This window comes from Kogia breviceps, chromosome 7, assembly GCF_026419965.1.
Source record: "Kogia breviceps isolate mKogBre1 chromosome 7, mKogBre1 haplotype 1, whole genome shotgun sequence".
NCBI classification, from domain to species: Eukaryota; Metazoa; Chordata; class Mammalia; order Artiodactyla; family Physeteridae; genus Kogia; species Kogia breviceps.
The window spans coordinates 15,845,536-15,903,891 of record NC_081316.1 but is presented as its reverse complement, the minus strand read 5'-3'; the positions used below and the strand labels follow the sequence as shown (position 1 = coordinate 15,903,891).

Sequence of the window (58,356 nt, the reverse complement as noted above, 5' to 3'; positions counted from 1 at the left end):
CCCAAAGCGAGTGGGGAGGGGGGTTGAGCTCCAGGCCTCTGGCCAGATAGGGGAAGTGACTCGCCCGCACTCACACAACCAACCGCTGGACCAAGCTGGGGCAGCTTGGAACGATCGGCAGGTCGGAGACTCTGCCCGGGGAGCGAGGGTTCGCACCCTGCCACCGCCGAGCCTCTTCCAACTCGGGGCCTCGGTCACCACCTGCTGGCGGAGCGCGGGGCAGCACTTGCCAGAACCACCGCTTATCTTCCCGCCCCTGAGCCAGGCAGTCAGAACACGACAATGCTGAGACAGTTATTTATTTATCTATGCGCCCAGGAGGCTGGCCCCTAAACTTAAATATCCAGCGCGGAGCCTTGGCCCTCCTGGCCGTGGGGTGGTTCCGGAATGGGTCCTGGAGAGCCCCTGTCAAGGGCCGTGGAACCCAGGGACCAAAGGTGTGATGCCCCTGAGCCAGCAGCTGCCAATAGCAGCAAAAGGTGAAGAGCCAGGAGCCAGGCACTCATCCCAGTCCCAGAGATGCCAAGGGGAGTGCTAGATGCTTTGGACCCCACCGCCAGACTGAAGGTCGGCCAAGCTGGAGTACACACATGTGGGAGAAGTGGAGGTCCAGTGCCATGGGCAGAGGCTGTAGCCCAGGTACCTGCCCCAGTGCCAGCTAACCCAAGACAGGAGAGGGAGGGTAGGCAGTTTTGCCCCCAAGGGGCCCAGGCCTTGCCCTCCTCCTGTGAGGTGAGGTGGTATGGGGGAAAGCAGGCACTATAGTCTGAATACTTGCTGCGGGGTGAGTTTCTGAGCCTTTTGCATGGGTGCATGCCCCCCACCACCCTAGCTCTTCAGAGGCTGATGTGGAAGGCATCCTGCAGCCACTGGTCTCGGGCATTGTGCGTCTGGGGCACAGTGAGGGGTGGCGGGTCTGGGGGCAGGCTAGCATCAGGAGGCTCGTCATCATCAGAAAGGCCAGCATCAGGTGGGTAGGAACTGTCTGAGTGCAGGGAGGATGACAGGTCCTGGCACAGGCTCAAGTCTTGGCACAGGTGCTTATAGTCCTGGATCGACTCATACAGGCCCCACAGCTGGCACAGCAGGGACATGTCCAGCTGCCGCAGGCCCACCTGCAAAAGACTGAGAGTGGGCTGGGGTTGGGGTCGAAGCCACCGCCCTAGCCAATCTTCCCAAGCACAGGTTTTTGTGGACATCAGAAGCCATCAACAAGCTTTGAATCTTTAGGCAAGTCACTGACCCCTACCTGCAAGATGGGGACAACATTTATGTAGCAGAATAGAATGAAGTAACACTAGTAAGGCATTAAAAAATACATGGTAACTATTACCATAAACGGTAATTATAATTACTGTTACCACATCCCCTCTGACCCAGCTGGCTTCTGCCGATCCTCTAGATTCAGACAGCGCGTTGCCTTATGTACTCCGCCCCGCCCCAGGACCCTCAAGCTCGGCGGCAGCCCCCATCACCCCGCAACGCCCAGCTGACCGAGGCAGGGCTACTCACCATTTCCTTGCGCAGCGCCGCTAGCGCCGAGTCGAGGTTAACAGGGCGACGCGGGCCAGGGGGACCCGCGGCAGTTCCCGCGTTGGCGGCGCCGGCGGCGTTACGGGGCCCGTCCGGTACGCGGGCGGCCCGGCTCAGCTCATCGTGGATGCGGCTGCGCTGGCTGTAGACGCGCTCCAGCTCCCTCCACGAGCCCCCGCTCGCGTTGAGAAGACCGCTGAGGCCGCGCGGTAACGGCGGGAGACCGGTCAGGGCGCAGCCCGCGCCGCCCGGCGCCTCGGCCGAAGGCAGCCCATTCATGGCCGGACCGACAGAGGAGGATGCCGCCTCCTTCCCTCCAACGCTCCGCCCGGGCCGCCGCCCGCACGCCCCGCACCCCGTGGCCCTGCCAGCCGAGCCCAGCCGCCGCCCGCTGGGAGTGCTTTGTTCCTACCCGATTCCTCCGACTCCGCCCCCTGCCCACCCCTCCGTGTGGGCAGGGCCTCTCTTAAAAGGGCAACGGCTAATGTGACCACGTTGCCCCAGGTCGCAGAGAACAGGCAATTGGCCACCAATAGAAGGGGAGCAAGAAAAAGGGGTGAGGGAAGAGGGCAAAAGCGGAGCGTGCGGTTCTTTCGCGGTTCTCCACCCCCTACACACAACACTTTATTTATTCTGCCTTATTAAAACTCTCAAAGATCTAAAAGTGGGGGGGGGGGGTCAGGAGACTGAGGGTAAGTCCATAATTGATCCCTAATTGGCTGACACCCTGTCAGTATCTGAGTACCTGGGCTAGGCCTGAGGTGGGATAGGATGATAGTGTCGGGATGCTCGGGGGAAGGAGGGGAAGCTACCAAGGGGACTGGAACCCCAAATCTCACTCAAGGGTGGGGAATGAGCACTGGATGGCTGAGGAGGTTGCAGGGTTCCTTTAGAGATCCACGCCTCCTGTTTCTGCTTTTGAGGAGGCTGTGGCCTCATCAGAATAGAAGTATCGCATAGTCCTCTCCCGCCTCATTCTTTGAGTGGGGAAACTGAGCAGAAACAAGCCCAACTCATCTCTCAGGGCATCAAGGAGACCAGACTGTGATAGCATGAGAGGCCAAAAGCAGGAAAAAGATGAGCAGAGCTGGGGGTTACATGCACACTCAGAACCAAGAAAAGAACAAATCACACAAGAGGAACAGCTGTTTTTCTACAGGGATTTTCTCAGGAGGGGTTCTTTAGTGTTGCAGCTGCTGCAGGCTGTGCAGAGCTTCAGCACAAGCCCGGATAAGGCTACACAGCTGGATGCTAGTCTCCAGGGAGGTGCTAGAGCCCAGCTCAGCTGAGGCCCAGGTCAGTTTCTGCAGGAGAGCCTCTTGTGTGCAGGCCACGACATCTGCATTTGGAGGCACAGCAGGAGGGGGTGGCCCCTGGACTGCCTTGAGCCCTGCTGCAGCTCCCTCACAGTGCTCTGGACGGGGTACTGGGGGCTGAGGGGCAGGCCGAGAGCCCAAGGGGGGCTCTGAAGCAGAGGCGAGCTGGTGCTCCCGAGCTTGGGAGAGGGCAGCCTGGGCATTCAGAGCTAAAAGAAGAAAAAGCCAGTGGAATGGTCAGGATACCTGGCTCACCTCAGCCCTGAGCCACTTCCCTACTCTTTACTGTTCTGCTCTCTCTCTAGTTGAGATGTTTTCCCTGCTCCAGTATAAGGCAACTTATCCATTTTCTTGTTTGTATCAGAGTTACTTATGCTCTTGCTTCATCTCTCTCATCAGAACTATGCCTAATAAGCTCAGACTCTCCATGATCTCTGGCACACGGTAGGTGCTTAGTGCTCTTACTGAATGAATGGTCCTTTCTAGAGCTGAAAGGAGAAAGCAACTCACCGCCGCCTCACCCACAAATACCACTGTCACCTCCCACCTACTGTTCCTGAGCCTCTTTCCCCACACTTCTTCACCAAGCACACTCGACCCCTCACCCGGATTATCTTTATCCACGTCTGAGTCGAGCTCCTGGCAAGCCACGCAGTAGATTTTCCGCTGTTTGTCTTGGAGGAGGATCGTCTAGGGGCCAGAAAGCACACGGGGCAGGGGTGAGACGCCGCCGGGCGATGGGGTCCAGAGGGGAGCGCTGGTCAAGGGCCGTGTGGCCTGGTCCGCGGCCCCATCCTGGATCCCACGTCCCGAGTCTCTCCTCACCCCGCAGTCCGCGCACGTCTCGCCCAGCATGCGGTAACCACGCAGCAGGTAGTCGCCCATGAGCCGGGAGATGCGATCCTGCCGCTCCCGCCGCGCTTGCAGCACCTTCGTCTCCGCTTCGGTCGGGGGCTCCCAGGAAAAGTCGTCGACTTCTGGGGGAAGAGAGGAACAAGGGGCCGGGGGGTCTTGCCGAAGCAGGCTGCATCCCGCAACTGGCAGCCACAAACCCCCGCAGCCCAAGCTCTCACCAGAGCCGTTCAGGGCCATGTTGCCGTTGTCGCCGCTAGACTCACCGGAAGTGACGCACAAGCAGCGCGCCTTCCGCTTGACTCCGTCCCCTCCGTGTGGGGCCGAGGATGAGGGCGGAAATGACGCTCTGCGTGCTCCGACGTGGCGATGCCCAGAGGGGGGCGTGTCTGCCGCAGACTAGACCCTGTCCCATTGGTGCGCCCCTCGGTGGGAGCCTGTGGACAAAAACTTTCGACTGGCCGGGCCTCAGGAGGGGCGTCTCCGTGATAATGCCGCTCAAAGTCGCAGGACCCGGAAGTGGCTTCGCAGAGTCGCTCTTCCTGCCCGCCGCGGAGGGAGGGGATTAGTTGGCTTGAGAAATCTCCGCTGGCCTCCGCCTCCCCTGGAGTTTCCCTTTCCGCACTGGCAGGACCCGGGGCAGGCGGGTCAGCGGCAACATCACAACACCCTTGATAATAACAAACGGCCCCTTACGCGTGTGTGGAGCCTCCTCGGGCCTCAGTGCTTCTCACTTCAACTGGCCTTTCAGCTTATTTCAAGACCCCACCCCTTCTGCACGTTCGGTGTTCCAGTCTGCCCACCCCGCATCTTCCCCACCCAAAGGCCTGGGACTGATGCAAAGTCAGCCCCTAAGAAGACATTTTGTTTTGTTGAAGTTTGAACCCTCGAAAAGCCAGCTGACCGCGTTGGGGGCGGGGGTGGAAATCGCTGTGCTGGGCATGCGCGGCTTCGGTTCCAGCCGCAACTGAGTGATACATGCTGGAGGGTGGGGATGAGGGGTTTATTACACATGCCTGTGACCGTTATGCTCTTCTTGAGTGGCTTGCTGTTAAAATTACTAGTGCTCCCTGACCATTGGCCTTGGTAGGGTTTTTTTTCTCTTTGTTCTTTTTCTATACACCTCCTCTCCCTTAGTAGGTTTGAAGAAGCCAGGTGGAGCAGGCGGCAGTCCCCAGATGTGCAGCCTGCAGTGCCTCAAGGCAATACACCAGGGCAGTGGAGAAGGAGCTAGGATTTAGACTCCCGTAATCTCATCGGTAATCTCCTTCTCTGACTGGCGGCACATGCTTTCAGTTTTACCTGAAGATAGAGTACCCTCCTCCTGGCCCCATCTTCCTCCTACATAGACTCCCTGGAACTTACATTTTCTGACCCTTCCTGCCTCCTGCTTCCTTGGAGAGCTCTGTGCTCCACGTCACTCTGTCCATCTACCAGCAGCCTCTTGGGCAGCAGTGTACCTGACTCAGGGCCTGACGCCAGGTCAGTTCTGCCAAACTGACTATAGGGACTCTTGGACTGTAGCCCATACGCACAGACCCTCCAGGTCCTTGCTACCTTCAGCTCCCAGCACGCCCCACCCCCCCACACACCGAATTCCTCGATGCACGCTTCTGTGTCACCATAATGGCCAATATCCACTCAGCAGCTTATCCTGTCTGACACCAACTAATATCCTTACACTCATCCTCCCATTTACTGCCTTTCATTTATTCCTCATGACAACTACTCTCTTCTGGGTGGGGTTTGGGAGTGGAAAGGTAGCCTCACAGTCCAGGTCTGCCCCACTGTAACAACCAATGACTCATCCTGATGTGCAGCAACATAGACCCAATTCAGCCAAAAAAAAGACTCATCCTGGGAGTACAGAAGTTTCCACCTCCTTCCAGGCAGCATTTACAGAGATGCACACACATATTAAACATGAATGGAGGGAAAGTCACTACTTCTATGGACAAAAAAATAGATGAATCATTAGAACTTTGCTGGCTCACTTGGGATAGGAGGGGCAGGGCATGTGATGCTTGGTAAGGAAGAATGGCAACAGCTGGGTCATCTTACAGCTCAGCCCTTTCTACAGGCTATCATGCGAATCTTATATCTATTCGGAGATGACAGTAAAAGGTCTCAGTTTTTCACCCCTAATGTGTCTTGGCTGCTATAAGGGAGCTTTGTCCCTCTTCCGGGAAATTTCCTTGAGACAAACTCCCATAGGAAACCATAGATGAGGCATTATTACTCTTTGGGCTCCTCTTACTTTAGGTTTACAGTACTGCTACAGGTGCCCCAAAGAAATCTAGATAAATTCTTGTGATCAGCTCCACTGCCCTAGAAAACTCTCCTAGCTCTTATATTAAAACAAGGCAAAAATGAGACATTATGACAGGGGGACAGAAATACCCTCTATCAATGTAGTCTCCTTTAAAAGAAAAGTCACGGCTGTGCAAGTCAAGGCCAAGTCCTGACAGACATCTATAGAACGCTCCACCCCACAACAGCAGGTCATATTCTTCTCAAATATACATGCTCCAGGACAGACCATATGTTAGACCATAAAACAAGTCTCAATACATTTAAAAGGGTTGAAATAATACAAAGTATGTTCTCAGATCACAGTGGAATGAAATTAGCAATCAATAAAGGAAGGAAATTTGGGAAATTCACAAATATGTGGAAATTAAACAACACCCTCTTAAATAACTAATGGGTCATAGAAGAAAACACATGGGAAATTAGAAACTACTTGGAGATTAATGAAAACACAGCATACCAAAACTTGTGAGATACAGCCAAAGCAGTGCTTAGAGGGCAATTTATAGTTGTATATTCTTATATTTAAAGAAAAAAAAAGTCTCGATTCAGTAACCTAATCTTCCACCTTAAGAAACTAGAAAAAAGAGCAAACTAAACCCAAAACAAGCAGAAGTAAGACTAGAATAGAGAAAATCAACTCACCTACAAGTTAGTTCTTTAGAAGATCAACAAAATTGCCAAACCATTAGCAAGACTGACCAACTCAAGCCCAGGTCAGCCAAAGGGTGTGAACCTTGCAGCTCCAGCTGGAAAGCAATGTTGCTGTGGTTGCTGAATCAAGGAGTCCCCAAATGTGAGATAGATAATGTCAGGACCCTGCCGCCTAATAGAGGGCTTTGGATGGCAATGTTCTCAGCTAACTGTGGAAACAAATCGTGGCTGATCAAACTATCTAGATCACTTATGCAGATGCCCATGCTAAAGGCCCATTCTCTGATGAGACAGAGATGAATCAAGCTGTTGTTCGAGGCTGCGCTGCCCAGATTGTCTCCATTTCTGCCTGGACCCCTCATGATATCAGATATGGCAACACGTCCACCATCACAGAGTGGACACAAAGTGAAGGACTCTATGCTGCTGACGCAGAAGCCACCACTCCATGCCAGATTTGTGATCCCGGTCAAAAGTTCATCTGTTTGTCCTGTGAAGAGGAGGCTACAGTGTATGTGCCATTGCCCCGCCCACTCCTGAGAGATTGAATGCATGGGACCTTTGACTCCTTCCTGGGGCTATGGATGGTGTCTCACACTTTTTCAGGTTACAGTGGTACCGTTTCAGGCCAATCAGCCAACTTTGGTCACACCATTGTGGTTCTTGAGGCTAATCTGTGTAATGTTTTTGGCTTTCTGGACGAATTGAAGTCTAACAATGGCGCACCTTTCATCTCAGGCCACTCAACAATGGGCTATAGTCTAGGTATTTGGTGGTCCTTCTATCCTCCCTGTCATCCACAAACATATGGTACTGTTGAGCATTGAAACAGCTCCTCAAAAATTAGCTCAAAGAGGGCTTCCCTGGTGGCGCAGTGGTTGAGAGTCCGCCTGCCGATGCAGGGGACACGGGTTCGTGCCCCGGTCCGGGAAGATCCCACATGCCGCGGAGCGGCTGGGCCCATGAGCCATGGCCGCTGAGCCTGCGCGTCCGGAGCCTGTGCTTCGCAACGGGAGAGGCCACAACAGTGAGAGGCCCGCATATCACCAAAAAAAAAAAAAAAAATTAGCTCAAAGAGATTTCTGGCTCTCCCTCCTGGTCCACACACCTTAGTACAGCCGTTCAATAACTGAATGTGGCTGTTCCCAGGATGGCACCATCTCATCTAGGCCATGTCCTTCATAATGACTGAGATGAGAGGGGTGGGGTTTATATAGACCAGTTTTGAAAATTTGGGGTTCCACGCTCACCATTCCTGAACCTAATGCTCCTCTCTTTCCCTTAACAGCAACCCCAGGTCAGCCTGATTGGTGGAACTCCGGGTGATAGCCCAGTCAGAAAGGGGCCTAGGGGATTCTCAACCACCTGGATTCTCTTATTTGCCTGACGCGGTCCTAGATTATGAGAATACCTGGAGCACTTGGCACGCACACCTCTCTCTTTGAGTCCCCCAATAGTGGCCTACACGTAGAGTGGGGGACATAGTGGGCTCCTGTATGTTTTACAAAAATGTCCTCGTCCTTCTTGCACCTGACCCTTCCAGATGAAAAGTGTAAGTAGGAGGTGATTGGGAAAAAGGTGAAGTTCTAACTACTAGAATAGAACACATCGATTTTGTGACAGTGGAGGGAGAATAAAAACCTTGGCACTTGAGGAGGGGACACCTCAGACCCTGGGAGAAATGCGGGAAAGAAAGACACTTATAGTCTTTGTCTTTCCAAACCACTTGGAGCCTTCTTCACTAGGGACAACATCTTGGTCCAACTCGCCCAAACTATTTCAAGTGATTTAAATTTTACTGACTGCTGAGTCTGCCATGTTCCACTAGACAGTTCTGACCTTGATTTGATTGCCATTCTGCTTAACCTTACCAAGAGATTGGAAGCAGCAGTGGGTAGCCTCAGCTCCTGTACCTCCTACATAAAATACCTGTCAACAACATCACCTCCAGATACAGATCCCAGGCCCAATCCTGAAGCTATCACCACTCAGTCATGCCACGGAGTAGATGAATGGCATCTGGCTGGTGGCACGGACAAACAGGACTAACTGCCCTTAGCCAAGCCCTCCAAAAACAAGGACTAGACTTAATTATTTGGATTGGGCTGGAAGCCCTAAGGCCTACAGACTTGAAGGGAGGCACTGTCAACATGGGCTCCCCCTAGCTGATGTAAGTCCCACTGAGGGGCGCCATGTTTTTTCCCAGAAGCACCACTAGCACCCTTGAGACTGTATGATTGATGTGGAAGTCACCCATTAACTTGTCTCTCTCCAGAAAACAGAGTGACTTGAAATTTATCCTTGACTTTAGCCTACTTGCAAACTAACACATGAGCCTGCCGCAGGTTCATGCATGCTGGGAGAAGACATGCATGCTGGGAGAGACTCCTGGGTCAGAGAAAAAGGACCTTCTTATTCATGGCTGGAAGCAATAATCCAGGTACAGCAGGTATATTGATTGCACAGACTCTAGTCTGCAAGGAAGAAGTACAGGAGAAATCTATCATCCATAGCAACCTTAGTCAGTGAACTGAGGCTCTCCTGAATGCCTTCTGGGCCAAGGTGGAAAGGTTGAAGCAGAGAATTAGGGAGCGAGCCACTTGGCTTTCTTTTTTTTTTTTTTTTTTTTTTTTTTTTTCGGTACGCGGGCCTCTCACTGCTGTGGCCTCTCCCGTTGCAGAGCACAGGCTCCGGACGCGCAGGCTCAGTGGCCATGGCTCACGAGCCCAGCCGCTCCGCGGCATGTGGGATCCTCCCGGACGGAGGCACGAACCCGTGTCCCCTGCATCGGCAGGCGGACTCTCAACCACTGCGCCACCAGGGAAGCCCCACTTGGCTTTCTAAGGTTGATATGATGCTTTATGGATTTGTGCATCTGGGAGGCATGGTGGAGGTCAGTACTGCAAGTTGGCTTCATCCTGCTGTTTGTAGTTCTGTTGGTAGTAGCTTTAATTAACTGCTGATGACACAAATTGAACAGATTTGGTCCTAGCCTCTGTCGATCAGATTTGCCAACAGAGTGGTGAACTCATAGGAAAATTCACCCAAAGCCAAGACAGTGTAGAAATGAAGGGTGGATATTACTGTAAGACAATTCTCCAGGGATCTCTTGAGTTTCTGTGCATTTTGCAAGCGAGGCAACTGACTGCCTTTGTCCTGGACTCTCTTCTCAAGGATATTGGTACAGTGAATAGCCATGGAAGATCGAGACAGAATCTCCCTCCAGTGCAAAGGGCAGTCATTAGAAAAGACTTGCGTTCTTAAGTTTAGCGTCCTCTCCCATACCACAGTCCACTGTGTGCAGGCGTCTATCTAGATCATTGGTGTCACCCCCACGGGACCTGGGGACAAGAGGACTGATGTTAATATGCTGATGATCATGCTATTTACTGTGCCATGAATAATGGTCCTTTGTCTCTGACCCAGGAATCTCCTGTCTTCTGCCAGCATGCACGAACCTGTGGCAGGCTCACTTGTGTTTGCAAGTAAGGTAAAACCTCAGACCTGGGACTTCCCTGGTGGCGCAGTGGTTAAGAATCCACCTTCCAATGCAGTGGATACAGGTTTGAGCCCTGGTCCAGGAAGATCCCACATGCCACGGAGCAACTAAGCCCCTGCGCCACAACTACTGAGCCTGCGCTCTAGAGCCGCGAGCCACAACTACTGAGCCCATATGCCTCAACTACTGAAGCCTACGTGCCTAGAGCCTGTGCTCCGCAACAAAGAGAAGCCACTGCAATGAGAAGCCAGCACACCACAACGAAGAGTAGCCCCCGCTTGCCGCAACTGAGAAAGCCCGCGCGCAACAACGAAGATACAATGCAGCCAAAATAAATAAATTTTTTTAAAAAAGACTCCGCACTCCTAATGCAGGGGGCCTGTGTTTGATCCCTGGTCGGGGAACTAGATCCCACATGCATGTCGCAACTAAGAGTTCCCATGCTGTAACTAAAGAGCCCACAAGCCACAACTAAGGAGCCTGCCTGCTGCAACTAAGACCCGGTGCAACCAAATAAATAAAATAAAATAAATATATAAAAAATTAAACAAAATCCTCAGACCCATCATAGTCCTTGACGAGGGAGCAAGCACATAGATGGTCTCAGAAGTGCTGGCGGTAAAGCCCATTCAGACCAGTAACGGTGGGTAGACTAGTTGTTTGGGAAGTGTGGGACCCTTCCCTACCCTCATGTGAGCCAGCCCAACATCTGTCCGTACCTGTGGCACAGTGGATGTGGCAGTAGTTAGGCCTGTCCCTGAGTAACAGCACACCCCACGGCAGCATATTCACACACAGCTCAGTTACAGGTCCCGCTTGACTGCCTTATCTGGTGGGTCGGGTTCACATGGCAACGAGTGGCCTATGCTGTGTAGCTGGGGCTCTGAAAATTGTAACTGGCATTATTTTATCATCACGGCAACAGGCCTCCGAAAGGGGTCGACTTTTCTTCTTGTCTTTCACTGCAGTGTGAATTGACCTGACGTTTCTGGGAAATAAGAAACGACTACATGATACGGTAGCAAAAATAATAATAGTCAACTTTTGGTGTATTTTTTCTTGGGGCCAGGCACTATACTAAGAGCTTGAATTATCTCCTTTAATCCTCAGGACAAGTCTGTGAGTTATGTCTCCCAATGTGCAGATGGAGAAGCTGAAGCCTGGACAGGTTAAGAGATTTAGTCACAGTCACCCTGCTTGAATGTGGCAGGGCTGTGACCCCATCAGGTCAGCGCACGTCCAGAGCTGGATTCTCACCAGTGGACTTTTCCTGGGTTCGGAAGGTGGAGACGAGGGGCAGGGCTGAAGATCCTCTCTGACTGATCAAGCATGAAGATCGTTTCACTGCGTTTTCCAATCCCATCTCTCAGTGCCCTCATCACAGCAGGGGCACATCAGAGGGGCTCAGTGACAGTCACTTTCAGTAAAGTGTCTTTGGAGAGAAATGCTTCAGGGCAGAACGGTCCCCTCCAGGCTTCTGAAACTTCCAACTGTCATCTTTAGAACCTATAACCCTTAGAGCCATTTTGTTCTTCAGAGCCTAGAAGCTTCCCAAAGACATTCAGAACTCAGAGAGGTGACACAGAGCCTGGCAGCCCTCTTTCAATGGTATTCTCCCCCTCCCCCCAGGCAGCCAGCTCCCACCCACAGCCCACTGTGGACCCCAGACCCAGATAATGAAAAGAGCTAACGTATACTGAGGACTTACCGTGTGCCCAGCATCCAACAAGGGCTTCATGAATGTCAGCTCCTTTGCTTCGTTGTCTAAAAATGAGGAAAGGAGGCCTAAAGATGAAGAATTTCCCCAATGCACACAGCTGGTGCAGGAAGGTCGAATGCCAGAAAACCACCACCGTGTTACGCTGCCTCCTGAAATGAAACTTCCCTTACGCAGGCTGCTGCTGCCTCGTCCAGCCAGTTCCCCTAAGGAGGCATTGGGAGCCCTGGGTTTGAGTTCTGGCTCTGCCGTTAACCAGCCACGCAACCTTGGCCAAGTCCCTTGCCATCTCTGAGCCTCAAGAACCCCTCTGCACAAAGGAACCCTTCCCTAACATTTAAGTAGTCTGACCATTCCCCGGGGCTGGGGTCCCAGGGCTCTTCCTTGCCACATCCCAGCAAAGCCCCTCATTGCCCTCCTATCTTTAGGACATTTGTGGGACCCCTCTCATTCCTCCCTCCCAGGAGCACTGTGTAGGTTTTGGATCAGGCCGGCTTAAGTTTAATCCCCCCATCTTACTCACCAGATGATGCAAGTCTAATTGTTCCGTCTTTCAGAGTTCCGTGGTCTCAGTCCATTCAATCAGCAAACTTCAGCACCCTCTGCATGCCAGGCCCTGTACTAGGATCTGGAGGCAAGGTTGTACCTCCCTGGGAGGGAGGTGAGATGCACCGTAAGTAACCAAGCCCACAAAGAAGAATGTTTCAGGCTGTGCTGAAGAGCAGCAGGAGACAAAGCAGGGATGTGACCCAAAGGGCGGGGGGCGGCTGTTTTAGAGAAATGCCTTCTGGAGGCAGGACTCCAAGACATGAAGGATCAGGCCACATCAAGGACCTTGCAGGCCCAGGTGAGCAGACAGAAGCTGCTGGACGGTTTTGTTTTGTTGTTGTTGTTTTCTTTTGTTAATTAATTGTTAGAGGTTTTTTTGCGGGGGAAGGGGGTGCTATGCGGGCCTCTCACCGTTGTGGCCTCTCCCGTTGCAGAGCACAGGCTCCGGATGCGCAGGCTCAGCGGCCACGGCTCACGGGCCCAGACGCTCCGTGGCATGTGGTATCTTCCCGGACCGGGCAATGAACCCGTGTCCCCTGCATCGGCAGGCGGACTCTCAACCACTGCGCCACCAGGGAAGTCCCCGTTGGAGATTTTTTAAGCCGAGACGGATCGTGGTTGAAATTAGGTTTTTTAAAATTAATTAATTAATTTGGTTGGGATGGCTCGTAGTTGCAGCAGGCGGGCTCCTTGGTTGTGGCATGTGAAATCTAGATCCCTGACCAGGGATCGAACCTGGGCCCTCTGCATTGGGAGTGTGGAGTCTTAACCACTGCCCCACCAGAGAAGTCCCTGGAATTAAGGGGGGGGGTGTTTGTTTGTTTGTTTTTATTTTTGGCTGCATTGGGTCTTTGTTGCTGCGCGCGGGCTTTCTCTGGTTTCAGCGAGCGGGGGCTACTCTTCGTCGCGCTGCGCGGGTTTCTCATTGCAGTGGCTTCTCTCGCTGCGGAGCACGGGCTCTAGGCGCACAGGCTCGGTAGTTGTGGCGCCCGTGCTTAGCTGCTCCACAGCATGTGGGATCTTCCCGGACCAGGGCTCGAACCTGTGTCCCCTGCATTTGCAGGTGGATTCTTAACCACTGCACCACGAGGGAAGCCCTGGAATTAGGTTTTAAGAGGTGACTCTGGCACCAGGTGGAGAAGGGACAGGACCAGGCAGAAATGGCGGTGGGGAGACCCGTCAGGCAACAGAAGTGATCTGACCACAGAGGCCACGGTCTCCTTGGACTTGCAGGAGGACTTACATCTAGGAGGCATGCTGGTCGATTCTAGGAAGATGGGGTGGCTGGGTGTGGTGACACAGGAGATGCGGAGAGAAAAGGTGGACAGGCCACGGACACTACCTGCGTTGGACAAGGATCCACTCTGCATCCTTGTCTGTCCTGCCTCATGCCCCAAGGCTCACCTTGCCTGCTGTGTTCCCTCCCCAGACCCCTGCCCGCAGGCTTCCTTTGGGGTTCGGTCCCTGGGGGGCCCAGCTGGACAGGAGGAGACTGGGGGTAATATTTATTTCCGCAGCTCCCTCCCCGCAGGCTGCACGAGGACAGGTTCCACCGGATTGTGCTGAAGGCCGCAGCTCCCCAGGGCAGCCCCCCTTCCAGCTCCAGCTCCTGTGGCTCCAGACTTAGGTTAATGTTCATCACCCACACGAGGGTGCCCACTGCTGGGGTCCTGATGCGCTTAAGGGGTTTGGTAATGACAGTAGGTAAACTTATGGAGCACTCGCTATGTGCCAGGCGCTGGGCTGGGTGCTTGCCCTCACGGCTCCCGGTGGCTCAGTCCCCTCAACAGCTCCCGAACAAGGGCTGCCTTCCCCCCCTCCTACTCTCAGCAGCATTAGACACCCTGGGCCATGCCCTCCTCCCCAAACACTCGCTCCTCTTGGCTCTTCCTGCATCACACTCCTGGTTTCCCTCTCTCTGCTCCCTCCAGCTGCTCCTTCTAAGTCACGTCTGACTCTGCCTCCTCTTTCTGATCTGGGAGTGGTGACCTCCCTGGTTCACCTTGGGCGCTCTTCTCACCCCAGCCGAGCCCACCCTTTCCCATGGCCATAAATGCCCCTGTATGCTGAGGACCCCGAGTCTGTGTCTCCAGGGCAGACATTCTGTTTGAGCTCCAGACCCCTGGATTGAGACGTCTCCACGTGGATGACACAAGCATCTCAAACTGGGAGCCATTCACACCACCCACCTCTTGTGTACCCTCCACTTCACCTAGTCTCTAGATTCCACCCCCCAAACGCATCTCTACCGCGTCCAAGCCGAGTCCTCTCTCCTGGAATGATGGCATCAGCAGCCCCTCTTGCTCTGATACAGCCCCATGGCAATGAAAATAAAACTCAAATTCCTCACCGTGGCCTCCCGCCTCCGCCTCCAGATGCTCTCTCTCCGCCTCCCCACCCTGTTGCTCCGCTGGCCTTTTCTCAGCTCCTAGAAGCAATGAATCTCTTTCCTACCCTTCACCCCGCATGCCCCTGTGTAAATTGTCTCCTCAACACAGGCCCCTTGACTCCTCAGGCCTCCTACAGGCTTCCCCCCCGCCTCCACCCGCCTGGCTGTTAACTCCTGCTCCTCCTCCAGTTCCTGGCTTAAAAGTCCCTTTGTCAGGGACTTCCTTGGTGGCGCAGTGGTTGAGAGTCTGCCTGCCAGTGCAGGGGACACGGGGTCGAGCCCCGGTCCGGGAAGATCCCACATGCCACGGAGCAACTAAGCATGTGCACCACAACTCCTGAGCCTGCGTTCTAGGGCCCATGAGCCACAACTACTGAAGCCCGCGTGCCACAACTACTGAAGCCCCAGCTCCTAGAGCCCGTGCTCCGCAACAAGAGAAGCCACAGCAATGAGAAGCCCGCACACCACAACGAAGAGTAGCCCCTGCTCACCCCAACTAGAGAAAGCCCGTGTGCAGCAACAAAGACCCAACACAGCCAAAACTAAATAATAAATAAAATTTTTTTTTTAAAGTCCCTTTGTCAGAAGGGCTTCCTGGACCTCCAGGTCCCACCACCTCTCTTGTTCCCAGCTCCTTAGTCTTCTCTGTCCCAGCACTGGCCTCTGTCTCAGCCTCAGCCACGTATGAATTGATTTGTCATATGTCTGTCTCCTCCAGTACAGAAGCTCCGGCAGGGCAGAGATTCATTCTACTTGTTAGCAGGAGCACGCGGGAGGTTCCTAGTCTGTTGAGTGAATAGATCCCCATTTTACAGGTGAGAAAACTGAGACCCAGAGAGATTAGGACTCTAACCCTGATCTGTTTATGCTGTGTTCCAAGGGCCAGGTTCAGATGAGTATGGGGGAAAAATGACTAGAAAATGCTCAGCGCTACACATGGCAAGTGGTGAGCCCTCAGTACTATCCCCGGCCTCAGTGAGGGACCAGAGCCCCGAGGGAGTGTGCGGGCAGCCCTTACACACCCTCCCAGCCCCCCTGAGGACATGGGATTGCCCCCATCCTACCTCTGCAATACCCGTCTGTGTGAACAGGGCCTGAGCTCACTGAGCAATTCGGGCAGGGGTCCACCAAAGAGTCTCCCTCAGTTCCCCCAAATGAGCCCACCCTCAAAGTGAAAACCACGAGTTCCTTGCACAGGTGTGCCTGGAGGCAAGTCCCTGAACCCCCTTTCCCTCAGTCAGACTGCAGCCCCCGTTCCCCTCGGAGAGAGAGTGTCACCCTGACTTGGCTGCGTCCCACTCTGGATGTACCCTGGTCACACCCACCCCCTGCTGAGTTCTGTGAGTCAGAGACTGAATCCTGGGGTCTCCTGGCTAGGTGCCCGGGATATGGCCTGGGCCCCAGGGCACTGCAGCCCTCAAGGGCCTCCCCTCCAGACTAGCGGACAGGCCTGGCTCCTCTCCAGCCCTGACCAAACTCAAGGCCCCCGGCCAGCCCCTGCCAACCCCTGCCCTGGGGCCCTGCTGTGCCCCTCCCCAGCCCTGGGGCCCTCAAGCATCACCCCCCTCCTCCGGGCTGTTAGCCTGGGAAAGGGGCCAGGCCCTGAGCTCAGACCTTGGCGATTCCAGAGTGTCTGAGGCCCAGAGCCAGCCCCGCCAGCCCGGCCAGAGAAGGCGAAGGGGCGGGGGCAGGGTGGGCACCAGGGAGCCATTTAGAGGGGGTTGGCAGGGAACCTGGATTTCAAGCTTTGTTCTGTCTGCTCCTTTTCTGGACCCCGCGGGCTTCTTCCTGGGACCCCGCTGGGGCCCTGGCTAAGGGGTGCCCCCTCCTCGGGTCCTATCCTCCAGGGGGAGTGGACCAGTACTAATAAGAAGTGACTTCGGGGTGGTGAGACCCCCACATGTGCAAGGGAGGCTGCGCCAGGGCTGAGAGGCGTGGGTTCCAGCCCCACCTGCTCCCACTATCCGCGCGACCCTGGGCCAAGGCCCATCTTCCTACCCCAGCCTCGGTTTCCCACTTTGATGCCGCCGGGCGGAGGTGGGCGCGGGCCTTCCAGCCCCGCCCGGAGGAATCCGGCGGGGCGGCCAGCGGTCCCAGGTGAGGGCTCTCTGGAGCGGGCCCAGCGCGGCGGCGGCGGGTTCCGGCGGGGCTGGCATCTGGGGCGGGGACCGCCCCCAGCCTCCACCCGCCCGCACACCCTCGCTCCCCCAGGCGGCAGCGACGACGCTTTAAACAGAAAAAAACTGTCTCCCTGGCTCGGGGCCAGCATCCCAGCCCCCCTCGCCGCCGCCGCGCCGCGCTCCAGCCAGGGAAAACAACTGCTCACTTCTCCCTGAGTCCGCCCCGCGCGCTCCCTGCTTCCCGGCGGCCGCGGGAGCCCAGCCCGGCCGGGGGAGGCGCGGAGCGGGCCGGCCGCCCGGCCTTCCTCTCCCCTCGCTCCTCCTCTCCGCCTCAACTTGCTCCGGCCTCCTCGCTCCGGCCTCAGGTTGGGGCCTCCGCAGGCCCTCGGCCCCGGCTCGTGGCCGGGCTCCTTCCCGGGGCGGTGGAAGTTTCTGGGCTCCCCGCAGTCCAGCCTCCATCTCTTTGCCTCTCACTGGGCCCGCGCCCGCGCCTGCTGTCCCCTCCCCGCGCGCTTCCTCCCGTCTTCTCCCTCGCTGCCCTCTCTACTCCTCTCCCGGGGCTCCCGGCTTGCTGTTGCCCTCGGGCACCGGGACCATCGGCCCTGCCCGGGCGCGCCCCCCGAGTCCTGCGGCCCCGGATGCCCGGGCCCCGTGGGGCTGCTGGCGGCCTGGCCCCTGAGATGCGCGGGGCGGGGGCGGCGGGGCTGCTGGCGCTGCTGCCGCTGCTGCTGCTGCTGCTGCTGCTGGGCCCGGGCGGCGGGGCCGAGGGGGGGCCGGCGGGCGAGAGGGGCGCTGGCGGGGGCGGGGCGCTGGCCCGCGAGCGCTTCAAGGTGGTCTTTGCGCCCGTGATCTGCAAGCGGACCTGTCTCAAGGGCCAGTGTCGGGACAGTTGTCAGCAGGGCTCCAACATGACGCTCATCGGAGAGAACGGCCACAGCACCGATACGCTCACGGGCTCCGGCTTCCGCGTGGGTGAGGGCCGGGGACACGGGCAGGGGGAGCGGGGAAGGCAGGCACCTGGACAAATGCGGGGTACATGGCAGCGTACGCCACGTAGGCCACATGACCCTGGGGGTCAGAGAGCAGAGCCTGAGAGCCTGGGGCCCCAGGGGCTTCAGGGGGCTTGGGAGGCTGGAGTGCTGGGGCCAGAGTTGGGAGGGCTGCATGGAAGCCTGGACTTTACAGCTTTGGGCTGGCGTTGAGGCCTCAGGTGTGGGGTGATGCCGGGGTCCTGGATGACACAGGCCTCTAGGAAAGTGCTGGGTCCTGAGAGGGAGTCAGGGTCAGCAGCAGGGCCTTTTGAGGGATGTGAGCCCGGGGCAGGAGGTCTCAGAGAAGGGATAAGTATTCCCCCAAGAAACAGTCTTGCTGGAAGAAACAGGAAAAGTCTTTAAAACCTGTCGAAAGTAGGGCCTGCCAGTAGTAGACACCTGCATTCTCTGGGAGGAGGAGCTGAGGTCAGGGCTGGGAGTGAGGGAATTAGTTACTGGCAAGGTCTTAGAGGGGAGGGGGGTTGAGGGCTAACAAGTGGGGAGCAGGCCTGGAGGTAGGGGCTGGTTTGGGTCCTCAGCTTCTCCTCTTCCTGATGCCCCATCTGTGCTTCCCCCACAAATCTTAACAGCTCTGCCTCAGAGTCTCCCCCCAACAAGCCGTGATAACTTCCCAAGTCCACCCCTTCCCCAACATCTCTCTTCAGAGGACCAGGCCTGGGCTCAGCTCTCCTCCCTCAGGGCCCTGTGGGCCAGGCTGGGGGAGGTGTCCCAGCAGTAATTACCCTCCTGGACGGGGTAATTAGGTCAGGCCCAGGATGGCACCGGCGAAACAGCCCCTCTTACACATTCCTATACTTGTGTACCCACTCAGACCTGAGGAACCTCACAGACGTGGGGTTCTCATGAGACGTGCATGTGTGTCTGTCTGTGTGCGAGTGTGCACGTGCTTGCACGTGACACACCCACGGGGGTGTGCCCGGCTTTGGAGTGGCACACTGGGGTCAAGTACTTGTTTCTTTGTGTTGTCTTGGGGGCATGTCTGCAGTCACTATGGGAGTGTTTATGTAAGCCTGTGTTGGTGTCAGAATGTGTCTGCGCACGTGTGTGTGATGAGATGGCTGTGCATGTGAGTGTACGTGGGCCCGGCCTCCCAAGCCCCCCGGCCATCCTGCCCAGGCTGCTGTCTCCATCCGTGCTGCCCACATCCCCCAGGCTCGGCGCCCAGGCCACAGTGGGCGGGTGTCACAGGGAGGTCACCCTCACCGCTATGGGTGACTCATTGGGAGGCAGGAAGGAGAGGATCCTGCCTCCCCCGGCCCAGGACACACCCCTTCTGTCCTGAGAGACTGGCCCCAAGAGGCCGTGCAGGATGGGCTGGGCTGGGATGCCCTTAGCCAGGCCCCGATAGCCATGCATGTGGGCCATCCCTCTGAGGCCCTTCAGGTGTCCAGAGAGCCTCAGCCCCACCTTCCCATCCTGGGAAGTGAGGGCAGCCATGCGGCAGGCAGGAGAGGGGCTGGGCCTGGTGTGTGAGTTCAGGTCCCCAAGGCTGGATTTTGGATATGAGTGTGTGACAGAAAGACAGAGATCCCATCCTCTCACTGAGTCACTCCTTCATTCATTCCCCCAGCACCTCGTCTGGCACCCAGAGCTGAGGCAGAGGGTGGGTAGGATCTGAGGAGAGGCTCCCTTCCTGGGGGAGGAGCTGAGCCTGGAAGGATACGATGTGAATATGTGGAGATGGGGGACAAGGCTCTGAGGGGGCAGGAAAGGCATGACTAAAGCCAGGGAGGCAGAAGATGTGGTACATTTGTAGGGGACGGGAGATGAGTCCTGGAGCATAGGGTGCACGTGGAAAGAGCGGGGGGGATGGGCTGAAAGAAGCTTCCTTCTGGGCCACAGAGAGCAAGGAAGCAAGCTGTGAGCAGGGGTGTGAGTGGCCAGAGCTTTGCCTGAAGCAAGTTTCTCTGGGGGCCTTGGGTTGTTGACAGGCGGGGAGTAGCAGAGGGCATGGGGAGGAGGGAAGGTGGAGTACGAGCTATTCCAGAGGCCAGAACTGGCCGCCGTGGGAGCAGGAGAGACGGAGTATCAAGGCTCAGTTATGAGTGACTGGGCAGGTGGGGATTCCCAGTGGTGGTTCAAGGCCAAGTGGAGGTGGGGAGGCAAGACGTTGATTTCTGACAGGGCCCCCCAGGTGGAGGTGCTTAAGAGAGGTCCCGGAGAGGGACAGCTCAAGTTGGCAATGGTGAGGTGTGGGCCCTGGGATGGCAAGACAAAGAGGGAGGGAGAGCCCAGAGAGGGCTGAATCAGGGGAAGAGTTTAGGGGTGAGGAGGAGGAAGCACCAGAGAGAGACTGGGTTTCCAGGAAAGGCCCAAGGGGAGGGAAAGGCTATTCCATCATCACCATCATCATCACTTGCTACTACTTATTGAGGACCCACTGTGTCTTAGGCACTATGCTAAGCATTGTACAGGCATTGCCCCTTTTAATAGACAGGACAGCCCCACAGATGAGGACACTGAGACACAGAGAGGGCAAGTAAGTTGCTCAGGGCCACACAGTTGGCACATGGCCTCCTAGCTAGGATTTAAGTCCAAGACTTAAGACTCCAGTAGCCCCATGGGTATAAGGATGTTGGGGGACTTACAGGGTAGTTTCTGTGTGCGTGTGTGTGCGCGCGCGTGCGCGTGTGTGTGTGTGTGTGTGTGTGTGATGTGTTACAAAAGGCAGCTTCCCAGGGAGGACAGAACTGGTGGGTGGCAAGGAAGCAGGGAGGAGGGGAAGAGATGGGATGTGGGTGAGGGACTGGGCCTGGGGGCTGGGGACTGGGCTCTGCCTGGGCCCTGATCCACCTTTCCTCCCCAGTGGTGTGCCCTCTGCCCTGCATGAACGGCGGCCAGTGCTCCTCCCGAAACCAGTGCCTGTGTCCCCCGGACTTCACCGGTCGCTTCTGCCAGGTGCCCGCTGGAGGAGCTGGCGGGGGCACTGGCAGCTCAGGCCCTGGGCTTGGTCGGGCTGGGGCCCTGTCCACAGGCGCGCTGCCTCCCCTGGCTCCGGAAGGCGAGTCTGTGGCCAGCAAGCACGCCATCTACGCGGTCCAGGTGATCGCCGATCCGCCGGGGCCCGGGGAGGGGCCCCCTGCCCAGCATGCAGCCTTCCTGGTGCCCCTCGGGCCAGGACAGATCTCAGCGGAAGGTACCAGGCAACGGGCAGACCCCGGGAGGCCGAGGTGGGTGGTCACTAGGGTGGCAGGTCCCGGGCGGAGGCCAGCCCTGGAGGACCGCCGCACTGCCAGCCGCACTGGCAACCGGCGCTGCGGGGCAGCCCTGAAGCCGCTGTGCCCCGCCCCCCAGTGCAGGCCCCACCCCCTGTGGTGAACGTGCGCGTCCACCACCCCCCCGAGGCCTCCGTCCAAGTGCACCGCATCGAAGGGCCCAACGCCGAGGGCCCGGCCCCCTCCCAGCACCTGCTGCCGCACCCCAAGCCCCCGCATCCTCGGCCACCCACCCAGAAGCCCCTGGGCCGCTGCTTCCAGGACACACTGCCCAAGCAGCCCGTGAGTGAATCCACAGTCGCCGCTGGACCGGCCCTTCAGTCTCTCAGGGCTGCCCTGTTCCAACCCACCGGGATTGCTCAAAACTGGGGGTGTCCTGCAGGTTGAGTGGCGGAGGAAAAGGGCCTCAGGAGGGAGGCCAGGTGGGGGCTGGGCACCCTGTGACCCCCGTCCACACGCCTCTCCCTAGTGTGGGAGCAATCCCCTCCCCGGCCTCACCAAGCAGGAAGACTGCTGTGGAAGCATCGGCACAGCCTGGGGCCAGAGCAAGTGCCACAAGTGCCCCCAGCTGCAGTGTGAGTGCCTTGGCTCCGTGAGCTCTCCCTCCCTCTCCCCACAGGGTGGCTCCACCGACACCCCTCCCAGCCCTGCAGTGGGAGCCCCAAGTCCAAGCAGCCTGAGCCTCTCACTGCCCACCCAGTTCCCCTCAGCGTCCCACCCTGCCTGTCCCAGCGCCTTCCCTTCCCTCTCTGCAGGCCCCGCAAGGTCCTCTCCTGCCATGCTCTCCTCTCTCTGCAGACACAGGGGTGCAGAAGCCAGGGCCTGTACGTGGGGAGGTGGGCGCTGACTGCCCCCAGGGCTACAAGAGGCTCAACAGCACACACTGCCAGGGTACGGCCAGCTGGAGATTCTGTGGGCGGGAGGGGTAGGCCAGTTGTCACTGGGGGAGGTCCTACGGTGGACAAGAGGGGAGGTGGGGCGGGGGCAGAACCCTGAGGTTCTTGGAGCAGCTTGCTGTCACCCTACGGCCCCAGACTGGAGGGACCAAACTCTCACTTACCACAGACATCAATGAGTGCGCGATGCCAGGCATGTGTCGCCATGGTGACTGCCTCAACAACCCTGGCTCCTATCGCTGTGTCTGCCCACCTGGCCATAGCTTGGGCCCCTCCCGCACACAGTGCATTGGTGAGACTGGGGGATCCTTGGAGGCCACAAAGCATGGGTGGGAGGTTAAGCCTCCAAACAGTAAGGATCAGAGGTCACAGAAGTCAGAGTGGGGTCAAGGGTTGACTGCAGGTGAAACAAGGCCCAGAGCAGATAGGGTCAGGGATCAGTGGGTTCAGGAGTTGCATGAGATATGGGGTTAGAGGTCGCATGGGGTCAGGGATTATATGGAGTCAAGGTCATATCAGACCATGGGCTTGATGAGTAGGAGGGATAAAGTCTAGAGCAGCTAGAATCAGGGGTCAATGGGGTCAGGGGTCACCGAAGTTTCAGGTGTTACATGAGGTCAGAATAACACAGGTTTCAGGGGTCATATGAATTCAGGGTCATGTGCGATCAGGGGCCACATGAGGATTAAGCGTTGTCTGGGCCAGAGAGGCAAGGTCTGGAGCGGATGGGAAGGGGGATGTGGGCAGTGTTCAGGCCCAGATGCCCACGCCCACCACTGGCCCCTGCAGCGGACAAGCCGGAGGAGAAGAGCCTATGTTTCCGCCTGGTGAGCCCTGAGCACCAGTGCCAGCACCCGCTGACCACTCGCCTCACCCGCCAACTCTGCTGCTGCAGTGTTGGCAAGGCCTGGGGCACCAGGTGCCAGCGCTGCCCAGCTGATGGCACTGGTGAGCCTGGGGCATGTGTGGCTGGGGGGCTGTCTGTGTGCCTATCCAGGAAATGCTCACTTCTCTGCCCCTTGCTCTGGCCGCAGCTGCCTTCAAGGAGATCTGTCCAGCTGGGAAGGGGTACCACATCCTCACCTCCCACCAGACGCTCACCATTCAGGGTGAAAGTGACTTTTCCCTTTTCCTGCACCCTGATGGGCCACCCAAGCCCCAGCAGCTCCCTGAGAGCCCCAGCCGGGCACCACCACCTGAGGACACAGAGGAAGAGAGAGGTCTGGCCTGACCCCTCCTGTTACCTGACAGTTGCTGAACCCCTAGGTCTGACACCTTGACCCTTGATCCACAGATATGACCTGAGTCTAACCTCTAACTCCTAGTCCCAGACCAGCACTGACCCCCAGAGCTGATACTCTGACCCCTAACCAATGTTGTAACTAACCCCAGAATTAACCCCTGATCAACAGAATTTGACCATTTACTGCCCTCCAGATTCAATCCTCTGACCCCAGGACCCCTTTGATTTCCAGACCAGGGCACTAATCCAGCTCAAATGCTGCCCCTAGATCTGACCTTCTGACCGCTGACCCAGGGATTTGACCCTGGCTATAACCTCCCCAGCCAAGGACCTTGTCCAACCATTGCTTCACTGACCTGTGATGGAAACACTCCCTGACCTCAGGATCTAACCCTTGATGCTTGATCCAGAGACATGATCGTTGAACTCTTAGGGACCCTGACCACAATACCCAAGTGCCAATCCCAGACTTGACTCCCTTCTCCCAGCCCAACACTTAACGGCCCCATCTTCTTCCCTTCTAGGGGTGAGCACAGACTCAGTGAGTATGAGAGCCCAGGTGGGAGGGGCAGGGAGGCCAAGGAGACACAGAGGGCTCATGTTGCTGTCACCCGCAGCCAGTGATCGAAGAGCAGTCCGCGCAGCAGAGCCACCCGACCGTCACCACATCTCCTGCCCGGCCCTACCCTGGTGAGCTGGGCACCTTAGGAACCAGTCCTCAAGGGCTGTCACTGCCGGGGAAGTTCACAGTCTAGGCACCAGGGGGCGGTGAAGCTGGGTGCGAAGTTCCCAGCCGGTGACCTGCGGAGAGAGAGGCGGCGCTCTCAGCTTCCTCACCAGCTGACGAGTGTGCCCTGCTGCTTGCAGAGCTGATCTCCCGGCCCTCGCCGCCCTGGTTCCTGCCCGACTTGCCCCCGTCCCGAAGTGCGGTAGAGATTGCCCCTACTCAGGTCACAGGTAAGACCCGCCCACCTAGGCCACGCCCGAGGTAAGCCACGCCCCTAACTTAGTTTCCCTCCTCCCTTACCCCCTCCAATCATTCCCAAGCACTAAAACATCCAGGGTTTACTGTGTGCCAGGCCTTGGGCTGGGAGCTGTGGAAGCCTCGGTGTGCAGCAGAGATCCCACTCTGCCCTCAGCTGATCCGGGTATTATGTTGGTCAGCCCAGGCCAAAGGCATTTATTCATATATTCTACAACTATTTATTGAGCACCTACTATGTGTAGGCCCTGTTTAAGTGCTGGGGATACAGTAATAAGCAAAACAGACAAAACTTCCCTATCCTTGTGGAGTAGACAGACAACAAACAGATCAATGAGTCCAAATCTAGTATGTCTCATAAATGCTATGAAAAAAAAAATAGAGAAGAAAGAAGGAAGTCTGGGCCGGGGCGGGGGGGGGGGGGGCGTGATAATATGCACGGTGGCAATGAGAGAAGGCTTTGAGCAGGGCTTTAAAGATTGTTAGAAATTAACAACGAGAAGTGGGAAAGGAATGGGAGGGTTGGGAAAAAGGACATTCCAGTTTGGGCAGAAGTTTGGGCAAAGGCATGGAAACATGAAACCCTGGTTTCATGGAGTGGGGAGAAACCACACACACAGACACACAGATCACTGTTTCTGAACTAGGGGAGGGCCGGCTCAGGGAGCCTTGTTAAGAGGCTTGGGTTTGATCCCAAAGGCTGTGGGAAGTGTCTGCAGGGTTTTGGGCATCGTAATAATTGCTAGCTATGGCTGAACAGTTGCCCTGGGCCAGGCACTGACTGAAGAGTTTTACATGCTAAATACCGTTTACCCTTCTCATACTCTGTGAAGTGGGCACTGCTAGCCTCGTTTTCCAGATGAGAAAATTGCGGCTAAGGGAGGTTCAGGGACTGGTCCCAGGTCACACAGCTGAGCCAGATTCAAGCCCGTGTCTCTGTGGACTCCAAAGCCACAAGGAAGCCACCAGCCTGGTTGAAAACCGGAGGTTAGATGAGCTCCTGGTGGAAGGTGACTGCCCTGGAAGTCTGCACAGGCTAGGAACCACCCAGGGACAGTCTGGGGGCTGTGGGAAGGTGGAGGAAGAGACACATGCGGAGGCTTCTCAGAGGAGGGGTTGTTAAGGATGCCTAGGGAGAGGCCCTCAAAGAGAACAGCCTGCAAGAGCCCACTGGCCAGGTGTGTTTGGGAGGGGGTAGAGTTCAGCATCAAGGCCTGGGCTGCATGGGGCTGCCCAGGGGAGGGACCGCCAGGAGGGAGAGGTGGAGGCAGGGAGTACTAGGAATCGTAGGAAATAGGGTGAGGAGGATTCCTGGATCTGACCACTTATGCATAACCATGCGTGAGCCAGGATTCCCAGGAAACCAGCTCCTGTCTGCCTTGGGAGGGGGAGGAAAACAACTGTTCTGGAATGGGGGTGGGGGCAGGTCCCTAAGGCAAGGGGCGTTCGTTCACTGATCTAGAGGATGTTTGTGTGGGTGAGGCTGCAGGGTTTGAGGTATTGAGGTGACTGGGGCCAGGGTATCATAAGTGGTGATAGAAGTATCAAGGTTTCCTGGAGTTGAGAAGATAGGGATGTCAGGGACCTGGGGTCATGGTTTGGGGCTACCGGAGGTTGTGATGTTGGGGTTATCTGTGATGGAGGTGTAGGGAATCCTAGGATTGGAGCACCCGAGCTTAGGGTGCGACCTGGCCCAGGTATCCGCGTCGTTAGTAATGGGCTATCCAGGTCCTCCCTGGGGACGTGACAGAAAGTGAATGTTCCCTGCCTGGCCCCCTGACCTACCGCCCCACCCCCAACCCCGGCAGAGACGGACGAGTGCCGACTGAACCAGAACATCTGTGGCCACGGGGAGTGCGTCCCGGGACCCTCGGACTATTCCTGCCATTGTAACCCGGGCTACCGGTCGCATCCGCAGCACCGCTACTGCGTGGGTGAGCGTGGCGAGTTGGTGGCGCGGGGGCGGCCCCTGTTTCCCGACAGACCTCTGACACCTCCCCGCCCGCACGCCCTTCTCAGACGTGAACGAATGCGAGGCGGAGCCGTGCGGCGCCGGGAGGGGCATCTGCATGAACACCGGCGGCTCCTACAACTGCCACTGCAACCGCGGCTACCGCCTGCACGTCGGCGCCGGGGGGCGCTCGTGCGTGGGTGAGCACGGCCGGGCCGGGGGTGGCGCTGGGCCCTAGGTGGACCCGGGGGGCTCTCCCGACTGCATGTAATCCCCTCTGCCGCCTTGCACTCCCCTCGCGCCCCATTCCTCCCGCTCAGACCTGAACGAGTGCGCCAAGCCTCACCTGTGCGGCGACGGCGGCTTCTGCATCAACTTTCCCGGTCACTACAAGTGCAACTGCTACTCCGGCTACCGGCTCAAAACCTCTCGACCGCCCGTGTGCGAAGGTGGGGAAGACCCCATCCAGACCGCCGGGGGTCCTCAGCGGTCCCTCGGCCTGGGGTGGGGGCGGAGGGCCTCACTCCCGTCTCTGCCCAGCTCTGGGCCTCTCAGAGGTTTCGGTCCGGAGCCCAGAGGGCCCGCTTCGCCTTGTCGATTTGTGACAAAGGGAGACCCTGCCGAGGACCCTGAGAGCCGGCCGGCCACGTTGTCCCCAAACAAGTCCTCTTCCTCCCCACTGTGCAGACATCGACGAATGCCGAGACCCTAGCTCCTGCCCGGATGGGAAATGCGAGAACAAACCTGGGAGCTTCAAGTGCATTGCCTGTCTGCCCGGCTACCGCAGCCTGGGGGGCGGTGCCTGCCGCGGTGAGGGCGAGGCCTGGGTCCGGGGTAGGGTAGGGGGCGGGGCCTCGAACGCAAATGGCCGGGGCCCTTCGGGAGTCGCCCCTGTGATGGGGCGGGGCTAATGGCGGTGGGAGTCACCTCCAGACTGGGCTTCCTTCCCGGGAGTAGAGGCCCCCCCTTCCCGGGCGGAGGGGGCTCCCACCCCCTCACAGTGCATCATCCGGTGGGCGGAGTCCGAGGCGAGCCTTCTCCGCTGCAGACGTGAACGAGTGCGCCGAGGGCAGCCCCTGCTCTCCCGGCTGGTGCGAGAACCTCCAGGGCTCCTTCCGCTGCACGTGCGCCCAGGGCTATGCTCCCGCGCCGGACGGCCGCAGTTGCCAGGGTGAGCTCCAGCCCTCCCCGCCCTGCCACCCGCCACCCATTCACGCGCCGAAGCTGGGTACTGGGTCACCCCGTCTGTCGGACGGGTGGGCAGGAGGTAGCTAATTCACAGACACCGCCCCTTCACTGATCCACTCGCTAGTTTCCTCAGCGGACCTGGCGGAGGAGGGGGCGACCAGAATTTCTACGTAGGAAGGATCTTAGGAGGCAAAGCTTGAAGCTGCGTTTGGAAAGCACGTTATTTAAATTTGAGGTGGGGGAGAAGATTTAAAAGAAAGGGGATGTTAGTAGTCCCCCCGACACTAATGTTTCTTTTGTATCAGGAGGAAGGCTAAGGGCTGGGATTCAGAGAAACTGGAGAGAACAATAGACACCAAGTGTAGAGCGCAGGGCCGTAGGACTGGTTGGAGTTTGGGTGTTCCTGGGAAACCTCAGCGGGGCTGGGAGAAGGGGAGGTCTGAGTGCTCTTAAAGGATCAACAGGAGTTAGCCAAGCGAAGAGCATGCCAGGCGCAGCACCAGCGAAGCAGAGGCAAACACCAGCACGGAGTGTACAGGGAAAGTAAGGTGTAAGCAGGGGATGGGGGCTGAGGCTGGCCGGTGAGGGGCAGGTCCCCACCCCCTAAAGGGCCCACCTAAGCCCTACCCAGGAGGTTGAGCTTCACCCTGAGGATATTAGGAGGCACCTGAAACATTTTAAGGGGAAGAATGACAAGACTGGCCATTGGCTTAGAAAGTTCCCTGATGCCCAGTGTGGAGAGTGGCTGGAGGTCTGGTAGGGACTCAGGACAGAGACAGTGGTGGACCTAACGAGAACAGAGGCCTAAGGATGGTCATGAGATTATGTGATATTAGAGAAATATTAGAACGCGTTACCTGGGCTGCTTGTTAACTGGATGTCAAGGTGAAGGAGAGAGGGGAGTAAGGGATCCTCAGGTTTCTAGTTTGGGTGACTCAGTGGGTTCTGCTCACCGGGATAGGATCCCCTGGGGTGGGGCATGTTTGAGAAGGAAGACATTAAGTTTCATGTTGGACGGTTGAGCGGGTGGTCCCTGTGGGCCTTTCAGCTGGCAATGCCAGCAGAGGGTGGGCCATACTGATTGGAAACCTTGGGCCAGACACACCCACCTGGAACTGTGTATTGTGGGGGTGTGGATCCTTGGGGTGTCACTGGGAGGGTGTGAAGCCTTGGGGTGTCAATGGGAGGGTGTGAAGCCTTGGGGTGTGCCCTGAGAGGAGCTGTGGAGACTTGGGGTGTCACTGGGGGTGTGTGGAGCCTCAGGGTAGGCACTGGGGAGAGCTGTGGAGCCTTGGGGTGTGAACTGGGGGCATGTGGAGCCTTGGGGTGCAGTCAAGGATGGTGGGTATGGTGAGGGGAGCCTTGGCAGAGCCTTGTGGCTACTGCCACGTCGGCAGAAGGCAGGGGAATCGGAGCAGGAGATGGCAGAGCAAAGATGGTGGGAGGGCTCAGGGAGCACTAGCTGAGAAGCTGGGGAGCAGAGGCATGCAGGGAAGAGGAGGAGGAGGTAAATGCAGCAGAGAGGTTCTTGTCAAATAAGAACTAGCTGGGGAGACGAGAAGGTCCCTGGTGGCCTTGGCAGGGTAGCTTCCGTGGCGTGACGGGAGGCCAGAAGATGCAGGCAGCAATTGCGGAGGAGTGAGACCTGGGATCACCAGAGTGGGGTGTAGGCTGTAGGCTGAGGAGAACAGTAGAGGTTTGGAACTGCCCAAGAGCACGGGGGCTACCTAGGGGCTTTCCAGTGTCAAGGCTTGAGAGGAGGAGGAGAGGGTATCGCCAGCTATGCTGAGGATCTGGCCGGGCTGGAGGCCAGAGGGAGTGGAGTGGCCCAGGGCTCAGCTTGGTGGCTGGCTCCAGCCCCGCTCAGCACCCAGGAGCCTGAGAAGCAGGCTGGGGCTCTGACTTTGCCAGACCAGTGAGGAGGAAGGAGAGGTGTTCGTGGGCCCTTGCTAGAGGAGGTAGAGTTGGGGGCTTGAGAACAGCGGAGGCAGTGGGAAGGAGGCTGCATCTGAGATGTCCAGGAGGGGGCAGGTCCCAGCCCCTTGCACCGAGAGTGAGTGGCTGGCATTGAGGTGAAGGTCACAGACACTGAGGAATGAAGGACTGTAAGGTCAGAGGCTGGGCCTGGCTGTCCAAATGGATGTTGAAAACTCCTAGGATGGGGAGGAAGAGAGAGGGAGAGGGGCTAGGAAGGGGGGTGCTGACAGCAATAGAGAGGCTGGCGTGGGGCCCAAGTGCACCCCAGAGGAAGAGTATGGTTTGAAAGGGGCCTGGGGTGTGGGCAACGGCCAGCTTCCACCAGAAAGGACTGCAGAGAAGCATGCTCTCAGAGCCAAGTCCCTTTACTGCACAAGCAGAACAAGTTATTCTGTGAGCCCAAAGATATAGGGGAGCTAATTTACATGGGAAGGAAGGCAGCCATGGCAGGTGGGGGAAGGGCAGGAGCAGCCGTGAGAGCAGCTGGGGGAAGGAAGCCCAGGGCAGAATGGGATTGTTTGGTGAGAACAGATGAAGGATGGGGAGGCCTGAGTTCTTTGGAATCATACGTGGCCCAGGGTTCCTGGCAGCACGTGGCCTGGTCGTTAGGGCATAGTGTGCCACACAGGAGCGGGGTGAGGGTCCCATGCTTCTGTCCAGCTCCACTCACCTCAGCTCTGGTGCTGCAGGCCATGGGCAGGAGTGGGAAAAGGGTAGCAGAGGCCCAAGAGTATCCCATCCTGGCCTTCTGACAGCCCCTGTGCTCCATAGATGTGGATGAGTGTGAGGCTGGGGACGTGTGTGACAACGGCATCTGCACCAACACGCCAGGCTCCTTCCAGTGTCAATGCCTCTCTGGCTACCATCTTTCAAGGGACCGGAGCCACTGTGAGGGTGAGGGGGGCCTTGAGCTGGGGGACTGACCTGTTCCTCCCTACCCCAAGACCTCCACTGCCCAGCCCCCAAGCCCAGGGGCTACCTGTAAACAAGCCAGGCACTCCCATGGCCAGCCCCCACCCAGATCCAAGGTGAGGCCTGGGGTGTGGGCCCTACCCAGGGCTCTTCGGGAAGCCTTGGAAGCCTCAGGCTGTGTGTGATTGGGCTTAGCCCCTGAGATTCTCTCCGTCTGATTCCCTACAGACATTGATGAGTGTGACTTTCCTGCAGCCTGCATTGGGGGTGATTGCATCAACACCAATGGCTCCTATCGATGTCTCTGTCCCCAGGGGCATCGGCTGGTAGGCGGCCGGAAGTGCCAAGGTATGGGGGGATTGGCTGAGAGCTCCCGAGGAGCAATGGCAGGCAGCAGTAATCTCCTAGACACACTACTGATCTGTCTTTCTATCCATCCATCCACTCACTCATCCTTCTACTCTTTCACTGAAAATAACAACAGTGATAATGACAGTAATTAACGATGCTTATTACTATGTGCCAAATCACCCCTATATGCATTCATCCAGCAAGAGTTTACTGAACATCTAATATTTGCCAGGTTCTGTGCTATATACTAGATACTGAGCAATGACCCAGGGCTCCCAGCTAGGGGAGACTGACATGTAAATTGATTCTTACAGTTCAGGGTGCTGGGTGCCAAAAGAGGTCTGGACTAGTGATTTATTCCAACAGTTGAATTGGAACTTGAAGCATAAATAGGGTTCCCTAAAGCATAAATATATTCCCTAAGCAGAGAAAAGCATGGGATGGTATTCCAGGCCCAAAGAACAGTATTTGCAAAGCACAGAGATCCGGAAGAAGCTAGTTGCGTTTTAAGGGAGAGTAGACACCTATGCCCTAAACACGGAGCTGAGGGTGTTGGTGGTTTAGAGTAAAGGGTGATGAGACTTAGGACTTCATTCTGTTAGGTTTTATGAAGAATAATGCATTGAATGTGCACACAACTACCCACATGCACAGACAGACACGAGTGGACTTCCTGTCGTGTGTACTTTGAAGTCACAGTGGAAATTCAGGTTCTGAACTTGTGTGAGGCCCTTGAGGCATACTCCCAGGGAAAGAGGGGCTCGTTTCCCTCTGAGTGATTCTGTCTGCTCACCTCACTCCCTGAAGACATAGATGAGTGCAGCCAGGACCCGGGTCTGTGCCTTCCCCACGGGGCCTGCGAGAATCTGCAGGGCTCCTACGTTTGCGTCTGTGATGAAGGCTTCACGCCCACCCAGGACCAGCATGGCTGTGAGGGTGAGTGCCCTCTCGGCTTCCTCCTCAATCTAGACAACTCCCCTGAGCTGCAGCTGGGGCTCAGAGTTGTTTCCTGGTCCCACCCTCTGGAATGTGGTGAGCAGGAAGAAATCTCTTTTTGCCTGGGAGGGCCCTGAATGCCACATTGAGGATGGAGCTTGCCTTTCACAGGGCAGCTAAGGGGAGCCAGGGGAGGTGGGGGAATAGAGGGATGAGGTTGGCGGGCAGCGTGGACAGGCAAAGACGTTCTGCAGGAAGCTGAGCTGCTCTCCCCTCCCCTCAGAGGTGGAGCAGCCCCACCACAAGAAGGAGTGCTACCTTAACTTCGATGACACCGTGTTCTGCGACAGTGTACTGGCCACCAATGTCACCCAGCAGGAGTGCTGCTGCTCCCTGGGGGCTGGCTGGGGAGACCACTGCGAGATCTATCCCTGCCCAGTCTACAGCTCAGGTCAGGAGCCGGGCAGGCCCTTTCCTTTTTCAGAGCCTCAGTTTCTTCATTTGGAAACGGACTGGGGGAGAGAGCCCCTCCCTGGGTGGGTGGGAAATGAGGCGAGAGCTCCGACCTGCGCCCGACAGCCAGCACACACGCGCTCAATCCTGCCTCCTTCCTTCCCCACGGCACTATCTCGCTGTAGCTGAGTTCCACAGCCTTTGCCCGGACGGGAAGGGTTACACCCAGGACAACAACATTGTCAACTACGGCATCCCAACCCACCGTGGTAAGCCCCAACACGGCTCCGCCCACCTGGCATGCCCTGCTCCGCCCGCCGAGGTTTGGACCGCCCCGTGCTTGTCAGTGGCAGGTACTGGGGTAAGGCACGCCCACTCCCTCACCGACTGCCCCGCCCCTCCACAAAGCCCCGCCCCATTGCTCTTACATCAGCGTTCGGAAAAGCCCCTCGCACAGAGTTTTCGTCCCTTCCACTGTAAGCCCTACCCACACGTTCTCCGCTGCGGGGCCTAAGTGGCCCCGCACGTAGAGGGCGCGGGCGCCCACGGCCTGTCACTCCGCAGACATCGACGAATGCATATTGTTTGGGGCGGAGATCTGCAAGGAGGGCAAGTGCGTGAACACGCAGCCCGGCTACGAGTGCTACTGCAAGCAAGGCTTCTACTACGACGGGAACCTGCTGGAATGCGTGGGTGAGTGCAGCCGGCCTCCGTGGCCGTGGGAAAGCAGCCGGGAGACACGCACAACCACCCGACTCGGGGCCGGTTCCTACCACTCGCGCTTTTCCTCCCCTCAGATGTGGACGAGTGCTTGGACGAGTCTAATTGCCGGAACGGAGTGTGTGAGAACACGCGCGGTGGCTACCGCTGCGCCTGCACACCCCCGGCCGAGTACAGCCCGGCGCAGCGCCAGTGTCTGAGCCCAGAGGAGATGGGTGAGGCCCGGGTCGGCCGGCTGGGGAAACAGGAGGGAGGCTGCCCGATCCGAGCTGTGACTTCCACCCCTACCCACCCATCATCCCCTCGCTGCCCGTAGACGTGGACGAGTGCCAGGACCCCGCAGCCTGCCGCCCTGGCCGCTGCGTCAACCTGCCGGGCTCCTACCGCTGCGAGTGCCGCCCGCCCTGGGTGCCCGGGCCCTCCGGCCGCGACTGCCAGCTCCCCGAGAGCCCGGCCGGTGAGGGCAAGAGTCACTATCTTGGGCTCTCCAGAGCCCCGTCCGCCGCCTGGAGACCCGGGGCCGCGGTTCCCCCGAGGGTGGGTTGGAGCGGGGGAGGGCGCTCCTCCCTGACGCCGGGTCCTCCTCCGCAGAGCGTGCCCCGGAGCGGCGGGACGTGTGCTGGAGCCAGCGCGGAGAGGACGGCATGTGCGCGGGCCCCCTGGCCGGGCCCGCCCTCACCTTCGACGACTGCTGCTGTCGCCAGGGCCGAGGTTGGGGAGCCCAGTGCCGACCGTGCCCGCCGCGCGGCGCCGGTGAGCCGGCCCGGGAGGGGTTGCCCGGGAGGGAGTTTGGGGCGGGAGCCGGGGTGAATCGACGCCGCAGACGGCTGACCGCCCCCTGCCCTCTCAGGGTCCCAGTGCCCGACGTCGCAGAGTGAGAGCAATTCCTTCTGGGACGCGAGTCCCCTGCTGCTGGGAAAGCCTCCGCGAGGTGAGTGTAAAGGGAGGGACAGAGGCGGGGTCCGCGGCCATCGCTGGGAACGGGGTTGACGTCTGCATTCTCCCGGCAGAAGAGGATAGCTCGGAGGAGGATTCAGACGAGTGCCGCTGCGTGAGCGGTCGCTGTGTGCCTCGGCCGGGCGGTGCAGTGTGCGAGTGTCCTGGTGGCTTCCAGCTAGACGCCTCCCGCGCGCGCTGCGTCGGTGAGCGGGGCCGAGGAGGGGCGGGGCCGAGGAGGGGCGGGGCCGAGGAGGGGCGGGGCGGGGCCGAGGAGGGGCGGGGCCAGAGGCTGGCGGCAGGAGGGCGGGGCAGGGCCCTGCAGAACCCCGCCTGGATCGGAAGCCAAGAGCGCTGCGCGGCTCCAGGTCAGGCTTCGGCTCAGGCTCCGGCGCCGTCGCGAAGTCCGCACCTGTTAACCCCCACACCCAGACATAGACGAGTGCCGAGAGCTGAACCAGCGCGGGCTACTATGCAAGAGCGAGCGCTGTGTGAACACGAGCGGTTCCTTCCGCTGCGTCTGCAAAGCTGGCTTCGCGCGCAGCCGCCCGCATGGAGCTTGCGTGCCCCAGCGCCGCCGCTGACACCACCCTCGGTCTGGAACTCTGCAATCACCAAGGAGTTTCTGACCTACACTTGGGGCGAGCTCCGCCTCTCGCTTGTGCCCTGACTCGGGGCTCGGACCCAGGGACCCTTCGGGGCCCGCAGACCCCTTCCCCGAGCCCCGTGTTCCAAGGGTGCCCATACCAGCTCCACCCGGTTCATAGGCAGACGTTGGGCCTCTCTGGCGCTGCCGGCCTTCCTTCCAGAGGGCGTTTCCCAGAAACTGATAAATCAGATCGTGCCTCTTTACTCTGGGTTTTCGAAGTAAATTGATGTTCATGTCCGTGGTGGGCGCGGTCTCCGAAGGGCGGCACCAAACCCCAGCCTCCTTGGAGGGCCTAGACTGAGCCCAGCACAGGGGGTGCGAAATAGAATTTATTGTGGCTCTGATTATGTATATGTGAGATGTGCCTGGCCAGGCCGGCCGGGCTCCCAGGATTTGTACAATAAATACATCTGCGGGGCCTGCTCTCCGAGGCTGGGAAGCGCCCACACCCGCGGTTCAGTCCAGCTTCCGGGTTCCCAGCTTCATGGGGCCCTTGGCTGTCTTTTTCTCAGCGCGTTTCGCCTCCATCTCCCGCCTACGCTCCTCGCGCTTCTTCCGGGCTAGCTCCGCCTTGGCCTGTCCTGGGAACAAGAAGGGGAGGAGGGCTGATGGCGTCAGGACAACCTGAGTCTCAGCTTCCCAGCCCACGCCTGCCCCAGAGGAGGGTAGCCCTAGCCCATCAGCCAGCCAGCCCAGGGGAAGCACTTACGGCTCTCGGCCTCCAGGCCCTCCCAGTTGTCATCTCCCCACGAGTCCCGCCTCGGCTGTAAAGGGAAGTGTGGGCTGGAGTGGAAGCCTACTCTCAGCTGAGGTCCACCCCAGGTCTGCACCCTCCCACTGGACAGGTGCCGAGTACCTGGACACCAGCCTCCCGACGCACTGACAGGGCAGCAAAGGGGTCGCCTTTGTCACTAGGCTCTGGTCCACCCCAGTTATACTCGCTGGCCAGCCGTGTGCCCTCAGGGGGTGGCTCCGGGGGGCTTGGCTCCTGCCAGCCCTGCTCCCATGCATCCTCGGCTTCCCAGCTGCTCCAGTCTGACTCCTGGGATTTGTGACCAGGGTTGCTGGTCTGCAAAGAGAAGGAGGAGATAGTGCCGGAGAAAGGGAGGGAGGGGCAGGGCCCCACCCCCCACATACACGCACCCTGTCCCACCCAGCTCACCTGCCCAGCCCAGCTGGCTTGGCCCCCAGTACTCCAGTTGTCCTGCTGGGCCAACACAGATTCGGCCTCCTGCTGCAGTGTGGGGAGGAGAGCATGACCATAGGGCACCCTGTACTCCACCCAAAAGGGCAAGAAAGCCCCCTAGCCCCTGCCCAGCCATGGGCTCCACCCTTTCTTCTTTTGCCTTCCATCTCATTTTCTCCTTAGGCCCTGTCTCCCATCAGTAAAGTGGACACGCTGAACCTGGCCTGTCATCACTCCTCTATGAAGCTGGGGAATGAGATCTAGAGTTCCACACCCCTGCCTGTGGCCTCAGGGGTCTCACCCAGAGCTCTGCTCCCATTCCCTTCAGAACAGCCCCACTCCAACCTCAGCCCATGCTAAGCCCAGCCCCAGGGAGGACTGGTTGGTTGCAGGCCTGGGGTGACCTCTCCTTGCTGATCACAGGGCGTGGGGGGCCCTAGAACAGGTATAGGAGGGATGGGGAGTGGAGGAGAGGGAGGAGGATCAGTGGGCTGACCCAACCACCAGCAGCCCGGCCTCTGGAGTTGAGTCAGGGCTCAGCTGCCAGCTCTACCCCACAAGGGCTGTTCCGTGACACCTACTTGCCCAGGATGCTGTGCAGATGAGGACAGGTCTGACTCCAGCCAAGCCCACATGAGTTCCTTGAATGGCAGCCTGTGACCTTGAAGCTGGGGTCCCCCCGGGTAGGCCTCCTTAGCCTCACTCACCTCCAAGCTACCCCAGTCTTCATCATCCCATCTGTCGGCAGCAATGCTGTCCTCTTCTGCGTCCTTGCTCTCCTCTTGTGTCTCCCAGTGGCCTGAGGTCGTGGGTGTGGCAGGGACAGGGGTCGGGGCTGGGGCAGGAAGTCCTGGGGAGCAGAGGCTCACTGAGTTGCCACACACTGGGCCCCAGGAAGGTCTCAGAGCAGGGCCGAGGTTGCTGGGGGTGTGTAGAGGGGAAGCTCACGAGGGGACTAGACCGTACCCTGCCTCCTATGTCCCCATCACCATCCCGGGGGGAAGTCGATCAGTAACAGGTCCTGGGTGCCAGCAACCTCAAGCCCTCTCAAGTCACCAATACAGCCAATCTGGGACACTCACCCTCAGGCACGGGTCTCTGGGGAACGTTGGTCTCGGCTGGGGCAGCCGTGGGGTGTGCACGGATCAGCTTAGAGGTGAGTGAGGAGACCCCTGTCACGGCCCAGCCTGCCCAGCTGGCTGCGGCTCCTCCCATTCCAGGGCTGGAGGCTGCATGGACGTCCTTCTCTGGGCAGTGACAGGAGAGACAGGTATGGACACCTCAGGCTTCCATGGGGAGGGTGGTAGGAGGGCAATAACTGAAACAGAGCAACCTGCAGTGGGCGTCCCCCTTCTCCAGGCCTGCGTTCTCCCACCTGTGAGATGGGGGTGGGGGAGTGGTGTACAGTCTGTCCTCTAGGGTTCTTCCAGCTTTCAGATGCTCCAATGAGGTAGAAGGGGGCCATGACAGGTGACAGTCAAGAATGTGGCAAGAGTCACAGGGAACACGAGTGTGGGCCACTCACCCGCTTCGGCCAGCTGGGTGGGGTCCTCCGACACAGACTCCAGTTTGGACAGGAAGCTTCGAATGGCCTTGAAGGCCTGTTGGGTAGCAAGGGGCAGAGCTGGGGCCTCCAAGGTTCCCGTGAGCCTGCCAGGCCAGCTAGGGCCCAGGTATGCCCCAGAGCCCCAGCTCCAGGGCCCAGCCCCAGCTGTGCCTCACCTGGTCCCGCACAGATCTCTCAGGATCCACAGTGAGGCTGCAGAGCACAGGCAGGATCTTGTGGGCGCAATCATTCATCGAGTAGAGGTTGTGGGTGGCGGCGAAGCCCAAAACACCCGCGACGCGGGATGGTGCAAACGGGTCCTTAGTGGCCCGGCTAAAGGCGGAGGTGAGGACCCTGTGTCTGGTCTGGGGTGGGGCGGGAAGAGGGCTCCTGAGTATAGGGTCAGTACGGGGCCCAGAACTGTCAGGCCTTACTTCCCAGAACAGAGGCCATCCACGGGGCCTCCAGAGTCTGAGAAATGTGAGTTAATCACTAACAAATGGGGAGAATTTACTTAAAACTAGATCTTGGCTTCTCCTCCCAAATCACTGGGCTCACGCTGCCTCAGAGTGACAAGGACCGGAGCAGCAGCTGCCTCAGGGCTGAGGCCAGTGCCTCCCTTCCCACCTGCGCTGTGGACCAATTCATTCATTCCGGTTAAGGGCCTGGGAGCTGCAGGCGCCTGCATTCACAGGCCCTGGCTGAGGGGAGGGGATGCAAGGCCGTGGAGGCAAGCAGGCCTGGGTTTGGTTCCCAGACCCACCACCTACTAGAGGTGTGACCCGGTGCAACTCACTCCGCCCTCAGACACTGGGCTGGAGCACCCAGGGCCTAGGTCTCTGGGAGGATGACAGGCCCCACACAAGGAGGCCTGGCTCTGGGGGACCTGGCTGTGGTCCCATGACGGTGACAGAGCTCCCAGCACTTGTGCAGGGCACTCACGCTGGCACTGAGGTAGGAGCCGATTTTGCCCAGGCAGACGGTGGTGTTGCAGCGGATGGGGCCCTGCTCGTCCTTAGCCTGCAGCCGCGCGAAGTGCTTCATCAGCTCCACGTTGAGGTTGGTCTCATTCAGCTTCGGGGCCAGGAGCAGCATGGACTGCAGGGCGGGAGACGGCGGAAAGTGTGGGCCGGAGCGGGCACACTCTGGAGGCCACCAGTGGCCCTGGGCACTGAGGAGACCCGCCAAAGCCCTCCCCAACCAACCCCCAACCTGGTCCTGGCCCCTACCCAGAATGCCGAGGAAGGCGACCCCCACTGCTTTGCACTCCTGTCTCCCATCCCTCTCCGTCAGCTCTCTGTCGCGTGCACTCTACTCAGACTTTCACAAGAACACCTCCACATACACTCTCTACCAATTAGCTTGGGTTGAGGTCACCAATGATCTCCATGTTCTAAATCCAAAGGCTAATTCTCTATCCTCACCAAACTTGACCCCTCAGCAGCTTTGACAGCCCTGAATTCTCCCTCCTCCTCGCAACTTTGGTCTCTTGTTCTTCCAGGACACTGCCCTCTCCTGGTTCTCCTCTGACCTCACCTACTGCTGCTTCTCAGTCTCCTTTTGCTGAGATCTTACTGTTCAGACACCCCAGAGCTACTCCTTAAGCCTCGTCTCTTTTACACCTCAGCCTAGGCGAGCTCACCCATCTCATGGCTTCGAATGCCCTTGTTAGCTGACCGTGCCCAGATGTGCACCTCCAGCCCAGACTTCTCCCCTAAACCTCACACACACATAACCAGTGCGTGTCCACCTGGCTAACAGACATGCCAAGACTGGGTCTGACCTCCTCCCGGAAAACTGTTCCTCCCAGGGACTTCCCTGGTGGTCCAGTGGTTAAGAATTTGCCTTCCAATGCAGGGGACGCGGGTTCCATCACTGGTCGGAGAACTAAGATCCCACATGCCGCGGGGCAACTAAGCCCGAAAGCCACAACTACTGAGCCTGCGAACTCTGGAGCCCACACACCACAACTAGAGAGAAGCCCACGCGCCAAAACGAAAGATCCCGCATGCTACAACTAAGACCTGACACAGCCAAATAAATAAATATTTAGAAAACGAAACGAAACAAAACAAAAAAACTGTTCCTCCCAGTCTTCTCAGTAAATGGCAACTGAACCTTCCAGTTGCTCAGGCCAGAAACCTTGGAGCCATCCTCGACTCCATATCTACCCATCGCCAAATACTGTCAGCTCCACCTTCACAATGCTGCCCCTTCTCTCCACCTGCTGCTACCATTCAGGTCTGAGCTACTGTCATCTCTCATCTGGGCCACTGTAATAGCCCCTAACAGTGTCCCAGCTTCCACCCTTGCCGTGACAGTTAGTTCTCCACACAGCAACACAGTGTTTTGCAATAGGTCAGATCAGGTCAGTGCTCTGCTCAGTCCCTCAGGGTTCCTGTCTCACTCCCATGAATGCATCAGGTCCCTGCCATGCCCTATGAGGCTCTGGCCCCACCATTACCTCTCAGACTCCACTGCCCACAATCATGCCCCTTCAGCCATGCTGAACCTCTTGCTGCTACTCCTACATTCCAGGTACACGCCAGCCTCAGGACCTTTGCACATGTTGTTCCTTCTGTAGGCAACATATTTCCTCCAAATCTCCTCCTTCACCCCTTTTCACCTTTTTTCCTTAAACGACAACTCCTCTGTAAGGTCTTCCCTGATCACTGTTTTTAGAACTGCAAACTCTTCTCTTCGCAATCTCCATCGCTTTCTGACGTAATATATATTTTAATTGTTTATTGTCTGCCAAGCCCCCTCCCCCTCTCCTCGAAAAGAAGCTCCAAGAAGGCAGGGAGCTTGGTCTGCCTGTGCATACTGCATCCCAGCATGGGATCCAGGGCCGGGCACAAAGAGGCGCTCAGCGAGTGTCTGCTGAACGGAGGACTATTGGTCATGCCCATCCTGTTCCCCCCAACACCTGCCAAGCTGTACCCACAGCCTGGACCTACATGCAGAACAGTGCTTGCCCCTCCCGTAATCCGCTTGACCCACAGGCCAAAACCAAGGCCTGTGTGTCCTCTGATGAGCCCCCTCTAAGCCTCAGAAAACCAGGGGTGGCCCAGACCTTGACTGTCTGCTCCCGGATGGCAGGGTTGGTGTCCAGGAAGCCATGCACGACGTGGGGAAAGATCTGGGTGTTGACTGTTGGCTCATCAAGGTACTGGATGAACTGCTCCATCTGTGGTCCGGGTTGGGGCATGAGAAGGCAGTCAGCCCTTCTACCCCACACCAGAGACATGGGACCAGCCTTAGCATGGTTTCTCCACCCGGCAGGCACTGGCTGGCCAGGGGAGTCTCCTGAGGCCCCCACCTCGCATCTGGCCTCAGGCCCACATGGACTGGTGAGGCTGCCAGGAGGGTGCTGAGAAGAGCCAGGGACTGGGAGCTGGAGGGCCTGGCCTCTGGTCCTGCTCAGCAGGCTAACTGGTCACACCCCCTCTTAGAGCCTCCACCACCTTGTCTATAAAAAAGAGTGCAACCCCTGCCCAGAGAAGCGCTCTGAGGAAGGCTGGTGTGTTGAGCACCAGAGAGGGAATGTTGCCTGGAAGCACGGGTGGCCCCCGCCCTCGATTCCATCAGTCCTGTCTGATGCTCCCAGCTGCCCTGGGGTTGGCAAGAGAGACATTATCCCCACTCTGGAGGGGACTGAGCCAGGAGATTGGGCAGCGCAGGGGAAGGCGTTTAAGCCTGCAGCCCGGGCGGGCAGGGCATTCCCAAAGCTGCCAATGAGCCCTGTGATTATCTTGACTTCCTGAGAGCACAGCCCCGCTGGTTCCTCACCGGTGTGTATGTTTCAGGGAAGGGTTTCTGGGGTCCCTGTGCAGCTTGCGGCGCAGGGGCTTGAGCTACCTGCCTGGGGCTGGAGGTGAGGAGGGGGCCTCCCCTGCAGCCAGGGTGGGGTCTGGGTGGGGTGGAAGCAGGCAGGGTGTGCCGTGGCCCCTACCTGTTGGAGGAGGCGGATACGCATGGCCCGGTCAGTCGATGAGAACATCTTGACCACGACAGGGATGATCTTCTGCTGATACTCCTCGGCGCCGAGGAACTTACCCACCTGAGAGAAGGAGCAGGAAGAGGGGCTCAGCTACGTCCACAGGGGTGAGGTGACTTCACTGGGCTCAATCAACTCCCTCCGGCTCCCTGCTGATTTCCCAGGGTGGGAACGGGGTGAGGGCGGTGGGGTGGGGCAGGCATATCCTCAGCAGCCCCTCTGCCCGTACTCCGTCTCAGTCAGCCCTGCCCTTAACCCTTCTGAGTCAAGGCCTCTCTTAGGAGGCTCACAAAAGCTCTGTGCCCTTCCCATAATCAAGCACCTAGACACCACATGCACACAGAATTCTGCCTGTAATTTCTGGGGGTTCTCAGCTCCACAAGATTTACTTGCCGTCTTCCCCACTTCCCACATGCCAAGTTCCTTTGGCGAAAGGGTTCTCCCACTGAGCGGGAAATGGCAGGCGCCCCGGTAACAGTGGGCTGGGGTCTGAGGATCCAGCCCCTAGAAGCCAAGAGAGCTGAGCGCCGAGTGGTCAGGAAGGAGGAAGGAAAGTGAGGTGGTGAGCAGGCGATCCCCTGGGCCCTGGGAACCAGAGTGCCCAGGTCAGACCAGGGAGGCTGTCTTGAGGAAATGGAGGAAGGGCTATAGGCTCTGAAGGAAGGAGTGTTTGGAAAAAGAATTTTGGAGGCACAGGGTGTCCCTTCCCCAGGGACGAGAAGTCCCCACCACCTCCCTGACAGCTGGTCAGGTGGCCCTGGCTTGCTGAACCACTGGATGTCAAAGCTCCTCCTCGGGACCTCTCTGGTGGGAAGCAGTTAAGAATCCGCCTGCCAATACAGGGGACACAGGTTCGAGCCCTGGTCCGGGAGGATCCCACATGCCACGGAGCAACTAAGCCCATGCGCCACAACTACTGAGCCTGTGCTCTAGAGCCCGCGAGCCACGACTACTGAGCCTGCGCTCTAGAGCCCGCGAGCCACAACTACTGAAGCTTGTGCACCTAGAGCCCGTGTTCCGCAACAAGAGAAGCCACCGCGATGAGAAGCCCACGCACCACAACGAAGAGTAGCCCCCGCTCGCTGCAACTAGAGAAAGCCCGCATCAACGAAGGCACATCAACGAAGACCCAACACAGCCAAAATAAATAAATTTAAAAAATAAAAAATAAGGTATATATATATATTTTTTAAAAAGCTCCCCCTCACGTGGGCTTGGATATCCCTGACCAGGCTGCCCCCCTCCCAGGACACCTGCGAGGCTGGCCGCACCCTTGGCCTCTTTTCTGCCCTTCAGACCTACTCAGACAGTCTCTAGGCCCACAGTTCCTGAGGCTCCAGGCCCCACTCACCTTGAACAGGGGCGTGAGGACAACAGCCCCCGCGTTGCCAAACTCGAAGGCGGTCAACAGCTGGGGCAGCACCTTGTGCCGGCAGAAATCCTCAGGGAACGAGTCTAGGCTCTTACTCAGCTCTTGGAAGAACTTTTGCTTCTCGGCTGGCTCTTTGATCTGGGGGAGCATGGACAGGATGCAGGGAGCGGGAAATCAGCCTGGTCACGGTCCCGTCAGCCACGGGCAAGGACGGGGGTCACCTCCAACCCGAAGGTAAACTTAAGCTTGGGGTGCCAGATGGGCTGGGTTCAAATCCCAACTCTCCCATTTATTAGCCGTGTGACCTTAGGTGAGTTCCCCCACCTGTAAAATGGGGTAGTAACTGTACTGTCTCACGGAACTGTGCCGAGGATTCAACCAGAAAACGCACACGAAAGCTGCCCGGCACACTGGAGGCGCTCAGTCAGAGACCGTCATTATTGTCACTGCCACCTGGCCTGTTGCTGTGAAAGCAGCCACTAGGGGGATCAAGCCCTTTATCAGCGTTGCCTCTGCTCCTGAGGACAACACGAGGTGTGAGTACCATTAACCCCACGGCACAGACGAGGAAACAGGCTTAGTGAGGCCAAGGGGCTTACTCGGCCACCCTGGGCCTGGCTGGGTTGGGCACACCTGCAGCTCCGTGGGTGGAGGTCGTGGCAGGCTGTGGAAAGGCAGGGATGAGGTGCAGTTTACCCCCGGAGCTCGTCCTCCCACTGGGCCCGAACAGGCCAGGCTGTCAGCTCGATGGTCTCCTTCAGTCCTAACCTCCCCGGAGGCTGTAATACCCACAACTCACATTTCCTGAGCACAAACTACGTGCCAGACAGGTTACGTGCTAAAACCTTTACACAGATGAAATAATCCAACAAGGAAGCTGAGGCACAGAGAGGTCAAGGAGCTTGTCCAAAGTTACACAGCTAAGAAGCCGTCAAGGAAGGGTATGACCCGGTGGTGTGGCACCTCTGCTGTGCTACATGCTGTGAAGAAGTGCTGTCGTTCCCCCATGTACAAAGGAGGAGGCTGAGGCTCAAGGTCACCAGGCAGGAATGGCAGGGCATGGACTGTAACCCTGTCCTGTACGCTTCCAAAGTCCCTGTGTCCTCTGCTGTACCCTCACTGCCAGAGCCGCTGCCTGGGCCAGAAGAGTGACCTCTAAATGGGGTTGGGGAGGACCTGGCTGGCCCTTGAGCAGCTCAGTCTAGCATGAGAGGCAGGCTTGGTGCTCTTGATGACAGGGTTCAGGGGAGCAAAGGCCCAGAGAGAGGCCAAACCGCATGCAAGGTTGCACACTGAGAGTCACAGCCGGGCTCTCTCCACCGCTGTGCTCAATGAGGGGAGAGGGGCCGCTGGGCACTGCCCTCCCACGCTCTCACTGGGACTTGACAGAAACAGCCTATTTCCTGTGGGGCACATATTAAGGAGAAGGGCAGCCGGGCAGAGCCAGCCATGTAAGAACTCTACGTAACAGAGCTCCTGCTGCCCCTACACTGCCCAGGAGGCAACAGGGCTCAGTGTTTCCAGCACCTTCTCCTTCAGCTCAGGTTCCCATCCTCGGAAGGCCTCCCAGCCCCTATCTGAGTCAAGATTCCACAGACCGTCGAGGTCTGTGGAAGTGTCTGTCACTCTTCCCCCATTCCAGATTCTCAGTCACCTCTCTGTGCGCCCCACACAAGGCTGGGTCAAAGCAAGTGTCCAGGGCAGAGCCTCCCTCCTTTATTCCTTACAACAGTGCTATGGGTGAGCAGATACTTTAGTTATTCTCATTAGGTTCTGATATGGAAACTGAGGTTCAACGAGGTTAGGCCGAGGGCTCCCTCCTCACCATCTTTCCACTTGCTGTTCCCTCTGCCCGGAACATTCTTCCCCAGTTACCATCCCCATGACTCCCACCTTCATACCCTTCAGGTCACAGCTCAAACATCACCCTTGAGAGAGCCCTTCCCTAAACACCCAAGCCTCACTATTTTCCTTCCTGGCACTTATCCACATTCCAGGAAGCACAGCTTTCCTCATTTATGGGTTTTTTTATCCCTTTCCCCCAGTGAGAGTCCCCAGGGCTGGGGACCTGGTCCATTTGCCCCCTGCTAGATCCTTGAGAGCAGGGATCTGGGTCTGACTCTCCCTCCCCACCCTGCTACCCACACTACAGCCCAACATCAGGGCCAGGGCCAGTTAACAAAGTGCCAGGAGAAGTCACTAAGCACCCACTGTGTGCCAGAAACTACACTATGCAACTCAAACTCACTGATTTCTCATCCTGCTCCTCTGAAGTAGGTGCTGTTATTAGGACTGAACTTCAGCCAAGAGAAGTCACACATAAATAACAGTTGGAGCCAGGGTTTGAACCCAGACAGTTTAGCTCCACAGTCTGTGCTTGGCTCCTGGGGTCTAATTATCAGGGAGCCTATAAAGTGGGGAGTGGGCACAGGGGTGAGGATCGTAGGGCCAGAGCCCAGGGTGGGGCAGGGGACTCACCTGAATCTCTTCCAGAAAGAGGTTGGTCTCCACAAAGCGGTTGTTCATGAAGCCACCAGGTGCCCGGCAGTTCTGCAGGAAGCGGGCTGGGTTGGGACGTACCTTGGGGTTGGCTCCGACCAGCTCACAGTAATGGGGCACCAGTGACTTGGGGATCTGTGGGAGAAGCGTCAGGGTCAGGGCAGGGGCAGGTTGGCTGGTGGAGAGGGGCTGGGTGGGGTCAGACACTCACCTTCCCAGGGTTTCGCAGGGCGGCTGCACGAGGTAGGGGCCCATTGAAGACTTCCCAGATGAGGCAGCCCAAGCGCCACATGTCAGCTGACCTGAGGCAGTGACCAGAGCTGCTCAAGGCCCTGCCACCTGCCAGCATAGGCTTCCAATCTACCCTGGGCACTAGGCACTCACTGCATGGCAAACCCTGGGCTGTGTTCCTCAGCTATCCTCCCATCAGCCCAGAAAAGCAGGTTTCATTAGCCCCATTTGATAGATAAGGAAACTGAAGCTCAGAAAAGCAAGGACATCCACCCCAGGACACACAACTCTAAAATCCAGAACCACCTGACCCCAAAGCCTGCGTTTATCCTGCCTACCTCCCTGAGGATCCTGGGAGCAAGGAGTGGGCCCCACCCTGAGGACCCTAGTTTCCTCCCCATCCAGGTGACAGGGGACAGGGGAGTACCAGCTAGTCTAGGGGTCCTGAGGCTGCAGGGGCTTCCAGAATAGGGCAGGGTGGGGCATCCCCCCCAGTCACCCACCACTTCTCTCTGACCGCTCTGCCACTGCCATCAGCCAACTCCGGGGGGTCGTACTGCTCAAGCTCGGGGATCCCCTTGCGGGGAGGTCCTCCGCCATTGCCCTGGGCTGCATACATGTAGTCCAGGCCCCCAAGCTTCCACTCGCCAGCGCGGTCCACGAACACAGCGGCCATGCAGACATTGTTGTGGATGAGGCTGCAGTCGTTGACCAGGAAGCTGAGGGCTTTCTGGGGGCAGAAGAAGACATCAGAGCCCAGAAGCTGCAGCCCCCCCACCCCTGCTCTTATCACCACCGCCCCCCACCTCACCACAATCTGGTGTAGCCCCCAGGAGAGCTCCAGCTCCTTCAGGTCACCAGCCTCTGCTCGCGCCTTGAGGTACGCTCCCAGCGGAGTCACAGCCTCTGTCACTATGTGGAGGCATTTGTCTGTCTGAAGGGGACACGGGGTATCAGGGAGGGATGGGGCAAGAGGAAGGCGAGATGAGAGACATGATGGGGAAAGGAGGTGGAGAAGGGGAAGTCAAATCTGGGGGGCGCTGGGACAGAAGGGCTGGAAACCAGCAGGAAGACAGAAGACAGCAGTGGGAGACTGGGAAAAAGTGAGGGGCAGAGATGGGGTTGACTGAGCAGCAGGTAGGTACCTCCAGCCCATCGATGTAGGCCAGGATGTTGGGATGCCGGAGAGTTTTGAGGCGCTTGAAGGCAGCTTTGGCCACCTGGGTCTGCTCTTCGACGCCGGGCTTCACGTCATACACGAAGATGGACACCGGGCTGCCTGTGGCCTGTGGGAGGGCGGAGCGGCCTCAGGGGTGTGGGCCGGGTCCCGGGCAGACCACTCCACCTCCGAGATGGTCCCCGGAGCTGGTTCAGTGCCGGAAAGGAAGGGCCGCCGGCCAGGTCTCTCCCCAAGTCAACACTTGGGGACAGAGTCGGGCCCACGTAACCCTGGTTGGGTCCGCCTGTCGGTCCCTCGGTCCTTCCGCCAGCCACGTTGGCACTGCCCGTCCCCCTCCCCCGGCCCGTAGCCCTAGAGGCTCCGCAGCCACGTCAGGCGGGCGCGACGCGGCGGAGCCGGCGGCGCCGACTAAGCGAGACCGAGGTCGGCTGCGGCCTGCGGAGCGGAGCCACTCTCACCTTCTTGCGGCCGCGGTGCAGGACCCAGGGCCCAGGTGGGCCGCCCTCGGGGAGTTCCGGGCTGAGCTCAAACGGGAAATCCCGGACCGGGTCCCGGGCAAAGAACCACATCGTCCCCGCCGCCGCCGCGGGATCGGGCGCCTCAGCTCCTGGTCCTCCGGCTGCCCAAGCCGGGGCGGGGCGGGGGCGAGGGGGCGGGGCAGGACCGGGGGCGGGGCTATGGTCGGTGGGGGCGGAGCCAATGGGCGGAGGGCAGCCGGGAGACCACCCCTCGGCCGGCCACCGGGCCTAGAGCGCGCTGGCTGGGAGCCGCCAGTTACCAGCTATGGCGCCCTTGCAGGTCACCCAAACTCTCAGCGCCTCTGTCCTTAAATCTAAAATGTGGGTGGTAATAGAGTCCACCTCCCAGCGTTATATAAGGATTAGAGCTTGAGAAGGGACAGAGGATGGGGAAACCGAGGCAAGGAAGCTGAGAGATAGGGAGACAGCTGGAAGACGAAGTCAACAGACAGACATGAAGGGGTGCAGTGTTCAGTGGGGAAAAGACTTAGGGAGGGCGATTGTACCCAAGCCAGACTCTCTGTCCCATCAGCCAGTGGGCACCTCCAGGATCCGATGAGGCATCGTGTTGGTGGAATGAGGAAGTGACCAGGGGAGAGAGGCATAAGGAAGCAGAGCCCCGGAAAACTGAGCGTGGTTGGGGAGCAGAGTGAAGCAAAGGCCCTGGGAAAGTCTAGGAACCCTGGGATGGGGGAGGGGACCTGGGGAGGGAAAAGGCAGTGACCCCAGGAAAGGAGAAGGATAGAGGAGGAACAGCCCAGCAAGTCTAGAAGAAGCCAGGGGGCCAGGAGGGGCCCCTGCTCTCCTGGGCCCAGCAGACTTGGCTGTCTGGTCTCCAGGGCCAGAATCTCCTCAAGGTCCCCCAGTTGCCTGTGCAGATAGGGGCTGTCTGTGGCAAAGTGGTGTCAGAAGCTCAAATGCCATTCATACTGATGGAGACCCAGCCCCTTAGCTGGACAGAGCCCAATGTCCAGAAGCGGCTGGGCTGGCAATGGCTCCTCTGCAGGTAAGGTCTCAGGGCACCCAGGGTTGGGGACAGACCCGCAACCACACCCTACAGAGCATGGATAGATTCTGGGACTGATTATGAAACGTCTGGTGGGGATGCCTTTGGGCGTGGATTCAAGGGCAGGGATGCCAAAGTCAGTAGAGCTGGGTTTGAATCCCAGCCCAGCCCCCCTCACCAGCTGTGAGAACTCACTTTACCTGGGAGCCTCAGTTCCCCCATCTATAAATTGGGGTGCCTCACCTAACATAAAACAGCTGCTCAGAGTAGACTTAGTCTCCCTTTTCTTGTCCAAGAACCTGTGCAGGGCACTCAGAGGGAGAATCAGACACAGTGTTGGCTGCTGTAAGGAAGGAAGCTGTAAACAACAATTGTGGCACAGATGCAAGACAAAGAGAGGGTGATTGGAAAGGCTTAAAGATGGAAGTGATTTATTAACCAGAGATCTTCAGGAGATGACATGGGAGATGAAAACAACCCATGGAGGCGGAAAATATCAATAAAACCCTCAGAAGTGGTGCCTGCAACAAGGCCGAGCATTCAAGTCTCGGTGAGGAAAGGAAGCCGGAATCACGGCCAGTGCTAGGCCAGTGTTTTCAGTCTTGCAATCCATTAAGGTAATTAAATGATTTTCTTTTCTCCAGGAAACTGATAGCTCTTTATTACAACTGTAATTTTTTGTTTATTATTAGGTAAGTAATGTTCCTCTCCTTTCATGAAGAGAAACATGTTTCAGTTCCTACGTTGATAAGCAGTAAAAATCCTTTGGTCCTGAATACAAATCCTTTGTATTCACGTAACATTCTGCCCTCAGAGCATCAAGAGTTGGGATGAGGAAGAATTTGGGATTTCAGGCACTGCTGCGGGGAATTAATTGGCACAGCTGTAGTGAAGGACAAGTTGGCCATACCTGTTAAGCAGTTTCCCCCAGTCATTGCACTTCTAGAAATGTATCCTACACAAACCCTCATTCAGGTATGCAAAGATTTATACAAAGCAATGTGATTGATAGAGCCTGGATTATCAAGCCAGACCTCCTGTATCCTAGCTCTCTGCTTATGAGCTGTGTGACTTTGGGCAAGTTACTTACTCTTTGTGCCTCAGTTTTCTCACCTGTAAAATGGGTGGAATAATAGTATCTAGTTCATAGGTGTGGTAGGCTCAAAGATATCCACATCCTAATCCCTGGAACCTGTGAATATGTTACCTTACATAGTAAAAGGGTCTTTACTGTTTTGATTAAGGGTCTTGAAATGGGGAGATTATCCTGGATTATCTGGGTGGGCCTGATGTAGTTACAAGGGTCCTTGTAAGAGGAAGGCAGGAAGATCACAGTGAGTAGTAGGAGGTGGACAATGGGAGCAAGAGGGTGGAATGATGGGAGGAAGGGGTCATGAGCCAAGGAATGCAGGTGGCCTCTAGAAGCTGAAAAAGACAAGGAAACAGATTCTCCCTTGCAGCCTTCAGAAGGACACAGCCCTGCTGTCACCTTCATTTTAGACTTCTGACATCCAGACTGTAAGATAATAAATGTGTGTTGTTTTAAGCCACTAAATTTGTGGCAATTTGTTAGAGCAGCCGTAGGAGCTAATACACTAGGCATGTTGTGAGGATTCGTGAGTTAATATATGTAATTGCTTCAGTGCATAGGATGCAGCAAGTGTTCAATAAATGACATCTCTTCTGTGGATCGTAGGGCTGTTTGTAATCATGGAAAACTAGAAAAATCCAAATGTCCATCAGGAATGGAGTGATTCAAAATTCCGTCCACACTATGGAACCACAACAGTTGGTAAGAAAGAGGCTTCTCTACAGGCTCTGACATGGAGAAATGATGATTATGGTAGAGATACTACAGCTGTTTTGAGTGCCCCCTGCATGGCAGGCACTGAGCTAGGTGCTCTCCCTACAGGATCTTGTCTGATTTTCATAACAATATGGGGGATCTGTGCCAGTCAGAGAGAAACCACAAAGTGATCTGAACAAGGAAAGTCTAATATAAAGAATTATTAACTGTTAACAGGATTGGAATAACAAGGAATTGGCTAGTAAGAAGTACAGAGAACTCTAGGGACTTCCCTGGTGGTCCAGTGGTTAAGACTCCACACTTCCATTGCAGGGCACATGCATTCCAACCCTGGTCAGGGAACTAAGGTCCCACATGCCCCATGGCGCGGCCAAAAGAGAAAAAAAAAAAAGGGTAAGATTGGGAGATTGGGATTGACATATATATACCAGTATGTATAAAATAGGTAACTAATAAGAACCTGCTGTATAAAAATAAATAAATAATTTTTAAAAAAATTTTTAAGAAAAGAAAAAAATGTATTTTAAAAAAAGAGAGAGAGACAGAACTCTAAAGAATAGAGGAATAACAAATGTAAGGAGCAGGCCCCTAGGGCTGAGATAGAGCCCGCCTCCTGCCCCATGTCTGAGATCCAGATTTGGCTGGAGAGGGAATGGCTGGGGCTCAGTGGATAGTAGAGAAGTTGCTCAAGTGCTGTGCACACCCCATGGAACTTGCTGGAAAACCACCCTCTAGGGTGCTGGGGAAAGCTGTTCATGGGGAAGTGTCTCCCTAGAAGCGGTCCACTTCTCCTGGGGGGGGGGGGGGGGGTAGGGCTGCTGGCCACCTGCACTGCAGGAACCCGTTGCTAGAGAAGCTGCCCTGGGGAGGTGAGTCAAGAAATCGGCCCCGCTGCAGAAGCCCGCCGAGAGGAACGCCTTCAAACCCGGAAGTAAAACCTTCCTCAAGCAGTGTCTGTTAGCGCCCTCTACTGGCAAAAATTAACGTTGTGCCATCTGGCAAAGGAAAATTATTTAAAGGGCCCGGATTCATATTCACAAAGCGGGCAAACATGATGAATTTGGAGCTGAGAGTCAATAAATTAATAACTGGCACAGAATCATTAGTTTCACTTTTGCAGGTGAGAAAACTGAGGCTCCTTAGAGGGGAAGCAGCACCACCAGTGCTAGGATTTGCTTTGCTCTACAAAGTGCTTAGCAAGCCGATTGCAAAATTATCCATGTTATGTCATTGTGGTAATAACTCCACCAACCATAAATATGCACAGACATACTCTCCAGCATCTCCAGCATGAAGGAATACATACCGAACGGCAGTGGTTTCCTCCAGGACATGGGGATTACAGGAAGTTCTTTGCTGTATTATTATGTTGAACAGTATGAACTTGCTGTCTTTATATGTCAAAAATAGCTAAATAGGGCTTCCCTGGTGGCGCAGTGGTTGAGAGTACGCCTGCCGATGCAGGGGACACGGGTTTGTGCCCCGGTCCGAGAGGATCCCACATGCCGCGGAGCGGCTGGCCCCGTGAGCCATGGCCGCTAAGCCTGTGCTCTGCAACGGGAGAGGCCCGTGTACCGCCAAAAAAAAAAAAAAAGAATGGAACTTCCTTAACCTGATAGGGCAGCTATGAAAAACCCACAGCTAACATCATACATAATGGTGAAAGACTGGATGTTTTTCTCCTAAGGTCAAGATCCACCTTACCACCTCCATTCAACATTATACTGGAGGTTCTAGCTAGGGCAATTAGACAAGAAGAAACAAAAAGCATCTAGGCTGGAAAGGAAGAATTAAAACTGTCTCTGACATGGAAGCAACGAAAATGTCCATCAACAGAGGAATGGATAAAGAAGTTGTGGTACATATATGCAATGGAATATTACTCAGCCATAAAATAAGAACAAGATAATGCCATTTGCAGCAACATGGATGGACCTAGAGATTGTCATACTGAGTGAAGTAAGTCAGACAGAGAAAGATAAATATCACATGATATCGCTTATATGTGGAATTTTTAAAAGGGTACAAATGAACTTATCTACAAAACAGAAATAAACTTACAGATGTAGAAAGCAAACTTCTGGTTATCAGGGGGTAAGGGGTGGGTAGGGATAAATCGGAAGATTGGGATTGACATATACACACTACTATATATAAGATAGATAACTAATAAGGACCTACTATATAGCACAGGGAACTCTACTCAATATTCTATAATGGCCTATATGGGAAAAGTTTCTAAAAAAGAGTGAATATATGTATATTATAACTGATTCTCTTTACTGTACACCTGAAACTAACACAACATTGTAAATCAACCATACTCCAGTAAAAATTTTAAAAAATATATCTCTATTTGCAGATGACATGATATTTTATACAGAAAAGCCTGGGCTTCCCTGGTGGCGCAGTGGTTGAGAGTCCACCTGCTGATGCAGGGGATACGGGTTCGTGCCCCGGTCTGGGAAGATCCCACATGCCGCGGAGTGGCTGGGCCCATGGCCATGGCCGCTGAGCCTGCGTGTCCGGAGCCTGTGCTCCGCAACGGGAGAGGCCACAACAGTGAGAGGCCCGGGTACCGCAAACAAACAAACAGAAAATCCTAAGGAGTTCATGAAAAAGCTATTAAAATTAATAAAGGACTTCAGCAAGGTTGCAGGATACAAGATCAATATTAGAAAGTGCTATACATTAGCAATGAAATTAAGAAAACAATTCCATTTACAATAGCATCAAAAGAATAAAATATTTGGGAATGAATTTGACTAAAGAAGTGCAAAATTTATACTCTGAAAGTTACAAAAACATTGTTGAAACACTAACGTAGATCTAAGTCAGTGGGAAAGCATCTCACATTCATGGGTCAAAAACTTAATATTATTAAGATGGCAGTACTCCCCAGATTGATCTACAGATTTAACACAATCCCTATCAGAATTCCAGCTGGCTTCTTTGTAGAAATTAACAAGCTGATTTTAAAATTCACATGGAATTGCAAGGGATTCAGAGTAGCCAAAATAATCTTGAAAAAGAACAAAATTGGAGGACTCACTCTTTTCAGATTTTTTAAAAATAAATTTATTTTATTTTTATGTGTTTTTGGCTGCGTTGGGTCTTTGTTGCTGCGCCCGGGATTCCTCTAGTTGCGGTGAGCGGGGGCTACTCTTTGTTGCAGTGTGTGGGCTTCTCACTGTGGTGGCTTCTCTTGTTGTGGAGCATGGGCTCTACATGTGCAGGCTTCAGTAGTTGTGGCTCGCGGGCTCTAGAGCACAGGCTCAGTAGTTGTGGCACACGGGCTTAGTTACTCCGCAGCATGTGGGATCTTCCCGGACCAGAGCTCGAACCCATGTCCCCTGCATTGGCAGGCGGATTCTTAACCACTGCGCCACCAGGGAAGCCCTCTTTTCTGATTTTAAAACTTACCTCAAAGCAATAGTAATCAAGACAGTGTGGTACAGTCATAAGAATAAACATACAGAGAAATGGAATAGAATTAAGAGTTCTGAAATACCTTGACTACAGTGATGGTTACACAGGTACATTTGTCAGAGCTCATCAACCTGTACACTTAAAAGATAGGAATTTTACAGAATTCCCTGGTGGTCCAGTGGTTAGGACTCTGCACTTCTACTGCAGGGGCTTATGTCCCGTCCCTGGTTGGGGAACTAAGATCCTGCAAACCATGCAGTGCAGCCAAAAAAAAAAAAAAGGTAGGTGGAATTTTATTGTATGTAAACATATGGTGGAGATGCGTTTTTCAAAAAACATCTCTCCTGGTTCAAAGAAGAAAGCCAAAATACAACAGAATCTTCACAAAGCACACACTGTTCAACGTTTCACCCAGCCTAAAGGAGTTTTACATTTACCCGCAGCAGACTGTGATGTGTGACAAAGTGCCAATGTCTCTGCTTTTGGTTTATCTGATGACGTTTCTCTACAGATAAAAATCTCTCCCAACCGATTCCTGTGGGGGACTTGGAAGGAGCCCTTGTTTGAGATGGGAAAGGCGGGGCTGGGAAGTGAGCACAGGCAATCATGTAAGGCTCCTCGGTCAGGTCATGGAATTTGACTGTCTCCATGGGAGAAAACGGGACCATCAAGGGGGGTGGCACGATCAGATCTGTACATTAGAAACATCTATCAGGCCACAGCCTGGGAAAGGACTGGAAGGAGTAAAGGCATCATGTAGAGAACATTCAGGAGGGGTTGTGGATGCGCGGTGGGGGGAGCTGGGCCAGGGCAGAGGTGGTGAGCGGTGAGAGGCATGGGTGGTGCAGAAGCTATGCAAGAGGTAGAGGGTCAGGAAGAGGAAAAGGACCTGGGGCAGGGAGCAGGAGAGGGGAGAGCCACGCAGGAGGAAGGAGGCTGCAGGACCACGTGGGGCAGAGAGGTAGGGTATGTTTGTGTGGTGGGTGACGAAGGGCAGCTCTAAGGACTGGCTGCCCCAGAAGCTGGGGGAATGTAGGGTGCCAAGAGTTTCATCCTTGGCAGGTTCCCATCTGGAGGGTCCTCAAATGGTTCAGAGGAAGCAGGAGCAGCTTGTGAGGGCTCGGGGTCCAGGGGCAGAATGTGGGGCAGAAGGCAACTTCTGAAAAGCAACAACTGAATCCAGACGACATCTTCAGGTGCTGAGGGAAAGTGAGGGCTACTGAAAATGCCATACCCAGCTCAACTATCCTTGAAAGCAGAGAGTGAAATAAAGATATTTCAAACAAAGGCTCTGAGTATTTACCACTCAGAAATCCTTGCTGAGAGAACTTCCAGAAGTACCTTAGGAAGAAGGACCTTGAACCCAGAAGGAAGGAACAGGATTCAAGAAAGCAATGGTGAGCTGAGAACCTGGGGCACAAGTGGGCCAGTGTGAATAATCAGTGCCCTGGTTACAAATGTAAGGGTGACACGATTAGAAATCATGCGAAAGTTTCAAAGCCTTGGAAGGAGAGGGAAAAGGAATCAAGAGAAAGTGAAAGTGGGGGAGGCTGGGGAAAGGAGAGTGGGGTGGGGAGCTGGGGGGTGGTGTCCCCAAAGCTCAGGAGTAGGCTGGGGAGAGAGACCTCCTGGAATCGAGGGTGTAACCCCACGGACAAACAGCCTTCCAGCCTCCTGCCTTGGCTCACGCCATTTCCCTCCCTTGGGGTGACTCTCCTCCTGTCCTCGCATGAGTGAGTCCCAACATTTTGTCAAGGTCCGACTCAGATGCCTCCTCCTCCAGGAAGCCCACCCTCCTCCCAGCCCCAGAGGCCCTTGGCCCGACCCCAAGGGCCAATGCACCCAGCATTCATGAGCATGTCAGGGCTGATGGCGCGGGCTCCCTGAGTACAGGGCCCATGTTGCTCTGTCACCGGACCCGGGCACAGCTGGCTGGTGAACGTGTGTTGAGAATGTGAGTTGGGTGTGTGCCAGGCTGCCTGGGTCCAAATCTCAGCTTGGTGATTACTGGGAGCACGTGGATGATTGTTACGAGTGAGCAAGTGAGCGAGTGAAGGCAGGATGGGACGGTCTGGTCAGGCGGAGGGATGAAGGGACAGCATTGTCTCCCAGTGGCCTGGCTCCACCTGGGCAGAAATGTCTGTCAGTTGCCTGGGCCCAGGAACATCTGGTTGCCAGGGACACCATTTCAGCTCTGAGGTGGGCTGGCCTGGGAACCAGTTGACTTCCACCACCACCACCCCTCCCCTCCCCCAACATCACTTCTCTGGGGCAAGTGGCCCAGGTCAGGCGGGGGTGAGAGCATGCCCCCTGCCCCCTCTGCTCCACGTCCTCAGTCCTCCTTCCCAGGCTTGTTGCCCCCCCCCACTGCCCTGCACCCCCTCTGCCATTGTTCTAGGCTCCAGGCAGGAGCTGGGAGGGGCCAGGGCTCAGGGGAGGCCAGGACCACCTCACTTCTCTCCCTTTTGACTCCTCCTTCTGGGGAAACCTGGGCTGCCAGGAGGGCTGGGTGTGGGCTTCCCTCCCCGGTGGGAAAAGGAAGGGAGGCCACACCGTTTGCTGGGTATTGGCAGTGTCACTGTTGCAGGTCTGTGATGCTGAATCCCGGCGGTGCCTATGGCGCTCCCATCCCTGGACACAGATGCTGAGATGGGCTAGGGACGGAGCTGGCTTCCAGGGAGGGTTTGGAAGCTGAGGTCTAAGGCCGGGCAGCTGCTGTGGCCAGGGCAAGACACCCCAGGTCATCTCATGGAGTCTGGGGTTTCAAATGCCCTCTGCATTGCCCCACCACAGTGGGGACCATCCCCTGAGCCCAGCCCAGATAGGCAACGGACCCTCCGACAGCTCTCAGTCCCCCACAAACCGGCTCCGCCTCACCAGGCAGCAAATGCAACTCCACCCTTCCTGGCCAGAAGCCAGGGTCACCCCAGCGCTTCCTATCCCATCCCACGAAGGCCACCAGCAGGCGATATGGGCTCCAATCACCTGGTACCACCACCTCCGCTGCCCCTCCCCCAGCTGCCAGGCCACCAGCCTCCCTTGCTGCGCCCCTGTAGCAGCTGCCTCACTGGTCTCCCCTGCACCCCTCTGTCCTCCACTCACCAGAGGGATCTTTACAGAATGTAAGGCAGGTCACTGGACTCCACTGCTCAAGACCCTCCGACGGCTCCCACTTCACTCACGTGAAGGCAGACCCCCCACCCCCACCCCTTGGCCTGCGAGGCCAGGGCCACTTGTTCTGTTTCCACCCTGCCCACCCCCGGGCTTGGCAGGACTGCCGTCCAAAGTAAAACACTTTGGGTTCTACCAAATCTGGTCCATGATTCCATTTGTTCCAGATTGTTCCAAACTGTTGTATTGAGTTCAATGATGAGTTTCTTGGCCTGAAACCGTAATGTTGAAATATCACATGTAGTAGTGAGTTGATTTGGTGCATTTCTCGCTTAAAAAATCATAGTCATTATAACTTGCTGTATCATTTTGCAACTTCTCTGTAAGTCTAAAAACATAAAATAAAAAGGTTATTAAAATAAAAAAGAAAAAAAATAATAAAATAAAAAAGATGGGACTTCCCTGGTGGCGCAGTGTTTAAGAATCCGCCTGCCAATGCAGGGGACACGGGTTCGAGCCCTGGTCCGGGAAGATCCCACATGCCACGGAACAACTAAGCCCATGTGCCACAACTACTGAGCCTGCGCTCTAGAGTTCGCGAGCCACAACTACTGAGCCCGCACACCACAACAATTGAAGCCCACGCACCTAGAGCCTGTGCTCCACAACAAGAGAAGCCACCGCAATGAGAAGTCCGCGCACCGCAACGAAGACTAGCCCCGGCTCAGCAATAAAAATAAACGTTTGTTGAACAAACAAGTGTATTATGCAGTATTCCAAGGACAAGGCTTGCAATGCTGCATTTGTTCACTAGGTGGCGGCAAAAGCCCACTCATTTCCAGTTCCATAAATTTGCATCGCCTGTGGCTAACTCTTCTCGCCGCAGCAGGCAGACAGGGCATCATCCCCATTTAAACAGAGGACAGAGTCCTGGAAGAGGCAGGTGACACTCCGTTTGCCAACTTCTCAGAGCCAGGAGCCAGGATCTGACCTGTGTCTCCTATATTTTCTGAGCTTCTGAATCAACAACCCTGCTAGAGGGCTTCCCTGGTGGTGCAGTGTTTGAGAATCTGCTTGTCAATACAAGGGACACGGATTCAATCCCTGGTCCAGGAAGATCCCACATGCCGCTGAGCAGCTAAGCCCGTGCGCCACAACTACTGAACCTGTGCTCTAGAGCCCGCGAGCCACAACTACTGAAGCCCGCATGCCTAGAGCCCGTGCTCCGCAACGAGAAGCCACCGCAATGAGAAGCCCGCGCACCGCGACGAAGACTAGCCCCGGCTCGCCACAACTAGAGAAAAGCCCGTGCGCATCAACAAAGACCGAACGCAGCCAAAAATAAAGAACAACAACCACCCGGCTAGACACTGCCACTTCTCACTTTCCCCAATACCCTGACCCTCCAAGTCTTCTCATTTTCCTAGTTGCACTCTTACTGAAGTCGGAAACCTGCTTCCCAAATCCAAACCAACTAGCCCTGGGCCTGGGAGACTTGAGGGCAAGTTTGGAGAGGCTGAGAAATGGTGGAGCTGTCACGTAACTCAGGTTTGTTTTAGTCACCCACTGCAGTACTGGAATTATCAGAATAATGAAATGCAAAACAAAAAAAACCAAAAAAACAAACAAAAAAAAGAGTGAAAAAGCCTTTTGTACAGCTGGAGGAGTAAATAAAGGACTTTCCTGGGGTTCATTTATATTATCAAGACCTAGCCCCTTGACTTGGACATAACCTTCAGAGGAATTTTATGGTGGCCTCCTCCCTTTTTGTGCTCAGGAGGAAATGACTTCTGGCCTCCTTCTTTGCCCCTTCCTGTCGCTGACCCTGGCCTTGACATTTTCCAATCCTGGCCAGTTTTGAGCCTCCTCAGCGCCAGGAAACATGTAGCCCCTGGTGAATCCCCAGCCTCTCCTCTCTTACTCATTTGGTCTCCAGTGAAGTCCTTGTGCTTCCTGGGAGTCTTCCAGCTCTGCAAGAACAGAGACTTCTCCAAAAGATGCTGAAACTGGGCATCAATTCAAAATAGGCACTTAAGCCCAGGGACCATTGTGTTGGGGGCTGGTCTGCTGCTGA

General features: G+C 56.4%; 4 protein-coding genes across 15 annotated transcripts; 1 reads left to right on the top strand and 3 right to left on the bottom strand.

The window, feature by feature from the left end:
• Positions 1–283: 283 nt before the first annotated feature.
• FAM89B (family with sequence similarity 89 member B) lies at positions 284–2,117 on the bottom strand. The gene is made up of 2 exons (XM_059068956.2): positions 1,513–2,117; positions 284–1,115 (listed from the first exon to the last, which is right to left on the bottom strand). The coding sequence occupies exons 1-2, from the start codon at positions 1,810–1,812 to the stop codon at positions 837–839; spliced, it is 579 nt and encodes a 192-aa protein (XP_058924939.1). The 5' UTR covers positions 1,813–2,117; the 3' UTR covers positions 284–836.
• On the bottom strand, positions 2,117–27,068 carry ZNRD2 (zinc ribbon domain containing 2). 7 transcript variants are annotated; one of them, XM_067037559.1, is made up of 9 exons: positions 26,625–27,068; positions 24,032–24,146; positions 12,405–12,531; positions 11,873–11,928; positions 10,884–11,704; positions 3,968–4,243; positions 3,675–3,826; positions 3,455–3,539; positions 2,667–3,058 (listed from the first exon to the last, which is right to left on the bottom strand). In XM_067037559.1, exons 7-9 carry the CDS (start codon positions 3,732–3,734, stop codon positions 2,715–2,717), a joined length of 489 nt encoding a protein of 162 aa, XP_066893660.1. In that variant the 5' UTR covers positions 3,735–3,826; positions 3,968–4,243; positions 10,884–11,704; positions 11,873–11,928; positions 12,405–12,531; positions 24,032–24,146; positions 26,625–27,068; the 3' UTR covers positions 2,667–2,714. The 7 variants fall into 7 exon arrangements, with proteins under 7 accessions (XP_058924937.1, XP_066893660.1, XP_066893661.1 ...); XM_067037560.1 differs by having other exon boundaries at positions 10,884–11,152; XM_067037562.1 differs by lacking the exon at positions 24,032–24,146 and having other exon boundaries at positions 26,625–27,050.
• LTBP3 (latent transforming growth factor beta binding protein 3) lies at positions 17,146–34,864 on the top strand. Of its 5 annotated transcripts, none has more exons than XM_059068256.2 (28): positions 17,146–17,911; positions 20,798–21,127; positions 21,286–21,488; positions 21,676–21,781; positions 22,005–22,097; positions 22,272–22,394; positions 22,892–23,050; positions 23,137–23,322; positions 23,870–23,886; positions 23,963–24,035; positions 24,213–24,302; positions 26,136–26,261; positions 26,347–26,478; positions 26,599–26,727; positions 26,966–27,088; positions 27,327–27,449; positions 30,215–30,337; positions 30,584–30,703; positions 31,514–31,642; positions 31,926–32,093; positions 32,281–32,364; positions 32,660–32,788; positions 32,893–33,030; positions 33,132–33,272; positions 33,407–33,568; positions 33,666–33,746; positions 33,826–33,957; positions 34,120–34,864. In XM_059068256.2, the coding sequence occupies exons 1-28, from the start codon at positions 17,578–17,580 to the stop codon at positions 34,419–34,421; spliced, it is 4,056 nt and encodes a 1,351-aa protein (XP_058924239.1). In that variant the 5' UTR covers positions 17,146–17,577; the 3' UTR covers positions 34,422–34,864. The 5 variants fall into 5 exon arrangements, with proteins under 5 accessions (XP_058924239.1, XP_058924241.1, XP_058924242.1 ...); XM_059068260.2 differs by having other exon boundaries at positions 17,147–17,911; positions 34,184–34,864; XM_059068258.2 differs by lacking the exon at positions 22,272–22,394.
• Positions 34,717–47,215, bottom strand: SCYL1 (SCY1 like pseudokinase 1). Of its 2 annotated transcripts, none has more exons than XM_059068264.2 (18): positions 46,870–47,215; positions 46,377–46,517; positions 46,043–46,165; positions 45,735–45,961; positions 45,212–45,302; positions 44,980–45,135; positions 42,481–42,639; positions 41,085–41,192; positions 40,206–40,319; positions 38,075–38,230; positions 37,309–37,497; positions 37,112–37,187; positions 36,669–36,833; positions 36,294–36,436; positions 35,563–35,634; positions 35,257–35,469; positions 35,110–35,164; positions 34,717–34,981 (listed from the first exon to the last, which is right to left on the bottom strand). In XM_059068264.2, exons 1-18 carry the CDS (start codon positions 46,978–46,980, stop codon positions 34,857–34,859), a joined length of 2,424 nt encoding a protein of 807 aa, XP_058924247.1. In that variant the 5' UTR covers positions 46,981–47,215; the 3' UTR covers positions 34,717–34,856. The 2 variants fall into 2 exon arrangements, with proteins under 2 accessions (XP_058924247.1, XP_058924249.1); XM_059068266.2 differs by having other exon boundaries at positions 35,563–35,631; positions 46,870–47,062.
• Between the last annotated feature and the right edge of the window lie 11,141 nt (positions 47,216–58,356).

Excerpts from the sequence above, each read along its gene's own strand:
- FAM89B (XM_059068956.2), bottom strand. The coding sequence starts at position 1,812 with ATGAATGGGCTGCCTTCGGCCGAGGCGCCGGGCGGCGCGGGCTGCGCC. Across the intron at positions 1,116-1,512 it reads CGGCGCTGCGCAAGGAAATG|GTGGGCCTGCGGCAGCTGGA; the intron begins GTGAGTAGCCCT and ends AGTCTTTTGCAG.
- ZNRD2 (XM_059068953.2), bottom strand. The coding sequence starts at position 3,941 with ATGGCCCTGAACGGCTCTGGTGAGAGCTTGGGCTGCGGGGGTTTGTGG. Across the intron at positions 3,540-3,674 it reads AGACGTGCGCGGACTGCGGG|ACGATCCTCCTCCAAGACAA; the intron begins GTGAGGAGAGAC and ends TCTGGCCCCTAG. Across the intron at positions 3,059-3,454 it reads CGTGGATAAAGATAATCCGG|CTCTGAATGCCCAGGCTGCC; the intron begins GTGAGGGGTCGA and ends TTCTTCTTTTAG.
- LTBP3 (XM_059068256.2), top strand. The coding sequence starts at position 17,578 with ATGCCCGGGCCCCGTGGGGCTGCTGGCGGCCTGGCCCCTGAGATGCGC. Across the intron at positions 27,089-27,326 it reads GGGGGGCGGTGCCTGCCGCG|ACGTGAACGAGTGCGCCGAG; the intron begins GTGAGGGCGAGG and ends TCTCCGCTGCAG. Across the intron at positions 33,031-33,131 it reads TCTGAGCCCAGAGGAGATGG|ACGTGGACGAGTGCCAGGAC; the intron begins GTGAGGCCCGGG and ends CGCTGCCCGTAG.
- SCYL1 (XM_059068264.2), bottom strand. The coding sequence starts at position 46,980 with ATGTGGTTCTTTGCCCGGGACCCGGTCCGGGATTTCCCGTTTGAGCTC. Across the intron at positions 45,136-45,211 it reads CCCTGCGAAACCCTGGGAAG|ATCCCCAAGTCACTGGTGCC; the intron begins GTGAGTGTCTGA and ends CTTCTCCCACAG. Across the intron at positions 37,188-37,308 it reads AGAGATCTGTGCGGGACCAG|GCCTTCAAGGCCATTCGAAG; the intron begins GTGAGGCACAGC and ends GCTACCCAACAG.